This window comes from Saccopteryx leptura, chromosome 1 (assembly GCF_036850995.1).
Source record: "Saccopteryx leptura isolate mSacLep1 chromosome 1, mSacLep1_pri_phased_curated, whole genome shotgun sequence".
In the NCBI taxonomy this organism is placed as follows: Eukaryota; Metazoa; Chordata; class Mammalia; order Chiroptera; family Emballonuridae; genus Saccopteryx; species Saccopteryx leptura.
This window is the reverse complement of record NC_089503.1, coordinates 15,521,967-15,594,055: the sequence shown is the minus strand read 5'-3', so window position 1 is coordinate 15,594,055 and position 72,089 is coordinate 15,521,967. Positions and strand designations below refer to the sequence as shown.

The following is a 72,089-nucleotide window of genomic DNA, read 5'->3' as shown; positions in this document are numbered from 1 at the left end:
CTGTGAATTACATGTTCTAGTTTTTCCTCTACCCTGGCAAACATGCTTCCTGCTTCTCTGTAATATTCCTGCTCCTCCTGCTGAGGTGCTATAGTCAACCATCTAGTCCAGTGATTCTGGGTCTGTGTTTCCAATTTCTAAGAGTTTGTGGAAATAATAATGAGATTTCCTGAGAATTGCTCGTAAAGCCTTAAAATCATATTTACTGCTGCTTATACTTCTCTTAATGACTTACAAATCTTGTATTAATACTTTCTTAGCTACTCAGCACTCTTGGGACTTTGGGGTCTCTAGGTGATCATGTAACGGAGTGAAATGCTAAGTTTCTCTGGCTCCATCTTCGTTCCCACTGTTTTCAGGCTAATAGCTTCTGTGTAGTCTTGCAGGTAGACATGCTAATCATTAGAGGAAATCTGTCTGCCCCTTATGTTTTACAAAAACAGCCACTTACCAGAAGCTGCCTCTCCTGAGGAAATAAGGAAAATATGTACATAAATGATGATTATTTAGCAAAGTTTTGCAGAAACCTTGCGATGGGACTCACATCAACCAGAATCAACAGGCTACACACAATCTTCCTCCGATCCCTGCTGGTGCCCAGGTATCTGTGGCCATCAATCACCTTTTCCCCTTCATATTTCCTCTGCACCTTGGCATAAAAAAAGCCTGAACTCTGTACTTTTTAAGATGAGAAACCAGTAGGTCTTCCATCATCTTGATTGGTACCTTCTCAATCAATAACATTTCCTTATTCCAAACTCTGACATCTTGAGTTTTAGCCTTTTAAAGCTTTGGGCACATGGACTTTGGACTTGTAACAATTGGACCAATTAAAAGAATTGTGCATTTTTCTTCAGTTCAGTGGGTTACATAAATGAAATATTTTCCTTACCTTTCTTAACCTCTGGACTTTTATTTGATCACATTGTTTGTTCCTACTCAATGCCTAAATTCACACACACAAAAAAAAGACAGGAAAAAAAAAAGATAGCCTTCTTTTTAGAGATAGCACTCACTCCAGGTTAGATGGTAGGTGCAGTTGGAATGAACTTTAGACATCATCCAATACAGAGACAGGAAAACTGAAATCTTTCACACCTTGTCTGTCGTAAGAAAGTTACTCTGCATTTAGCAGAGGTTGAGTCCTTCCTTCTTTTATTTTCCCTTAGAGATAGGTCTCCCAGTTTATTATATTATGGTAAAATACATTTTAAAATATAGAATATATCCCTGCAGAGGAGCTCTACTATTATTTGAAGTTAGGTATATACAATGGCAGAGCCTCCAGACCAGACTGTGGAAAAGACATCCTAACTCATTTTAAATAGGATGTATCTTTTGTTCTTCAGTCTCCGGGGACTGTATCCCTCATGTCACCTCATTTTAATCTACTTGTTTTTCCTCTCTGAAACTAAGAAAATCAGATGTCCCTTCCACACTTTTCTACTTTACCCTCAGGACACCTGGGCCCAGCAAAGAGTGAATTTTCGGTCCCATTTTTCAAACAACTATTAACTATTACCCTTTCTCTGTCTCCCCGATAGTTGGCGTATGGTCCTACGGGAAGCATAGAAAGAATACACAAAACGGCAGGTTATTTCTACCTCTGGTCTTGCCTCCTGTGAGGACTTTGTGTGCATAGAAGTCATGTTACCCAAATCACACTGAGGAGCTGGCTGAAGAGGTGCAGGCAGGTAGCAAGAATAGGGGCCGCCTTGGCTTTCCATGCTGGCTCTGTCTCACCGGTAGTGTGACTTTGGATATTGTACTAAACCTCTTAATGCCTTAGCTTTTCCATTTCTGATTGAGAGTGCTAATGCCTGGGATGACTCTGATAAAATGAATAAATATGAGTTGCCCCATAAAATGCATAGGGATATATGATTAACAAAGAGTTTCCCCTACTTTGACACTATTCCCTATTGTCCAGAGTAAGAAATATATAGTTATCAGCTATGTAGCCTAGATGGAAACTAACCAGGTTCCTCATTTGTCCCATTATCCTTTTCATATAAAAGACCCAAAGTCTGAAACAAGTTGATCTGTATCTGATGGTGATTTACATTATTTTTGCCACTTTGAGAAGATATTCTAATTAACGTGTCTCTCAATTCTGTTTAATCAATGTGATTTTCACTAAATGTTGGGGAATACAAAGATTTAAAAGATGTGCTGCTTGCCTGACCAGGTGGTGGCGCAGTGGATAGAGCGTCAGACTGGGATGTGGAAGACCCAGGTTCAAGACTCCGAGGACACCAGCTTGAGCGGGGGCTCATCTGGTTTGAGCAAAATGCTCACCAGCTTGGACCCAAGGCCACTGGCTCAAGCAAGGGGTTACTCTGTCTTCTGTAGCCCCATGGTCAAGGCACATGTGATGAGAGGGCAATCAATAAACAACTAAGGTGCCACAATGAAAAACTGATGATTGATGCTTCTCATCTCTCTCCTTTCCTGTCTCTCTGTCTCTGTCTATCCCTCTCTCTGACTCTCTCTCTGTCTCTGTAAAAAAATTAAATTAAATTAAATTAAAAAAAGAAAGATGTGCTGCTTTATCTCTAGTAATTCAGGCAAGATTTGAATTATTCTGGTTAAGTCTTAACTCCCCCCTATTTTCTATTGGCACCTTAGAGGAAAAATACAGTAAGCTTTGACCAACACAGAGTCTGAAACATAATTGGCAAACAATGAAAAGTTATTTAATAATTAAATAAATAACTTTTCCTCAATTGAGTGTGAATTAGTTTTATATAAAAACAAACTGATAAATTAAGTGAGATTAAGTTTTGTGTAATTGAAGAATAGATGTAGGTTGGAAGAAAGATCACATGGCACACACACAACTAAGAGGTGAGGGACACAAGATGTCAGACCCTAGCTGATAACATTGTAGAATGAAACCACTGGGTACCAAAGCAGTAATTAATCATGGACAGGCTTTGTGGTAGGTGCTAGTCAGCCCCAGGCTATGAAGGAGGAAATCTCAAAGGCTTCAGAATAAGAGAAGTAATTTCTAATCCTAGCTTAAATGTCATTCAAAGAGGTACCAGAGGATGCTGTATCTCTCTGCCACCTGGATTAGTACCATCAGAAATTAGGCTGCAATGTGATCTCTGTGAAACATTCTGAAAATTCATACTGAACACAGAGATATGTGCTTGGTATGTAAGGTATAAACCATTGGCAGGTTACAATGACCTTTCAATAGAGAACCATGGGCTCTAAAATCCATTAAGCAAGCAACATTTATTGATCAACTAATAGAAGAAATGTTGCCTAATTAAGATGTGACCTCTCCTTTAGAGTAGCTTATGTTTTAATGTGAATTATGAATTATAGTAACAATCTGTTCAGCAAGTCCTTTCCTGTATCATAATTAGAAAATACTAGGGCCAAGTAATAATAGCAACTAGTATTAACTGGCCATGTATCATTTGCCAAAGACATGCATTTTCTGATTTTTATTAAGCACCTTCATCACAGATAAGTAAATTGGGGCCTTGAGAAATAACTTATCCAAATAGTTAATAGAGATCAGAACTGAGATTCAAACACAGTTTTTCTTTTTATACTACAGATTATGCATTGCTAACCATTTTGTATTACTACAGCACCTAAGTAGCAGAGTATGTAAAAAAATATACTTCTATGTTAAATATGGATAACACATAAACTACAATAATAACTAATGGCTTAGATATTGTCTGGGCAAGATTGACTAACTCAACCTGACCTGTGGTGGTGCAGTGGATAAAGCATTGATCTGAAACACTGAGGTCGCCAGTTTGAAACCCTGGCTTTCTAGGTCAAGGCACATACAGGAGTTGATGCTTTCTGCTCCTCCCCCCTTTTTCTATCTCTTTATTTTTCACTTTATCTCCTCTCTAAAATGAATAAATGAAGAAAATATTTTTTAAAAAGATTGACTAATTCAGAAGTTATGTGTATCATAGTTGTTATGGTTAATTTTATGAACAATTTGACTACGCTAAGGGATACTTAGCTAATAAAAACACGTTATTTCTGTCTCCTTTTGTATCTTTCTGAAATTTTACTTTTTTTCACAGAGGTAGTGCATATTTTTTTGTCTGGTTATGCTTAGATCTTTCATATTTGTTAGTCATAAATGAGTTTCTTCCTTTCCACATAAATTCCCTAACAGAGATTTTTGTATAGTTGAAGTTGTTAGGTTAATTTTACATTTTGCTAATTTTTTTATTTGAATGTCTCTGGATGAGATTAGCAATGGAATTGGTAGACTGAATAAAGAATTTCCACCCTCACCAATGTGGGTGGGAGTGATCTAAATCTCACAGTTATGGAGATTTTAAATATATATGCAAGCATTTTCTTTTTCATTATGTAGTGATGCCTCACCAGTTAGTTACTAAAACATGTATTATTTTGTTATAAATTATTTAATTTTTTTCTCTTCTTTAAATTTTTTGTGTAGTAAATTAAATAATCATTTCAGAAGCAGAAGGGACAAGATAACCTACTAGCTATAAAAAGATGTCCTTTGAGTCTGGAAGGGTACAGATTTACTCATTTAGAAGACACTTACATACTAGTCACTAGCTATAAATAGATTTTCATTCAAATAGGTTTTATAGCTGCCAAAATCAAGAAAGGAGAGAAAAGAATTAGCAAAATGTAAAATTAACCTAATAACCTCAACTACACAAACATCTGTTAGAAAATTTATGTGGAAGAGAAGATCTCATTTATGATTAACAAATATGAAAGATCTAAGCATAACCAGACAAAAATATATGCACAACCTCTGTGATAAAAAATAAAGTAAAATTACAAAAAGATGCAAAAGTCGACTTGAAGAAGTACGAAGGAGTACATGTTCTTTGATAGCCAGACTTTAATGTCATAAAGGTGGCAGTTCTACTTCTTTAATTCACAAATTTAATATTGTCTCTATAATTCTTGTGAGAGTGCTGGTCATCCTTTATGAAGAGTAAGCACCATTGGTTATCCCATATACTGCTGGCTACTATATGTACATTTAAATATGACCACTCCATATAGCATGGAACATATCAACCTCTTTGAAAGAAGTTGCAGTCATCAGCAAACAGACCTTTCTAACTTTCCATCAAATCACATCAGATAGGCAGCTTAGGGCTGGTAAAGGAGTTCAGGCAGCCCTTGTGGTTGACTCAATAATCATAGCTCGAGTGGTTCATAAGAATTCCCTTGTGTTTCCTTCTTTTATTATTAGGGCTTATGGAAGAGAAGGTGAATCCTTAGGGGATGACAATTCATCAAGTCTTTGGGTCTCCCATGAATACAGAAAGAATTTCATCATATTTCTTCTGGGGATTATTTGTGGTTGAGACTTAAAATACCTCCTATACACGGGAGCAAAGGTGGGATGAGTAAGCAGTTCAGAGACAACTGCCAGAGTGACTCACTGTCTTTGGATACTTCTCAGAGTATTTGTTCAGTATAACCCATCAAGAGAAGAAGAGACATTCAACCTCTTACCAACAGATAGAAATCAGGTCAGGTCACAGGTCAGTATTTGGGACAGAATGAGAAAGTGATGTAACCTATGGGAATGGGGCTTTATACCTCCCAGTGATCCTTTGAGCATGGGTTTGTTTAGTATAAGATCTATGCCATTTTAAACTTTCAAAAGGAAATGCAGACTGTGGGTTTGGCTTTTAGGTATCTCGTAATAAGTCTGAATCATAAAAATTCTAAATCTGAAAAGCTCCGTGGAGTTTGCATTCGCTTCCCCATCCGTTTCATAGTTAAGGAAGCAGCATCTAGTACAACAATTCGTGAAGTTCAAAACTATAATTACTGGGAAAAAAAGAACAGTATATAATCAAGATTACAAACTCTTGCTTCAGTATTCTTTTCATTTAAACATATAATAGCAGGTGATACATCAAAATCTATAATATTGTTTGTCTTTATTTACAATATTTTGATGTTATTTTTTAATTGAGTTTATTGTTAACTAAGAAATATGCTTATTTACTTATCAATCCACCATTTCTTCTAGTGTCAGATTGGTCAAACTTTAGTTACATGTTAGTCTCATGTAGATATACATATAATATGCACTACTACCTTCATATATTTAAGATGGGGATCACTAATTTCATCATCCCTAGGATTTAAGATAGCCTATTATAAATATCCACCCCCATGAAAGACACATTATACCATCTGCTTTCTTGTTTATTCTTAGTAATAAAACAATTAAAGTAGATATCTCTGTCTTCTGCCTTCAGACTTAGATAGAGGATGCTACTTATTTCTTAATTACATCACTTGTTTTAGTGTGGTTTGGTTTTTCCCACTTCCTTTTTAGAATTCTTCAATGGACCAGATATAGTTAAAGAGAAAATAGTTTGACAAATCTATGCACCTGCATGACTACAGAGTTAAATAATGCTTTCTTTATTCCCAAGTGAGGGATTTTTGAATTGTAACTTTGAACTGGGCTGTGCAACAACCTGTTGGCTAGGCAATAGAACTGTCCAAAGACACAGCTGGTCTTCACCCAAATTATACCCCATGCCAAAGCCCTGGATGCTTCTAAAGATCAGGAAAACCAAAGGACTAAGTCTTTGTTCATGCCCATAGGCAAGACAGAGGGGGAAAAGGCAGGCACAAAAATAAATTTCACCTTCATTAAATCACATAGAGACAGAAGAGAATAAAGTGAAGTCGAGTCTCGAGTCAGACAGAACCACCTCTGTGACTTAATGGTTGTTTACTTTGTTAAAGTTACTTAACATCCAGCCTGTTCTTGGTGGTACCTACTTCACAGGGTTTTGTGAGGATGAAATTAGATAATACGTGTAAAGCACTCAAAGTTCTGGCCTATAATTAATACTCAGTAACTCTTGCTTTTTCAAAGTTATTATTACTACTACCCTTTCTAATATTGTTCACATTTTGCTCCAAGTATTACACTTTCTATAAATATGTGTATGAGTGGATATGATGTGTTATACTTTGAGATTCCTGGTTGGCTAATTTTTTTAATTATTGTGCCTATATGCAATGAGAGTTAATATTTATTCATATCTGTGTTCATATTTGCTTTGTTTTAGAAAGAAAAAAGGGACACTCATAACTGGTCTTCTTTACTGAGTAGTAAGATAGATAAATGTATAGACCAGGTCATGCATAGGTCCCATATGACAAATGAGCTCAGAGCACCAAGGTCTATGGAGAAGCAGAATTTGCCATCCTGAGGACACTAACATCTTCTATTTTGACTGGATACCCAAGGAGGACAAGCAACCATCACCTATGAGTTACCCTATGAGTCACAGAATCTAATCACAGAGAAGGCTTTTAAGGATAACTCCAAACACTAAACCAAATCCAGGCACAACTAAAATTGGAAAGATGGATAAAGAAAACCACTCAATGGTGACTGAGTTTATCTTTATGGGCATCACGCAGGATCCTCAGCTACAGATTATCTTCTTTGTGGTCTTCCTCTTGGTCTACCTGGTCAATGTAGTGGGGAATGTTGGTATGATTATCCTGATCATAACAGACATTCAGCTTCACACACCCATGTACTTTTTCCTCTGCAATCTCTCCTTTGTTGACCTGGGCTACTCCTCAGCCATTGCTCCCAGGATGCTGGCTGACTTCCTAACAAAGCGCAAAGTTATCTCCTTCTCCAGCTGTGCCACCCAGTTTGCTTTCTTTGTGGGTTTTGTGGATGCTGAATGCTATCTCCTGGCTGCCATGGCCTATGACCGTTATGTGGCCATCTGTCGACCCCTTCACTATAACACTCTCATGTCTAAGCGAGTCTGCGTGGTTCTGATGCTGGGCTCTTATCTAGCTGGTCTGGTGAGTTTAGTAGCTCACACTTCTCTCACCTTCAGTTTGAGTTATTGTGGTTCCAATATCATCAACCACTTCTTCTGTGAAATCCCACCACTCTTGGCCCTCTCTTGCTCAGACACATACATCAGCGAGATCTTGCTTTTTAGTCTGTGTGGCTTCATTGAATTCAGCACCATTCTCATCATCTTCATCTCCTATGCTTTCATCCTTATTGCCATCATCAGAATGCACTCAGCTGAGGGCCGCCTGAAGGCTTTCTCAACCTGTGGCTCTCACCTCACTGGTGTCACACTTTTCTATGGCACAGTCATGTTTATGTATCTGAGGCCAACATCCAGCTACTCCCTGGATCAAGACAAGTGGGCCTCTGTGTTCTACACTATCATTATCCCCATGTTAAATCCCTTGATCTACAGTTTACGGAACAAGGATGTGAAAGCTGCTTTTAAAAAACTAATCGGAAGAAAAACTCAAAAAAAATAAAAATGTGTTATTTTCAAGATAAATGATAGTACAATAGTAAGAAAATGGTGTTAGAAGATAAAAAATGCAAATAACTTCAATAAACACTATCCAAGTTACCATGTATTTGTTGAGTGAATCTTAATTTTAGTAGCTTTTTCTACAACCTTTAACTCTATTATCTGAAGGAAATTGAAATTAATATTTTTGAAAGACATGCTGAGCAAAATTTATTTTTTTTAATTTAAAAAAATGGAGATAGAATTTGATAGGGGAAATAAATAGCCGATCACTCGTAAGCATATTTTTTTCAGGGCCACGAGAAATGACAGGTCTGAATGTTGAATATTTCTCTACTCTGAAAGGAAGTCAGAGAAAATTTAGTTAAATACATGGGGAATGGGGCTGCTGTGAGAAATAACTTTACTCAACCCAGCACCCATGCGCACATATTTAGCAAAAACTTGGAAGTGCTAGGTACAAGCCAAGTTCTGAAGACTGCAACTGTAAGGTACATTTTTTTCAAGGATTTTGCTGTACTTCCAGTTACTGCATTAATTCTCTGAAACTGCTGCCACCAATCATCAAGACCTTTTTCCTTTCTATCTTCAGTCTTCCCTCTGGCAAGTGGTTGGTTTTACCAGATAATCCCTGGGTCCCTTTGATCTCTGCCTAATCTTTAAAGGTGTAATGTGTAAATTTTGTCAACTTCACATACTGTTATCCTTTCAGGCCTCAGGGAATCCATCGGACTCTAGGACCCTGTGAAAGATGATAATGTCTACAGGATTTGTTTCCCTAAAATTTTTCTTACTCCTTCTTCTCCTTCTCTTCTGATCTTAATTAGACCTTTGTTTTTTCCTTGGGAGCCAATGGTCTCCATTCCTCTGTCATCATACCCAGGCCCTTATTAGAGAATAGTCTCATTAACCCTGATGTATCAATAAATCTTTTTTTTGCATTGTCTCAAAGCTACAAATTTCTAATGAAGAAATAGGAATGTCTGCTATCAATAATAAGTTAAGGCAAAAGACATATCTGGAGAAACCTAAATTTTTCTCAAATATGCTGAAACTCCATCACATCATCAGTTTTGGATATTTACAATCATTAATCTTTCTACTGCAATCTTCCTCCAGTGCAATGTATTCAAAGATCAGTGTAACACAATGCTTGCCCAAAAATGTAGAGCAAACCCATTCATTATAAAAGATACTGAAGAGTTATAGAGATAAAAGACCCAGTAGTTACCAAGCTTTTTGATGGGTGTCATTCTATAAGAGTGGCAAAGGTCCCATTTAGTTGGCTGTCTGTTTTGTTGTCAGTTTCTCTTGCTGAGCAAAAACTTTGCAGCCTGATGTGGTCCCATTCATTTATCTTTGCCTTCACTTCCCTTGCCTTTGGAGTCAAATTCATAAAGTTCTCTTTATAATCAAGGTCCATGAGTTTAGTACCTATGTTTTCTTCTATGTACTTTATTGTTTCAGGTCTTATATTTAGGTCTTTGATCCATTTTGAATCAATTTTAGTACAAGGGGACAAACTGTAGTCGAGTTTCATTCTTTTGCATGTGGCTTTCCAGTTTTCCCAGCACCATTTGTTGAAGAGGCTTTTTTTTCTCTATTGTGTATGACTAGATAAAGATGTGGTACATATATACTATGGAATACTACTCAGCCATAGAAATGATGAACATCAGATCATTTTACAATAACATGGATGTACCTTGATAACATTTTAATGAGTGAAATAAGTAAATCAGAAAAAAACTAAGAACTGTATGATTCCATACATAAGTGGGACATAAAAATGAGACTAAGAGACATGGACAAGAGTGTGGTGGTTACGGGGAGGAGGAAGGAGGGGAAGGAGGGAGTGGGGGGAGGGGAGGGGCACAAAGAAAACCAGATAGAAGATGATGGAAGATAATTTGACTTTGGGTGATGGGTATGCAACATAATTAAATGTCAAAATAACCTGGAGATGTTTTCTCTGAACATATGTACCCTGATTTATTAATGTCACCGCATTAAAATTAATTTAAAAAAAAAGAGTGGCAAATGCCAGTTTCAAAATCATCCAATCATATCATGAATTTTCAAAAACACATCCCTGGTGCTACTTTATGGGAAAAGTACAGAAGTTAATAGACATATGTAAGGTTGGCAATCAAGAGATTCAGCCTTCAGATTCCTTTTTTATAATCCAAAGTATAAATCTAGATGCTCTGTGAAAAATAAGAATAAAGGTGCTCTAATTCCATTAACTAAACTATGTTAAAGAGAAAATCACAGGCTAAAAATGTCATAACTTGTGGTAAAGCCCTGTGGGTGAAAAAAAAAAGAAAGAAAGATAGGGCCAAAAACTAAACTTGACAAGCTCCGGTGAGCCCTGAAGGATGGCCTTGTAAAGTAACCACACAGAATGGTCTAAAATGAAAACTTTCTAACTAAAAGCAATTCATGGTGGCTATCATGTGCGAAGGTGGTACTTTTCTGTAAACCAAGGTCAATGCTTACCTTCATGGAGACTGTTTATTGTCTTCCGCATCTACAATAACAAAACTGATGATATGTCTTTGAAGTATAAGGGTCATCTTCTTTCCCTGCCATCCCTCAGAGTGGGCATTCCACCCCAGCAGGAACCAACAAACCCCTTCATTGTCGTTATTATCATGTTAATTAACTATGAACTATCTTGTTCCTGCTTATATAAAAGAAGTTTTAGTATATACAATTTTACATTTTATCCAATCCCAGAGATTTCCTCACTTGACTTTCTCTGTCCTCCCTAATCTAACACCAATTAATGTCATGTAACCTCTTTATGTCTTTCCCTTTGATTCTAAATGTTAAACCTAATCCGGAGGGACCCGAAACATTCAAGACACGAACAAAGTCCGTTGATTACACACGAAAGCTTTATGGTCTAGCTTGGCCAAGCGGCGGCAACTCCAAACAGAAATCTGAGGGAGAGTGCGCCGGCCCTTTGTTCTACTTGGTTTTTATAGTTTTGTAAGTGGGAAGTACAGAAGCAAAAATTGTAATTAGGAGCCCTTTACCACTATTGGTTATAGTTATACAAGAAAGCCCGGCGGTCATACGAAATGACCGCTGTTCTAGATATTATAAATTGTAATTAAAATGATTTGTGCAAAGGTGTCTGCTAATTCAAACTGAATTACCCAGGGCAGGCGGCGAGGACGCCCCTTTGCTTAGTGCCCCACAAGGTTTGTATCTGAGGCAAGCCTTGTTTCTCTATGCTCATCAGTCTCATTTTGCCGAGAAAGACGCATTTGCTCTGTGACTGAAGCAAGCCTTGTCTTTCTCTGCTCAGTGGTTTCTTTTTGTCAAGAAAGCTGTTTTTGTGCAGCTTTAGCTCCTTTTCTCTCCTCTTCAGTGCTGTATTTTCTAGGAGGCATTCTTAAAAGAAATTACATTAAGATGTAGTTTTTATGTAAAACAGATGATTGCCAATGCAAACAAATGTTCACCTTCCCCCTGACCCGCTCAATTTGCGTTCAGCCGTGGCAACTTCACCCCATTGGCTAGTACAGTTACGCAAGCAACCAATAAGCTATCGGCGACAAACAGACACTTAAGCCGCATATAATAAAGATGTCCTTTAACATGATAGGACCATGTTCAATTTGCAAGCCATACATCCTTTTGGAGAAACAAAATTTACAAGTCAACACAATGGCAGAAAGATATCTTTTTACATATTAAAAAGGCATTCCCATATTATCTAGTGTTCATCTGCCATCTCTGTCCAGAGTCACATGTATTAACCACATGCATTTACATAGGAGAGGTAGTTTCCATGGGGACAAATGCCTGCAAATGGCTCATAGTTATAAGAAAGGTTTATTTTGGCTTTTCTCTCCCTGCACCTGGCTAACCATTCACCCCTTTCCCCACAGGTGTGGTGGAATGTCTGGGGATCCATGTTTTCCTCCCCTTTGCATTTACAATACAATGCCAATCACACAGTACAGAGACTATTCTCACAATTTCTCTGCACACCTTAACCCAAATTAATAAAATGTTCTTCAAGCCCTCCAAAATATTAATATTAATTCTGTAGCTTTCGGTACTTTACAACACCTGCGGGTGAAGTGGCTCAGTGGCTCCTCACTAATATATAAAATAAATGGTAAAACTGCCACTTTCCAAAGCATTTTCTCAATGTGTTAAGATTTTGCTTCCCAGAAATTATAGACAGTTTGGCTCAAATAAACTCATAAAAAATTTCTTACAGGTTTGGAAGTTCGTTACAAAACCAAGACTTAATGTTTGACCTGGTTGCTGTTTTAACCTCTCCCAAAAATATAATCTTGAAAAACAAATCTGGAATTTTTAAGTCAACACCGATGAGGTAATCTCACTCTGGTCAAGCCATCCCCCATAAAAAGAAAAGGCATCTGTACAATAAAACCCTTTGCAATTTTCTTGACCCCTAAAGAAAGATCGCTTGATCTAAAAATAACCCTTTCTAATCTTGTGTTAATAGTTCCCTTACCCCCCACCCTTCTTCCTATAAAAATTTTCCATTTTGTACAACCTCTGTGTTCACTCTATTACTTGCTGTAAAGCCAGAAGCCAGGGCCACTATCACAGCAGCCCGGCCCATGCAGGTTCACATTGGACTGGGACAGTCAGTAAAGAAACAATGGAGTCAAAAACTGATGGGCTATCATCTTTAATTCTAGCTTGCACCCGGCGGGCAAGTAAAAACACACACTGGGCTCCAAAACCCACTCACATTCAGTGCTCACAAAGCTACTGACTTATCCGAGTTTCCTAGAATCAAAGGTTTCTAGCTCACCAGTCTTATTCACCTCTGTTCCCCATCTCCTTCTCTCTACACAAATTTTGCACAAACTGGCTTCTCACTCAGCACTCCACCATCTTGGCTGCTTCTCCTGGCCACATGACCTCTTTCTGCGCTCCTCTCTGCTCTCTCCTCTAGTGATAATCTCAGGAACCAAGAGCACAAGCTCCTGTTCTGCCCCCATTTTATAGTGTAGAAATCCAATATACAAAATAGGGATGTCTCTAATACAAAGTCACTTATCTGGGGCATGATGGGATTGTACCACCCCACATCAAAAAGGGTGGGAAAGGCTTAATCCCAAAACCAAGCCCCAGGCTACAAGGACTCTGCCTGCCCACAGCCAGCCCCCAACACACATTAATATCACCTGGGCAACAGCTTCCATGTGGGCAGCATCATCTTTAACAAAGTGAGCATAATATATTTTATCTGCCCAACACTTGCTACAGGGGATGTTGCCAGATTCGTAAATCACTTAATAAAGCCAATTAGATCTTTAAACTTACTTGGTAAAATATTTGTTCTTTAAGCAGCTGTAAATCAGTACATGTTCTAATTCAAAGAGAACTTACTCTAAAATCAGGAAAATCTTTGTTGGGCAGATAAAATGTATTATGCTCACTTTGTTAAAGATGGAGGCCGTCGCCCAGGTGATATTAATGTGTGTTGAGAATCCTTGTAGCCTGGGGCTTGGTTTTGGGATTAAGCCTTTCCCACCCTTTTTGATGTGGGGTGGTACAATCCAATCATGCCTCAGAGAAGTGACTTTGTATTAGAGACTTCCCTATTTCATATATTGGATTAGAGGTTTGGATTTCTACACTATAAAATGGGGACAAAATGGGAGCTTGTGCTCTTGGTTCCTGAGATTATCATTAGAAGAGGAGAGCAGAGAAAGGCCATGTGGAGGAGGCCAGGAGAAGCAGCCAAGATGGTGGAGTGCTGAGTGAGATGCCAGTTTGTGTAGAGTTTGTATTTGGGATAAGGAAGGAGATGGGGAACAGAGGTGAATAAGTCTGGTGAGCTAGAAACCTTTGATTCTAGGAAACTCGGATAAGTCAGTAGCTTTGTGAGCACTGAATGTGACTGGGTTTTGGAGCCCAGTGTGTATTTTTTACTTGCCCGCCGGGTGCAAGCTAGGATTAAAGACTATGGCCCACCAGTTTGTGGCTCCGTTGTTTCTTTACCGACTGTCCGAATCCAATGCGAACCTGCATGGGCAAGGCGGCTGTGATAGTGGCCCTGGCCTTGGCTTCTGGCTTTACAATCTTTTTTGGTCAAATAAGTTTCTAAAATATAAGTTTTATATTTGCTCGCTTATAGTTTGCATAGGGGGCTGGGCAGCGCCAGGTATATGTGGTCTGTGAAATTGCAAATTACCTTCCTGCTTGGGAAGGGCTATTGTTTTGCTAATGTTTGCTGGAGGAAAGGTTTTTCACCAGAAAGTTTTGAAAAGAGCATAGAAGAAGGAGAAGAAAAAGGAAAGAAGCCATGTTGGCAGAGGGAGATAGAGAGAATGCAGAGTGCTCAGGAAAAAGCCAGTTTGTGCAGAGAGAGAAGAAGCCATGTTGGCAGGAAGAGAGAAGGTGTATAGATGGGGAACAAGAGGTGAGGGACTTTGTGAGCTCTGCTGAGACTGGTGGGGCCTTTGATTCTAGAAGGAACCAGAGAAGATTCTCCTGGTTGTGGAACCAGAGAATGCATCAGTGGCTTTGGGAACCCTGAAATGAGAGGGAAGTATTTTCTCTGCCTGTTTGCTTGTTGGCTGGTGCGAGACTTTAATAAATGAAATGGCCCACTGTTGGGCAGATAAAATATATTATGCTCACTTTGTTAAAGATGGCACTGCCCACATGGAAGCCTGTCACCCAGGTGATATTAATGTGTGTTGGGGGTGGGCTGTGGGCAAGCAGGATCCTTGTAGCCTGGGGCTTGGTTTTAGGACTAAGCGTTTCCTACCCTTTTTGATGTGGGGTGGTGCAATCCCATCATGCCCCAGATAAGTGACTTTGTATTAGAGACTTCCCTATTTTGTATATTGGATTAAAGGTTTTGATTTCTACACTATAAAATAGGGGCAGAATGAGGGCTTGTGCTCTTGGTTCCTAAGATTAGCATTAGAGAGCAGAGAGCAGAGAAAGGCCACGTGGAGGAGGCATGGAGAAGCAGACAAGATGGCATAGTGCTGAATTGTAAAGCCAGTAGCCAAGGCCAGGACCACTATCACAGCAGCCGCTTGGCCCATGCAGGTGCGCAGTGGATTCGGACAGTCGGTAAAGAAACAACGGAGCCAAAAACTGGTGGGCCATAGTCTTTAATCCTAGCTTGCACCCGGCAGGCAAGTAAAAACACACACTGGGCTCCAAAATCCACTCACATTCAGTGCTCACAAAGCTACTGACTTATCCAAGTTTCCTAGAATCAAAGGTTTCTAGCTCACCAGCCTTATTCACCTCTGTTCTCCATCTCCTTCCTTCTCCCTGCACAAACTCTGCACAAACTGACTTCTCACTCAACACTCCACCATCGTGGCTGCTTCTCCTGGCCTCTTCCACGTGGCCTTTCTCTGCTCTTTGCTCTCTCCTCTCTCCTGTCTAATGCTAATCTCAGGAACCAAGAGCACAAGCTCCTATTCTGCCCCTATTTTATAGTGTAGAAATCCAAACCTTTAATCCAATATACAAAATAGGGAAGTCTCTAATACAAAGTCACTTATCTGAGTCAAGATGGGATTGTACCACCCCACATCAAAAAGGGTGGGAAAGGCTTAATCCCAAAATCAAGCCCCAGGCTACAAGGACTCTGCCTGCCCACAGCCAGCCCCCAACACACATTAATATCACCTGGGCAATGGCCTCCACGTGGGCAGCGCCATCTTTAACAAAGTGAGCATAATACTTTTTATCTGCCCAACATGAATGTAAAGCCAGTTTGGGCAGAGTTTGTGCAGGGAGAAGGAAGGAGATGGGGAAAAGAGGTGAATAAGTCTGGTGAGCTAGAAACCTTTGATTCTAGGAAACTCGGATAAGTCAGTAGCTTTGTGAGCACTGAATGAGTGGGTTTTGGAGCCCAGTGTGTGTTTCACTTGCCCATCGGTTGCAAGCTAGGATTAAAGACTATGGCCCACCAGTTTTTGGCTCCGTTGTTTCTTTACCGACTGTCCAAATCCAATGCGCACCTGCATGTGAATGGCCACAATGGTGGCTCCTGGCCTTACACCTACCATTTTCTAGTTCCATTATTTATTTACTTTCTGTCCAAATCCAAGGAGAACCTGCATCTGGATGGCTGCGAGGGCTGCAACAACTGGCCATACAATCTTTGAATCTCATTTTTACATCTCAGTCAGTGACCTTGTTGAATTGTTTTTTTTCTCATTTTTTTTTTACAGAGAAAGAGAGAGAGTCAGATAGGAACAGAGAGAGATGAGAAGCACCAATCATTAGCTTTTCATTGCAACACCTTAGTTGTTCATTGATTGCTTTCTCATATCTCATATGTACCTTGACTGTGAGGCTACAGCAGACTGAGTAACCCCTTGCTCAAGCCAGCAACATTGGGTCCAAGCTGGTGAGCTTTGCTCAAGCCAGATGAGCCAGCGCTCAAGCTGGCAACCTCGGGGTCTCGAACCTGGGTCTTCTGTATCCCAGTCCAATGCTCTATCCACTGTGCCACCGCCTGGTCAGGCTACCTTTAATTCTTAATTGATCATGTACCTAGTCAATGACCAAAGAACTTAAAATCTTGTTAAGTTCTTAAAATAATTATTAGAGATAGACATTAATTCATTTTAAAGATGTTAAAAAATAAAGCTCAGATAAATCAACAAACTTATCAAAGTGATAAGACCAAAAATTGATCCAAGAGCCAACATTCATGCTTTGGATTATGCAGAAAGAAGCCCTTACCTAAGCTGTGCTATTTTCTAACTATGTGATTTTGAGTAAGTTACTCGTCTCTGTAGAATTGTACTTATCATTTGGCATTTTTCAAAGGATATGCAAAAATCTCTGTAAGTAACCTGTCATATAAAAATACTTGATAAACTGTTGGGCAAATGAGTTTATAAAATTTGTGTTTTTTTAATTTGCTCACTTTTATTGTTAAAAAATAGCGCTGGACAGCCAGGTATGTGCTTGCCTTCAGTGCAGGGCATTTGATTGCAAATTGTCAATTGCATTTCTGCTTGGGAGGGGCTATTGTTTTGCTAATATTTGCTTGAAGAGGGGTCTTTGTAGGCCCAGCCAGTTTTGCAGGGAAAGCAGAGAGAATGCAGAGTGCTGAAGAAGAAGCCACTTTCTGCGGAGGAGAAGAAGGTGTGCAGATGGGCAACCAGAGCTGAGGGGCTTTGCGAGTTCTGCTGAAATTGGTGGGGCCTTTGATTTTAGGAGAAACCAGAGAAGATTCTCCTGGTTGTGAATCTGGAGAATTCATCAGGGCTTTGGGAGCCCTGAATGAAAGGAAACTGTTTTCCCTTTCTGTTTTTGCTCGTTGGCTGGTGTGAGACTTTAATAAACAAATAGCTCACCATTTTTTGGCTCCACTGTTTCTTTACCATCTGTCCGAATTCAACGTGATCCTGCATGACAGTGGCAGCCACTGGCCCTACATAAACATTAGTTGCTTCTATTTTTCTTCATTTATATTTTAAACATGTTCAGTTATGCTATCAATATGATGCAACAAAGTGAGGAAGTTAATCGTTTTTCCACATAGTTGGTGGTAGAAGCATATATATCAACTTAAAATGGCAAGAGAAAAATGGATAAATTACCTTGGTCTTAGCCTAACCCCACCAACAATTATTTCTGATAAGTACCTTAATATCTATGTACTTTAGTCTCTTTATCAATAAAATGGTGGCTATATATTCACCTCTTATCTATCTTATTAGTTTACTCAAATAATCAACAAATGCCTTCAATTTGAAAGGGACTGAATTCATTTTTATGCATTAAAATTTATGTCCAGCAATAAAATCATAGCAAAGGTAACTAATTGTGTTAATCATGTTGTGGAAGAGCTTGTATAATTAACAAGCTCATGAGGGGGGTGGGGAATAAAATAATAAAGATGTTTAAAAAATAAATAAAATTTAAAAAAAAATTTAAAAATCATGTTCTGTATTATAAACTGCAAAAATTATATAAGGGTTTTGTTTTTTTTTAGTCAACAAAGAGTTGCTAATGTGAAAAACAAAAGTTGATGCAGAAGTGGTTTAAAAGGGAGATCTTAGAGTAAGCTAAAGTTTAGATTAAATTTTGAGTCCTCCATGATCAAGTTATATAACCTCAGGTGAAGTTTTTTTTTTAAACCAGTACGTTTTGTGACGTGGTGGACAATATGACTGTGTGTGTATGTATGTGTTTCCTGACTTTATGTAATTTATACTAATAGGAAGATAAGCTAAATGCAAATATCTTGTATCACAGAAGACGGTAGTAATAAATGGGGAAAGAAAATTGCTAATGAGGTGCTTTAGAGGCTTGCACTAGAAAGACAGCATTTCCTCTTGGGAGATCAGGGTATCTTTGTGGAGGAGGAAACATCAAAGTTGTTTTTGAAACACAGCTTAGAAATGAAAGAGGGAGGCAAATGAGGTCGGGGATGCCAGAAGAAGGGAACATAGTAAGCACAGGCAAAGAGGCTGAAATAATGGGACATGCACATGGGCCATTTTGGCTGGGTGACCAGTGGAAAGGTTTGGTGATGGTAGTTCAAGATCTGGCACCAGTTTAAGGACATAGGAGTTTACTGACTGGAGAATAGTGAGTTTATGGTTTCTGAATTATGGAGAAGATTCCTCTTTGCATCCTAAAATTTTGTCACATATCCATCAGCAGGTCAACCTTTGGGAAAACCAATATAGCACCATCGCCCTTAGGCTGGTATATCTGAGTACACCTCAGTTACTTCAGGAAGGTTTCAGATAGTTGCTTTATTTAATGGGGCTTAGATAAAACTCTTACATTAGGTCTAGGTCTAGTATTCTCCCAGGGGAGGAATTTAAACTGAAGGTTCTGCCTTCGGTCTCTGCCTTGGAGAAGATACTTGGAATAATTAACATCTCAGGTTCCTTATCAATTCCATAGTTATCCCTCTTTCATCAGTCAGGAATTATAAGAGCCAGAGTCCTTTTTTTGACATTCCAGGTCCTTTTCCTCAAATCACCTCTAGTATTTATTTATATTATGCCACCCTATTCTCTTTGTTCAAGAGATTCTCCTGTAAAAAGTATTCATTTAATGACCCTCTCATTTTTCTACATCTATATTTTCTATACCATCTCACTTTTCTACATCAACAGAGAAATGTACAGTATTGTAGAAAATTACATGTGTGATCATAACTTAGGCAGAGGTGTAAAGAACCTCTATAAAGGGTTGTATTCATGACTACATTCAGTCTGGTGCTTTGATTAGATTGCTCAGTTAGGATTTATACAAGACTATATTATGAAGCACTTGTTGAAAACTTCACATTTGCCTATGACTCTGGTGAGCTGAATCTTTGCAAGGTCAAATAGGCTATAGAAGTAACTATAACATGAATAAGTAAATGAAAGGGTCAAAAGAGGAGATGATATCAAAGAAGTAGTTTAGCTTTCAAATTATGCTAATAGAGTGATATCAATGAAGAATAATTTTGTTTCACCATGACTTTCTTCCCTTACAGGATTTTACAATCCTCATACTACTAACTGAACACTAAATTATTATTTTTTTTTACTTTAAAAAGAAATACACCTATTAAGAAAGCTGGTAATATGACTTATGATAGTAGTGGTTCATATACCTACAGGGATGACATTAAAACCTTTCAAAATTGCATTATTGTTCTTAAAATAACCAGCCAAAACAAACAAAAAAAAAGAGTGAAAATATAAAGCCATTATACAAGAAATTTTGACAGATTTATAATATATCAATTTCATAATAAATTTATAATACATCTACCCTAGAGGTAACAGTGATAGCTAGATAGAGATAGAGAGATGATAGAAAGAAATAGATAATTAATAGATACATACATTGACATTTCATCAAATCTTTTGCTCCTGATCATTATTGTCTTCCCTCCATACAATTAATCTAAGACCACCAGGAAAAAAACTGTAGTCAAATAAAGTCAGATTTATTTGCCCATTTTAAAAAGGAATACCATACACCAGAATTTACAGAAAGGGTAGAGTTCAGTTGAAAGTTAAATAAAGCAATTTTTTGTAAAGGTCTAAAGGACAAAGTTGATTTATGGTCTTGTTTCCTTGAAAACTACAAAATTAGGACAAATGTGAGATGTTTCCAAAAACTTTATCGGAAGTTCTGTACCTGAGTTTATAGATCAAAGTGCTTTTGATCTTCCAGACAGAAGTAAGATCTTTCACCTGATTGATGCAATTTTAAGTAGTTAATTTCAGATAGTCTATGATTTGGAGAACTAAGATTTTATAAAAATAAGGAAATAGTCACATGATGAAGGGAGTTGCTCTGACACATTAAAGCTGTGATTAGTTCTTGGAGAAATTCTGTTGAGTTTGTAGCTGAAATTATGTGCATTTTGTGAATGACAAAGAAGATGTTGACTGTCCAAACTACTTTTTACTCTGTCATTTTATAATCAGAAATCAATTATTTTAGGTGAACAGTTAACCTTAATGCCTTACTCAAGGTTTTCCTGTCTTTTGTCTCTCAATAGCTCTCCTTAAAGCACCTTTCACATCCTGGTTTCTTAGGCTATAGATCAAGGGATTGAGCATGGGTGTGATCACTGTATAGAACACTGCAATGATCTTTCCCCCAGCCCTGGAGGACTTCGACTGGGGCCTCATGTACATGAATATGGCAGTTCCATAGAATAAGGCCACCACTGTCAGATGGGAAGCACAGGTAGACAGTGCCTTGTGCCTCCCAGAGGCTGACTGCATCCTGAGAACCGACAGAAGGATTTGGGCATAGGAAACAACAATGAGGAGAAAGGGAATGAAGACAATGATGATACTGAAGATAAAAACAACCATCTCAGTAAATGAGGTGTCAGTGCAAGCCAACCTCAGGACAGAGGGTACCTCACAAAAAAAGTGATTCAAGACATTAGGGCCACAGTAAGGCAAACTCAGAGTGAGCACATTGATAATCATGGAACTCAGGAAACTACTGGACCAAGAAATAGCTGCCAGTTGGACACAGATGTTTCGATCCATAATGACGGTATAATGAAGAGGATGACAAATGGCTACGTATCTGTCATAAGCCATGACACCAAGGAGAATGCATTCAGTCATTCCAAAGGACAGGGAGAAGTACATCTGAGCAGCACAGCTGGAGAATGGGATGGTCTTCTTTTTTCCCACCATGTTAGACAGCATTTGTGGGACATTGGTGGATGTGTAGCAGATATCCAGAAAGGATAAATTAGTGAGAAAAAAGTACATGGGAGTTTGGAGACGAGGTTCTATATGGATGATAGTGATGATAATAATATTCCCAGCCACCGTTAATAAATAGAAGAACAAGAAGATAATAAAAAGAATGAGAAGCACCTCTGGTTGCATTGAGAGCCCCAGGAACACAAATTCAGCCACAGTGGAGTTTGTTTTGATCATATCCATTTTTTAAGTCTCCTGCTTCTTACGAAGCCATCCACTCACCTGAAGAAAACATTATATGCCCTGCATGTCATACTGTTAGAAATTTAAGACACAAATAAAAGCAAGAAGAAGGTTTGGTCTGAGGTTATATCTTGAGTATCTGAGTTTACTACAACTGGAAAGCTTTGCTTCTGCTTTTAGATGAAATAGTCTTCTGATGAATTTTAAACTCATACAGAGTATAGTTAAGCTGGTATTCTTGCCTTTTTTTAAAGGGAACACTGCTTTGTCACTTTATAATCTTTCCAAACCCTATTTATTCTTCAAAGCCTTCCTCAAGCCTTACCTTTCCAGAAAGACCTCATCATGTCTTTGTTCTACACCAAACAATAAAGCAGCATGGTGCAGCACTCGGGTAAAAAGCAGTGAATGCCGTTGCTTTGTGTACTGTTCACTAACCTATATGTCAGTGTAGCAACAGCAGCCTGGCTTCTTCTGGATCACCCTGATGCCACCTTCTAGTGCTTAGACAGCCTGATATGCCAAAGAACCAAGACTGCACACACCAAAGACAAAACCAGTCACAGAGCAAGCTCATTGCCAATTCTCTCCTCATCACCACTTCTGTACTTTGAGGTCTTGCATAGTTTCATTATGCAAGATAAGCATAGATAAGAATAATGCTAGAACCAATTTTGTGAGGATTTTGAGGATTATATTAAATAATGTTTATAAAAAAAGATGATGCTTACCTGTAGAAAGCAATCTACAAATAAAAATTATCTATTATTGAGAGATGACGTCAGAGTAATGGCGGGGTAGGAAGCGATACCGATAAATCTCCCCCAAAACTCAACAAGATCTTCAACCAGAAACAGAAAAACCTATACTTGGAGCTTCCAGATGCTTCGCAATACACCCAAAGGTATGATTGAGTGAAAAATTGGCTAAATATATAACCAAACCCCGAAGGAAATAGGGAGTAAGAAATGCTCCGCCTTCCTCACTAACCTAAACAGGGCGGCTTTCTCTGGTAACTGTGAATATAGAAACTGAGGCGGGCAAAGGGGGTGAATACATCCAGGCCGCGACACAAACGGCCGAACCAGGCTGTGGCACGGAGATCCAAGCCAAGGAAAATCTGATCCTGTGGCAACCCGGGCAATTCAAGCTAACACTCGCGCCAAACCCAAACAAAGAAAGACAAGCGGTGCGGACATTTTACCCGGTCTCCTGGTTGATGCGCAGTTAGTGGGCGAGAGATTTCTTCCTAAGCCCCGGAAGTGAGTGCCCGTGTTGCCCCAAGGAGAGGCAGGGTCAGAGGCCTTTCTGTGGGCCGAGGGCAGAGTCTCTGGGCAGCCCCAGCGCCCTGGGAAAGCCACGCACGGGAGGGAGTGAGAACTAATTCCAACGGTGGAGATTTTCCGTGCCGGAGGGTGTTTCACTCAGAGGGAATCACGGCCGGCCTCATATCCTGGTTTGCGCGCGCAGATAAGGAGTGAGCGATTCCTCCGAGTGCCTCGGCAGTGCGCACCCGTGTTATCGCACAGAGGGGCAGAGTCAGGGGCCTTTGTGTGGGCCAAAGCGGAATCTCGGGCCGCCCCAGCGCCTTGCAAAAGCCGCACACGGGGACGGAGCGAGACTCAATTCCAACGCTGCAACTTTTCCGTGCGGTTGGGGGTTTCACTCAGAGCGTGAGACTGCTGGCCGGATATCCTGGTCTGCGCGCGCAGCCAGTGAGTGAGAGTTTCCTCCAAGCGCCCCGGAAGTGGGCGCCCACCTGTGTTACCAGACAGAGTGGCAGAGCCAGAGGTCTTTGAATGGCCGGAAAGCCCGCCTGATTATGCTAGCAGCTCTGACTGACTGAGCCTTACCCAGAGCCCTGTGCTGAGTGGAAATAGAGTGGGGAGTTGCCAGCTCTTTGAGCCTCTTACTATCCAGGCAGAGGCAGCGGCAACCCCATAGCTGGATTTCAGGCTACTAATTGAGGAAGGAAAGACTAGGAGAAAGGCTCCAGGAACACGGACTCTCTCACTGTCGGAGCCTATAAATGCTAATAGCCTCGACTGCCAACGAGACTAAAGCACAATACATGACATTGCCATAGAGACTTATCAACTGCAAACCTCCACCTGAGCGTGGCAAAGGGGCAAAACCCGGGGTACAGAGTCACCGACCAGGAAGAGGGAGAGAAAAGAAAAAGCAAGAAGATAACCTCTCAAAATCAAGAATAATCTGCAGACTTTATAACCTATCCCATTTTATTATATTTGTTCGTTTGTTTCTCTTATCTTCATTCTTGATACTTTTTTTTTCCTCCTCCAATTTGGCCGATTAACTCTCTACCGGTCTTACTCTCTCCTCTCCTTGAACTACACTACCCATAAGTGTTACATCTCCCATTATCTTTTCTCTTCTCTTCCTTTCTCTCTATGAGGGTTGCACTCCAAAACCCTTAACTCTCTCTCTCTCTCTCTCCTTTCTTTTTTCTTCTTTTAGTGGTTCCCTCTTTTTTTTCTCTCTCTCTCTTTCTTTTCTCCCTCTATATTAGTTTCTTCCTTTCTCCTTTACATCTCCTCTCATTCAAACCTCAATAACAAACAAATTATCTTATCTGGGACTCAAACTTATGTTTGTGGCATTTTGGGGGGTTTTTACTTCACCTTTTTAACTCACTAGCAGTGCTCCCATACCTGGCTCTCCATATTATCTAGTTCTTGTTCCACTAAATACAATAGTAATTTTTTAATTTGTCCCCCCATTTTTCCGTTTTCCTCTTAATCCTCTCATCATAACTCTTAGACAACCAACACCTAAAAGCAAATCATTTTATTCTTGACCCAAATTTTTTCCTTATTTGCTTTTTGTGGGTCCATACGCTCTTTTTTTTTTTTTTTTTTGCCCCTTTATTACTTTTCCCCAATTCAGGCCCTCCATCACAGGCATTGTTTGTTATAATTCACAGTCCACCACAAGATTTTCTCAAGAAAGAGGAGAGAGGAGAGGAGAGGAAAAAAGGAGGGGGGGAATAATTTCCTTTTTTTTTTTTTTTTTTAATTTTTATTTTATTTTATTTTTCTTTATTTCATTATTAATTTTTTTTTAAAAAACAACTCTTTGATTTTTTTTTTTATTATTTTTTTAAACTTTTTATTCTTTATTAAATCTCATTAATACTATCAACAAAACCACCCTCAGATGCCATTAAGGAAGAGAAAATCGAATATCATGGATACAAAAGAAAGAGAGGTAACACAGCTAGATGAGGAAAAATCTATGGAGAAAAAATTTAATATATTGGAAACCTTGGAGCTAAATGACAGAGAATTCAAGATAGAAATCCTAAAAATCCTCCGAGATATACAAGAAAACACAGAAAGGCAATTTAGGGAGCTCAGAAAACAACTCAATGAACACAAAGAATATATGTCCAAGGAAATTGAAACTATAAAAACAAATCAAACAGAGATGAAAAACTCAATTCACGAGCTGAAAAACGAAGTAACAAGCTTAGCTAATAGAACAGGTCAGATAGAAGAGAGGATTAGTGAAATAGAAGACAAGCAACTTGAGGCACAACAGAGAGAAGAAGAAAGAGACTCAAAAATTAAAAAAAATGAGATAGCCCTACAAGAATTATCTGACTCCATCAAAAAGAATAACATAAGAATAATAGGTATATCAGAGGGAGAAGAGAGAGAAAATGGAATGGAGAACATACTCAAACAAATAATAGATGAGAACTTCCCAAGCCTGTGGAAAGAACTAAAGCCTCAAGTTCAAGAAGCAAACAGAACTCCAAGTTTTCTTAACCCCAACAAACCTACTCCAAGGCATATCATAATGAAATTGACACAAACCAACAGCAAAGAAAAAATTCTCAAGGCAGCCAGGGAAAAGAAGAATACAACATATAAAGGAAGGCCCATTAGATTATCATCAGATTTCTCAGCAGAAACTCTACAAGCTAGAAGAGAATGGACCCCAATATTTAAAGTCCTGAAAGAGAGGAACTTTCAGCCACGAATACTATACCCATCAAAGCTATCCTTCAAATATGAAGGAGAAATAAAAACATTCACAGATACAGAAAAGATGAGGGAATTTATCATCAGAAAACCCCCACTCCAGGAATTACTAAAGGGGGTTCTCCAATCAGATACAAAGAACAAAAAAAAACAGAGCCACAAGTAAAAGCTCCAAGAAGAACACAATAAAACCAAATTTAAACTGTGACAACAACAAAAAGAAAGAGGGGAAGAAGATGGAGATTAACAGTAGCAAAGGACGATGGAGTGCAAAAGTACTCACAAAATAGTTCGCTACAATGAACAGGGTAGGGACCCTTTTCATTATTCAAAGGTAACCACCATTGAAAAAACCACCACAGAAGCACATGAGATAAAAAAGATAGCAACAGTGGAAAGATGTATGGAATACAACCAAATAAAAACAAAAGATAGAAAAACAAAAGAGAAGGATCAAACAAGACACAAAACTAACAGAAAGCAATCTATAAAATGGCAATAGGGAACTCACAAGTATCAATAATTACACTAAATGTAAACGGATTAAACTCACCAATAAAAAGGCACAGAGTAGCAGAATGGATTAAAAAAGAAAATCCAACTGTATGCTGCCTACAGGAAACTCATCTAAGTAACAAGGATAAAAACAAATTCAAAGTGAAAGGCTGGAAAACAATACTCCAAGCAAATAACATCCAAAAAAAAGCAGGTGTAGCAATACTCATATCGGATAATGCTGACTACAAGACAGGAAAAGTACTCAGAGACAAAAATGGACATTTCATAATGGCTAAGGGGACACTGAATCAAGAAGACATAACAATTCTTAATATATATGCACCAAACCAAGGAGCACCAAAATATATAAGACAGCTACTTATTGATCTTAAAACAAAAACTGACAAAAATACAATCATACTTGGAGACCTCAATACACCGCTGACGGCTCTAGATCGGTCATCCAAACAGAGAATCAACAAAGACATAGTGGCCTTAAACAAAACACTAGAGCACCTGGATATGATAGACATCTACAGGACATTTCATCCCAAAGTGACTGAGTATACATTTTTCTCCAGTGTACATGGATCATTCTCAAGAATTGACCATATGTTGGGCCACAAAAACAACATCAGCAAATTCAGAAAAATTGAAGTTGTACCAAGCATATTTTCTGATCATAAAGCCTTGAAACTAGAATTCAACTGCAAAAAAGAGGAAAAAAATCTCACAAAAATGTGGAAACTAAACAACATACTTTTAAAAAATGAATGGGTCAAAGAAGAAATAAGTGCAGAGATCAAAAGATATATACAGACTAATGAAAATGACAATACGACATATCAGAATCTATGGGATGCAGCAAAAGCAGTGATAAGAGGGAAGTTCATATCACTTCAGGCATATATGAACAAACAAGAGAGAGCCCAAGTGAACCACTTAACTTCCCACCTTAAGGAACTAGAAAAAGAAGAACAAAGACAACCCAAAACCAGCCGAAGAAAGGAGATAATAAAAATCAGAGCAGAAATAAATGAATTAGAGAACAGAAAAACTATAGAAAAGATTAATAGAACAAGGAGCTGGTTCTTTGAAAAGATCAACAAAATTGACAAACCCTTGGCAAGACTTACCAAGGAAAAAAGAGAAAGAACTCATATAAACAAAATCCAAAATGAAAGAGGAGAAATCACCACGGACACCGTAGATATACAAAGAATTATTGTAGAATACTATGAAAAACTTTATGCTACTAAATTCAACAACCTAGAAGAAATGGATAAATTCCTAGAAAAATACAACCTTCCTAGACTGAGTCAAGAAGAAGCAGAAAGCCTAAACAGACCTATCAGTAGAGAAGAAATAGAAAAAACCATTAAAAACCTCCCCAAAAATAAAAGTCCAGGCCCTGACGGCTATACCAGCGAATTTTATCAAACATTCGAAGAAGACTTGGTTCCTATTCTACTCAAAGTCTTCCAAAAAATTGAAGAAGAAGCAATACTTCCAAACACATTTTACGAAGCCAACATAACCCTCATACCAAAACCAGGCAAGGATGGCACAAAAAAAGAAAACTACAGACCAATATCTCTAATGAATACAGATGCTAAAATACTAAACAAAATACTAGCAAATCGAATACAACAACATATTAAAAAAATAATACATCATGATCAAGTGGGATTCATCCCAGAATCTCAAGGATGGTTCAACATACGTAAAACGGTTAATGTAATACACCATATCAACAAAACAAAGAACAAAAACCACATGATCTTATCAATAGACGCAGAAAAGGCTTTCGATAAAATACAACACAATTTTATGTTTAAGACTCTCAACAAAATGGGTATAGAAGGAAAATATCTCAACATGATAAAGGCCATATATGATAAACCATCAGCTAACATCATATTAAATGGCACTAAACTGAAGGCTTTCCCCCTTAAATCAGGAACAAGACAGGGTTGTCCACTCTCTCCACTCTTATTTAATGTGGTACTAGAGGTTCTAGCCAGAGCAATCAGACAAGACAAAGAAATAAAAGGCATCCATATCGGAAAAGAAGAAGTAAAGGTATCACTTTTTGCAGATGATATGATCCTATACATCGAAAACCCCAAAGAATCCACAAAAAGACTACTAGAAACAATAAGCCAATACAGTAAGGTCGCAGGATACAAAATTAACATACAGAAGTCAATAGCCTTTCTATATGCCAACAATGAAACAACTGAGAAGGAACTCAAAAGAATAATCCCCTTCACGGTTGCAACAAAAAAAATAAAATACTTAGGAATAAACATAACAAAGAATGTAAAGGACTTATATAATGAAAACTATAAACCATTGTTAAGGGAAATCGAAAAAGATATAATGAGATGGAAGAATATACCTTGTTCTTGGCTAGGAAGAATAAATATAATCAAGATGGCTATATTACCCAAAGCAATATACAAATTTAATGCAATTCCCATCAAACTTCCAATGACATTTTTTAAAGAAATAGAGCAAAAAATCATCAGATTTATATGGAACTATAAAAAACCCCGAATAGCCAAAGCAATCCTAAAGAAAAAGAATGAAGCTGGGGGCATTTCAATACCTGACTTCAAACTCTATTATAGGGCCACGACAATCAAAACAGCATGGTATTGGCAGAAAAATAGACACTCAGACCAATGGAACAGAATAGAAAGTCCAGAAATAAAACCACATATATATAGTCAAATAATTTTTGATAAAGGGGCCAACAACACACAATGGAGAAAAGAAAGCCTCTTCAATAAATGGTGCTGGGAAAACTGGAAAGCCACATGCAAAAGAATGAAACTGGACTGCAGTCTCTCCCCCTGTACAAAAATTAACTCAAAATGGATCAAAGATCTAAACATAAGACCTGAAACAATTAAGTACATAGAAGAAGACATAGGTACTCAACTCAGGGACCTGGGTTTTAAAGAGCATTTTATGAATTTGACTCCAATGGCAAGAGAAGTGAAGGCAAAAATTAATGAATGGGACTACATCAGACTAAGAAGTTTTTGCTCAGCAAGAGAAACTGATAACAAAATAAACAGAAAGCCAACTAAATGGGAAATGATTTTTTCAAACGACAGCTCAGATAAGGGCCTAATATCCAAAATATACAAAGAACTCATAAAACTCAACAACAAACAAACAAACAATCCAATAAAAAAATGGGAAGAGGATATGAATAGACACTTCTCCCAGGAAGAAATACAAATGGCCAACAGATATATGAGAAGATGCTCATCTTCTTTAGCTATTAGAGAAATGCAAATCAAAACGGCAATGAGATACCACCTCACACCTGTTCGATTAGCTGTTATTAGCAAGTCAGGTAACAGCAAATGTTGGAGAGGCTGTGGAGAAAAAGGAACCCTCATACACTGTTGGTGGGAATGTAAAGTAGTACAACCATTATGGAAGAAAGTATGGTGGTTCCTCAAAAAACTGAAAATAGAACTACCTTATGACCCAGCAATCCCTCTACTGGGTATATATCCCAAAAACTCAGAAACATTGATACGTAAAGACACATGCAGCCCCATGTTTATTGCAGCATTGTTCACAGTGGCCAGGACATGGAAACAACCAAAAAGCCCATCAATAGATGACTGGATAAAGAAGATGTGGCACATATACACTATGGAATACTACTCAGCCATAAGAAATGATGACATCGGAACATTTACAGCAAAATGGTGGGATCTTGATAACATGATACGAAGCGAAATAAGTAAATCAGAAAAAACCAGGAACTGTATTATTCCATACGTAGGTGGGACATAATAGTGAAACTAAGAGACATTTATAAGAGTGTGGTGGTTACGGGGGGGAGGGGGGAATGGGAGAGGGATAGGGGGTGGGGAGGGGCACAAAGAAAACAAGATAGAAGGTGACAGAGGACAATCTGACTTTGGGTGGTGGGTATGCAACATAATTGAACGACAAGATAACCTGGACTTGTTATCTTTGAATATATGTATCCTGATTTATTGATGTCACCCCATTAAAAAAATAAAATTATATATTAAAAAAAAAAAAAAAAAAAAAAAAAAAAAAAAAAAAAAAAAAAAAAAAAAAAAAAAAAATTATCTATTATTAATAACCCTAATAACAATTATACAACACATTTATCTGAAATTCATTAATAACCATTTCAGAAATTAGTGAGTAATAATATTATACTCACTAATTAATATTATACATTAATTAAATTAATATTATACATTAATTAAATAATACTACATAATATTAACATATTATATAATTAGTAAATTCTAATTAATATGTTAAATTCAGACAAATTAAAGTTAGTAGGTTTATTCACTGAGAGGTCCTTAGCCTCATCCTGTGCATTTTTACTCTTAGTTTACACAGAGTTAGTATGTTTGATTAACTGACTTCCAGTCTGAACTAGATTAAAACCAGTGATTTAGGAAGATCTGGGGTATCAAAAAGTCCTAGAGGGAGGCACACACAATAGCAAGAGAAGCTGCCAAACCATTTATCCACTCATTCAGTTATTTCTTTCTTTCTTTTTATTTTTTCTTCCTTTCTTTCTCTCAGAAATGTCTCTCTGATAATCTAGTACGTACCAGATGCTTAGCATCTGCTAGTAAGCACAACAGATATTGTCAATACTTTCGTAGAGCTTTTATAGTCCAGTTGAAAGTTGTGATGAACAAATTGATACCCGAAAGCATGAGGACTCTTCTCAAGAGGACATTTAAGAACCAAGTAGGTGCATGTCATGAAAAAGATTACGTTATGCAAAACATCTTTTTTCAAATAATATTGATTCATTTATAATACACTTTTGAGGGCTTTCTTACAGTTTCATTTAAATCACAGATTTTCTAATCAAATACTTCAGTGAACTGGCAAGCTAAATTATGTAAAGTATGAAGTCCAGGGATGAAGAAGCCTGGAAAAAGAAAAGAGAAAATAAGTCACAGTCCTGCTTTCATCAAATTATGAGGGGGTAAAAAGGGAAGAGAATAGGTTACTGCGTTACCTTCCAGGCCTTCTAAACAGCATTTAGGAAGTTCTGCTATGAAAAAGAAATGTTTTGGTGATTTTTTTAGGAGTGATTATAATGACATCTGCAGTGAGTTTTAGATGACATAATCAGATCGCACAACTAGTGGTGAAATGCATGGGATCTACCATTAAAGGGTACCAATTACATGCCTGGCTCAATCACTCACCAGATGAGAGGCGTGCACAATTCACACTATCAACCTCTACCTAAATTTCCTCATCTGTAGAATGGAGACAAGAGTAGCATCTTCATAGAGATGGTGGATGAGATAAATGCCATAATGCATGTAAAACATCTAAAACAGAGTTAGGCATATGTAGTAAGGGTTTAATATATGTTAACTATGATCATTCTGATCATCCACATGACCCTCATTAGAGGATCTTTGTTAAGTGCAGAACAAGAATTATTGGCACTCCTCCAGCTCCCCAGTGACAGGCTAAGTCTTTAAGATTGAAACAACTTGTACAAAATCACATAAGTATTTACTGAATATATAAGCTCTCAGAACACACATGTATACATTTATATCTATATCTATATAATAAACTACACCAAAAATAATAGTCTTGGTTTCATAGGCACGCATGTAGATGTAGAATTGTGTTACATAAAGAAACATAAATATTTTGGTTCAGCATCGAAACACTGCCTATATTTTGAAGACTCAATAAAAAGAGATGATCCCTTATTCAGTCTTAATACACAATTTTCTCAGAGAGCATTCTTGATCCCTTAATGCCTGTAACTACTGAAAACCAGGTAGGACCCATTTGTTGAGAGTTTTTCAAGACATAAAACATTCTGTTCCTGACAGAGCACACAGAGTTGCATTTCCATCATAAGGATAAAAGGAATAAAGACACTTGTATATAAATATAATGCCCATAGTATGAAGTAAACTCATCTAATTAAATATGGGGTTGCAAAAGCCTTGGATGTTTTGTAATTACTTGTGGATTCTCTACTGGCACCTCAATCAAACAAGCAATCACTGGTTAACTGTACACTCTCCATTTTACCTCACAAGCAAAGGCTACGATTAGTAAATGCCTTCTTACGACTTGTCTGCTCAGAAAACTCCTACTCAACCTTTTAAATACTAGGCATGCATGACATCTTCTTTAAAACTCTCCCCGATTTAATTACCTCGGAAACAGTGAGTTAGAGTCTTCTTTGCTGAGTCATTTCTATTCTTTGAACATACTCTATTGTTTTATCAAATATATTAGTCTATCTCTTCAACTGACTTTGGGTTTCTAGTAACCCTGTCATGCTTGCTCAAGTTCCTCCTATTCAAAGAAAATAATTAACACTATTCAGTGGTGATAACATTCAAATAAACCCTTCTTATTTCTTTTGTCTTAATTCTTGAACTCAGATTTAAAATAAATTTGTTCTAACTTGAAACCATATCAACATAATAAAATAAAAATTAAAAATAAATAAATAAATAAAATTAGCCTCATGGTAGTTATGACTTTAATCAAAGTGTTAGTCAAGCAAATTCATTTACTCTATAATAGTTTTTTTGAACAACACTAATGCTAGAAGAAATAATAATAATAATAATAATAAACACATCTAATTTTGTTTAAAAAAAGGAAAGAAAGAAAACAGTTGATATGAAGTGACACCAACAAGGGCTAATGTGCTAACTTATACTTTACTCACAGTCTAGTTATTTTGGCATCATATGGATACAGCATATGAGGCATTTTATGTCTTAAATGAATGACTTGTTCATCTTTCTGTTCTACAAATCACAGGAAGAAATCTAAAATATATTTCACATCAAACTAGAAAAGGCTGATGTTCTTAATAAACTCAGAATGTTCTTTGTAATTTAAACTACTTGTATAATGAATATATTATTTTTAATGAGTAATTAAATTGTTTATTAAGTTGGTAGGCAGAGTTGGTGGATTACAATAATGTTATTGGTCTTTGGTAAATCTCATTTCCCAGGAATAATTTTGCAAGGTACTATAGCAGAGTGGTAAAAGCATGAACTCTGAACAAGGACAATCTGAATATAAGTTCTGACCCACCATTTTTCTGCTTGGCCACTTGAGTAATTTTTTTTAACTTTACTAAATCTCATATTTCTCTTGTATTAGGTGGTAACTATATAAGTATTTATGCATAGGTTATCTTGATGATTACATTAGAAAGTACACCTAGAAGTTTTAGCACAGTATCTGACATGCAGTCTAACTAACAATATTATATAAACTTCAGGTTTACTTGATTTACTTGTGTTCTAAGAGTAAAGAACTATTAGACATAACCATATTGCAATTACAAGACATATCACTACAAAGACTTTTAGAACCTACACGAACTCATACAATTCCATGAGCACTCACTATTGTCAAAATTTGCAGTGCTTTTTTATTGGTTATCATTTCACTAATTCCCAAATTTTATTGTTGAAAAATCAATTTAAGAGCTGAGAAGTTCAAGGACTAGGAAAAGTGAAAATAGATCAAAATTCTGTTTCACACTTAGTTAAGGAAGAACATTAGGAAAGGCTACCAGGAAGCCCATAAACATTTTTCTAATGAACGCCTCACTGGGTTGTGAAAATTATTCTAGAAAAAGAATGATCATTTTTAAAATAAAAATGCCTCTCACAGTGTTCACAAATTATACTAGGTGATGATTTACCCCTTAGAATGAATTATAATACTTTTACAAACTCTCTTGAACAAAAAATTGGGATCTGGTTGTGAAAAAACTTGGAGGAGAAAGAAAAAAAAAACACAAAAGCAGGGGCTTCTGGAAGGCCATGCTCTAAGAACAAGAACGGGACAATCCTGAACATCAGCCAGAATGCTGTGTTGAAAAATATCATAACAGAACTTAACAAAGTTTGAACCTACAGCCCCCCAAAAACACTTTATCTATAGAAAAGTAAAAAATCACACACACACACACACACACACACAGAAAAAAAAAGAAAGATCTTAAATGTTACCTAATATTATCCTTCATTGCATGACAAACATTTTTAGGTACTTTGCTGATAATAAGTTGTATCTTTACAATAACTCCAAACCGTATTTATTTTTATTTTAAAGATAATAAAATTGATGATCAGGGAGCTTATACAACTTTCTCAAAGCCAGATTATTTGGCAGAGCCATAATTTGTACTACAGTTTGCCTTATTCCAAAATGTCCTTACATTTAATAGCTGATTTCATTTTACTATTACTATTATATTATTTATGTTTCAATAAGCAATTGTAAACACAGGCATAGCAGAAAAAACATACCCTAAGAACATAAGTGATGTATAGAAATAATCTGCTTCATATTTGTCCTTACCACACACTCATGCAAACAATGACCAATTTTGCACACGATATTTATGCGCAGAAAATACAATCCCATGGAAATAAATCTTCAGTTATGATAACCACAAATAAAATACTGCTATAATCCAATTCAGCCTTTATATAGATAAAAAATAAAGATAATGGATGTATACACAGTAAAATCCTTAAGTCATCTGAGTCTCCTAATTTTAGAACCTTAGGCTGAATTTTAGATTCTTGAGGGATAATGTCCCAGACTAGTAATTAAAATTTAATTATTTGTTCTGAGGGATTCCTGGTTGACACAGGGATTGGCTGTTGCTCCTCTCTTCTCTCTACCCTGTACATGAACCCCTAGCATGGTCATAAATTAGGGACTTCCAAGTGTTTTGGTTGTCCTCTTCCTTCTATATTGCCTATAACTGGTAATCCTAAAAATGAGTGCATTCATCACAAGAACAGCAAAACCCAAAATGCAAATTTCAAATCCAGACAGAGAGTCATTTCCTAGAATTAATTGGATTCTAGAGCTGGTTATGATCTTAATATACTCTCAATTACCCACATAGCAGATTTGAACCCTAGATTCTCTTCTCTCTGGTCATAGTAGATTCTGGAACCATCTTCTATGGCATAGCAACTAAATGCAAACTGTTTGTAAAGAAACAGTAAGGCCTTGGAACTTGTGAGCTCAAACATACCATTTCACTTCGTGAGCTTCAGTCACTCACCTTTAAAATGGGCACAAAAATATCTAGATCACTACACTTCCTTGTTTTGGAGGTAAAGGGGAAGAAAGTAGGAAGAGAAGAAGGAATAAATGTAAGAAGTTAACATTAATTAAATCTCTTCAATGTACAAAGAGACACACTGAGGCAAATAATGCCTCCATACAATGACCATTTAATCACTTAATCTGGCGATTCGGTTATTGTATAGTTGATTGTCGTAGGTTATTTGGTTTTAATAGCAATGCCCAGGCCCTAGTCTAAATCAGTTAAATCAGAATCATTGCAGATAAAACTCAGGTATAGATAGTTTTCAAAGCTCCTCAGGTGAGGCTTGGTAGGATAGCCTGGTTGGGTGGAGTATCCTCCTGATACTTAAAGGTTGTGGTTTCGATCCTCGGTCAGAGCACATACAGGAATGCATCAATATATCTTCTCTCTCTCTCCCTTCTTCTCTCTCTAAAATTAATAAGTAAATTTGTAAAATAAAATCAAGAGCTTTAAAAAATAAAAGCTTCCCAGGTGAAACTTGAAGCCTGATTTTCTAGTATTTTTACTGGAAAATATATACATTTGTAGATTTAGACATAGTTAAGCCCAAAATATTTGTTCTCTTAGGGAGTTCTATGTTGTTACATTTTCCCCCCTACTGTGTTTCAAATTTTGAGAACTGTGTGTGAAAACAATCTAAAACAGATCACATCTATCTGGGACTCTGGCATGTCCAGTTGTCCTTTGTGTTGATAAAGCTGGCATCTCCCAGAATTAGATGCACCCAGCTGTTGTCCCTTCAATGTACATTGGCTCTGGATTGCAACGGAAGGTACTTGTATGCAAAGAAAAAGAAATAGAAGGCAGACAGAGAACATTTTAATACATATTTTTTCCTTTGAGCCTCATTACACTGGGAGATCAAGCTATGAAAGCAACCCAAGTGCCTGTCAGTAGATAAGTGGATAAAAAATAGTGGTACATATATAAACAATGGGATATTACTTGACCATAAAAAAATGAAATCTTCAGTGGTAGAGCATTGGCCTGGCATGCAGGAATCCCAGGTTCGATTCCCAGCCAGGGCACAAAGGAGAAGCGCCCATCTCCTTCTCCACCCCTCCCCCTCTCCTTACTCTCTGTCTCTCTCTTCCCCTCCCACAGCCAAGGCTCCATTGGAGCAAAGTTGGCCCGGGCACTGAGGATGGCTCTGTGGCTTCTGCCTCAGGTGCTAGAATGGCTCTGGTTGCAACAGAGCGACGCCCTAATGGACAGAGCATCACCCCCAGTGGGCATGCTGGGTGGATCCCAGTTGGGTGCATACGGGAGTCTGTCTGACTGCCTCCCCGTTTCCGACTTCAGAAAAATACAAAAAAAAAAATGAAATCTTACCCTTTATGACAACATGGATGGACCTAGAGGGTATTATGCTAAGTGAAGTAAGTCAATAGAAGAAAGACAAATACCATATGATTTCACTTACCTATAAAGTCTAAAGAATGAAATAAATAAGCAAAATTAAAGTAGACTCAGAGATACAGAGAAAGAACTAATGGTTGCCAAAGAGGAGGGAAGTTGGGGCACTGGACAAAAGGTAAAAGTAGTAAGAAGCACTAATTGGTAGTTGAAATATAATCAAGGAGAAGTAAGCAGAGCATAAGAAATACAGTCTACAATGTTGTGATGACTATGTATGGTGCCAGTTGGGGTACTGGCACCATAGTGTTCAAGGGGAACACTATGTATAGAATAGGGTGTTGACCACTAAGCTGTGCATTCAAAACCAATACATAATAATAATACAAAAGAGTTTTATGTTGGTGAAGTTGTGACATTCTAAGTACAGTGTGTCTGTAAAGTCATGATGCACTTTTGACCGGTCACAGGAAAGCAACAAAAGACGATAGAAATGTGAAATCTGCACCAAATAAAAGGAAAACTCTCCCAGTTTCATACCTATTTAGTGCAGTTGGATGTGGGCTCACACACAGATTTTTTAGCACTCCTTAGGTAGCTATCCGGTATAGCCTCTACAGACTCATCACTTATGGCCTACCAGAATGGGGTTTCTCCACCAAATTGCCGGTTTCCTTCAACTGCTTATCCCACCAAGTAATGTTATTCCTATGTGGTGGCACTTTGTTATAAACTCGCCAATATTCACATTGCACTTTGGTCATGGATTCGAATTTAGCAAGCCACAGAACACACTGAACTTTCCTCTGTACCGTCCACATCTCGACTGGCATGGCCATGGGGCTGCTCCACTGTATACACGGTGTTACGTCATCATCTGCGCATATGCACATGCTGCCACATCATCCTACAGACACTGGGAGGGTTTTTCTTTTATTTGGTGCAGATTTCACATTTCTATCGTCTTTTGTTGCTTTCCTGTGACCAGTCAAAAGTGCACCATGACTTTACGGACACACTGTATAAAAAAATTATGATAATAGTCAAAATAATATATTGTTATGGCACTATATTGAACAAGTGAAAGCCAAGGCATCCAAAATACTCAAAAAAAAAAAAAAAGAAAAAGAAAAAAAGGAAGAAAAAGTGTTTATATAGAATACAGGAAGGGAGTCATAAAAGAAAAGTAAAGATAAAATGTAAAATAAAAATGTGATTATAATAGATTATTTCATTTTGATTGAATTTTAAAGATAATGATATGATTAAATAACTATATAGTACATAAAAATTCAAATAAATATTGTTATGCTCATGTGTTATTGGTATAAGCATCAAATAAGTCTAAAGAACTATTTTTACAAGTAGTTCTGCTGAAATTAGGAGAATTACAAAGATCAGAAAAGAAAAATTAGCATTAATGAATATTACTGCAAATCAAAATCAGTAACAATTGTCACACAAAATAACCATGTTGAAACAGAGTAATTCCAATATTCTGAAGTGGGTAACAGTTTCTAATTTTAAAAAAGCTAATTATGCAGACTCAATCTTTGACATAATAAAGATTGAGTATACTTAATTCAAATAGTTATTATAAGATTATATCATTCTTGAACTATTCCAATGTATTAAATTGATATAAAAGAGTGATATAAAATGAGTGTATAATGTGGATTTTATTTATTTTATTTTAAAAAAGTATTTTGGAGGGATATTTATTTGACAAAAAAAAATCAAACTTTTGTTTTAAATGTAGATATAAAGAGTTAAATTGTCATTAAAAGTTTGACTACCAAAAAGAAAAATTAACCATTTGAAACATTGTTTATATTTCACTTACTTTAGGAAAACTATTTTATTTTCCAAATAAGAAACCACGGCTGGGCTGAGAAGGTATTTTTATTTATTTTACTCTTGTAATTTTGCCTCAACTCCCAGAAAGGCCCAAATAATATTACTAAAGAAAAACAAACAAACAAACAAACAAACAAGAAAGATTACAAAAAGGAACATAAATAATTTTAAGAAGTTACAACCCTAAATATAGCCATATTCGGAAATTATTTAAGCTTATGGTTTTAATGTTAACATGTTTTGTTATCATTACACTGGAAATATCTTGTCAGTAGGTATTTAAACAGTTGAAAAGAATCAATTAGATTGAATGTTTAATTACAGTATAAATTCCTAAGGATCTTGAGAAAACACAGTGAATTCATAAATCCTATGTGGGTGCACTTGTGTTGGTAAAATTGGCTTGATTAATCGTTACATTTCATTTCCTTGTTTCTGTACAACCTGAGAAAATGAAAATTATAAGTGATTACATTTTCACTAAGGAATAATAGTCTCACTTTTTTTTTCTGTATCATTTAATACTATTCAATTTGTCAAACACTTCTGTTTAACTGTCTTGTTAGTTATTTCCCAAGCTATGAAATCCTGAGAGGTTGGAAGACCCTACCACCCTTGGGAACTACAAACTGATATAAGAGATGCTGAAGCAGGTATACCTAAATTCTGTTGAAATGACAGTGTTGCTGAGAATTTTAGGTAAGTTGTCTAATTCAGATGTTCTTGGTAGATGGAAATTTGGCTTGTTCCTAACTACTAGTCCAAAGGCCATTTGCATACTCAGATATGATGAAGGCTAGAAAAAGGACTTCTTTTTAAATATCTTCACCATCTTCCCATTGAAGTTTCTGCAGCTGCAAGGCGTTCGCAAGGAAAAATAACATTTCTTACTATAAGATACCAATAAATAAATAAATAACAATTAATATTACTGCAAAAGAATACCCAATGCACAAACTTACTACAAAGCTTTAAAATTAAGACAAATACTGGCATAAGGATAGATATGAAGATCAATGGAATAGAATGGAAAGCCAAAAAATAAACCCATACATGTATGATTTGGGTAGATAGGATAGTGCCTTCTCCAAAATGTTCATATTCAAATCCCTAGAACCTGTGAATATGTTAGGTTTCATAAAAAGTGGGAATTAATGTTGCTAATCAGCTGACTTTTAAATAGATAATCCTGGATTATCTGCTCGGCCCAAGGTAATAAAAAAAAAGTGAAGGGATTAAGCAAAGACAAAAAAGCTTTTAGGCACAGACAGTAGTGTGGGGAGTGCAGGAGGGAAAGTAGGGTAAGGGGAGGTGGTGGAGGGTCTGGGGGAGAGATGATGATAGAAGTAGATTTGACTTGGGACGGTAAACACACAATACAACATGCAGATGATGTATTGCGGAAATGTGCACCTGAAACCTGTATAAATTTATTAATTCAATAAATTTATTTTATTCAATAAAAAGTAAAATAAAGCACTGCAGGAGATTTTTTTAAAACGTTTGAAAGAGAAACAGAAGAGTTTAGTCAGAGGGTGATGTAACTATGGAAGAATGGTCATAGAAATACAGTGGTGTTGGCATAGAAGATGGAGGAGAGGGATCGTGAACCAAAGAATGCAGGCAACCTCTAGAAGATGAATGATGAGGCAAATAAATGGATTCCCCCTTAGAGCCTCCAGAAAGAAACACAGTTCTGGCCCTGGCTGGTTGGCTCAGTGGTAGAGTGTTGGCCTGGCGTGTGGGAGTACCGAGTTTGATTCTCGACCAGGGCACACAGGAGAAGTGCTCATCTGCTTCTCCACCCCCCCCCCTTCCTCTCTGTCTCTCTCTTCCCCTCCTGCAGCCAAGGCTCCACTGGAGCAAAGTTGGCCCGGGCGCTGAGGATGGCACTGTGGCCTCTGCCTCAGGTACTAGAATGGCTCTGGTTGCAGCAGAGTGACGCCCCAGATGGGCAGAGCATCGCCCCCTGGTGGGCATGCCGGGTGGATCTTGGTCAGGCGCATGCGGGAGTCTGTCTGACTGTCTCCCCATTTCCAACTTCAGAAAAATACAAAAAAAATGAAAAGAAACACAGTTCTGCCAATATCTTGATTTCAGCCCAGTTGGTCCCATGTTGTACTTCTAATGTGCGGAACTGTAAGATAATATATTTGCATTGGTTTTAAGCCACAAAGTATTAGGTAATTTGTTACAGGAGCAATAAAAAACTAAAACAATGGTCAGCTGACTTTCTTAAAGGTATTTTTATTTATTTATTTTAGAGAAAAGACAGAGAGAGAGAGAGAGAATGAGAGAGAAAGAAAGAATGGAGGGAGGAGCAGGAAGCATCAACACCCACATGTGCCTTGACCCAGCAAGCCCAGGGTTTTGAACCAGCGACCTCAGTGTTCCAGGTAAATGCTCTGTCCACTGTGCCACCACAGTTCCACCTCATCAATTGATTGTTGACAATACAATTCAGTAAGAAAAGAATAGTTTTTTCAATAAGTGGTGTTGACATATCTAGATATTTACATGCAAAAGAATAAAGTCAGACCCTTACCTTTTACCACATACAAAAATTAACTCAAAATGGATCATAGACATAAATAAATGTAAGAACTAAAACAACAGTTTTAAATAAAAAGTTCAAATCATTGTGACATTGGATTAAGCAATTTTTAAAAAAATAAGACACCAGCCTGACCTGTGGTGGCGCAGTGGATAAAGCGTCGACCTGGAAATGCTGAGGTCGCCGGTTCGAAACCCTGGGCTTGCCTGGTCAAGGCACATATGGGAGTTGATGCTTCCAGCTCCTCCTCCCTTCTCTCTCTCTCTCTCCCTCTCTCTCTCCTTTCTAAAACGAATAAATAAATAAATAAAAATTAAAAAAAAATAAGACACCAAAAGCAAGACAGAAAGTAAAAAATAATTTAGACTTTATCAAATTGAAAACATTTCTATATTAAAGGAAGCTATTATTTTTTATGAAAGTAAAATGATAACCCAGATAATGGGAGAAATATTTGCAAGTCATGTATCTGATAAGAGATTTCTTTGCAGAATACATAAGAAATCTTAAACTTCAAATATAAGACAAAAAACAAAAATAATTTAAAATGAGCCAAAGATTTGAATAAATATTTCTCCAAAGAAGATAAACAAGTAACTAACAAGCACATGAAAAGATTCTCAACATCATTAGTCAATAGGAAAATGTGAATCAAAACCAAAATATCATACAACTAGCATTGCTAAAGTAAAAAAGACAGACAATAACTTGTATTGGTGAAAATAAATAAAAATGGGAACTTTCTTGCCTTGCAGCTTGGATTGAAAAATGATTCAGCTAATTTAGAAAACAGTTTGGTAGTTCCTCAAAATGTTAAATATAAATTTACCATGTGATAAAATAATTCTACTCTTAGGTATCTATCTACTCAACAAAAATGAAAACATCTGTCCATATAAAACTTGTACAAGAATATCCATGGCTGCATTGTTCACAATTACCAAAAATGAGAAAAAATGAAGTGTTCATTAATTCGTGAATGGGTAAGAAAAATATGATATATTCACATTAACAAATATTATTCAGCAATAAGAAAATAAAATAACAATACATGCTATGACATGGATGAGAAAGGAAAAGAAAGAATTACTTTAACAAAGTTTTTTTGTGCAGAAATTTTTGTCTCAGTTCCCTTCCTTAATAAGAACGTGTCCTTTCCCTTCATATATTGAATACAACAGTTCTCACATTTCTTCCTTCCCTCAGGAAGAAAAGAGGAGTCAGAATATTCCTTCTGTATCTGCTGCTTTTAAAATGTCTTTAGCTCAAAACTGTGCAAAGTGATATGTTTTGAAGTAGAATATTCTGCCTCTCTTCACATGTCATCAACTTTTTTTTTTTGTTGTATTTTTCTGAAGCTGGAAACAGGGAGAGACAGTCAGACAGACTCCCGCATGCGCCCGACCGGGATCCACCCGGCGCGCCCACCAGGGGCTACGCTCGGCCCACCAGGGGGCGATGCTCTGCCCCTCTGGGGTGTCGCTCTTTTGCGACCAGAGCCACTCTAGCACCTGGGGCAGAGGCCAAGGAGCCATCCCCAGCGCCCGGGCCATCTTTGCTCCAATGGAGCCTTGGCTGCGGGAGGGGAAGAGAGAAACAGAGAGGAAAAAGGGGGTGGGGGGTGGAGAAGCAAATAGGCGCCTCTCCTATGTGCCCCGGCTGGGAATCAAACCCGGGTCCCCCGCACGCCAGGCCGACGCTCTACCGCTGAGCCAACCGGCCAGGGCACATGCCATCAACTTTTAAACCACAGGGTCTTTTTTATTTCTCATGGGCTTTGAACAACTTGTCAATTTACACTGTGAAATAGGAGAGGGGAGTTTTCTCTTTGTGTCTAAATTTAATTAGCTCCTCTCCAGTTCGTTTTCACTCATCACCCAGTCTTATTTTATTAATACCATGTAACATTAACTGGAAATATTTTCATACTTATTTGCTTACTTGTCATGAATCTCTCCCTCCTAAATGAAGACTCCATAGGATAAGGGCTAGACCAAACATTTCACTGCTCTATCCCAATGCCTAGACAGCACTGGAGGCTCAAGAAATATTGGTACAAAAATGAGTAAATCTCCAATGCACTAAAACTTTCTTACTATTAAATGCAGACTATTGAAATGATTATGTTGAGGTCAAGAAAACTCACATCACCTGCCTAAGTCAGGTAATATTTCGGCTCAGGTCTCCCTTACTCTAACACCCCTAGCCTTGACCACATCTGGTAAGCTGGTCACGGAGAATGCTCTCCTTTGGTATTGCTGAGGGAATTAAACTTTTGACTTCCACTTGAAGGTGAGGTCTTTAGACCATGGAAAGAAGCAATCACACTGTGACTGAGTTCATCCTCCTGGGCTTCACAACAGATCCTGTGATGCAGCTGGTCCTGTTTGTAGTGTTCCTTGGCGTGTACTCTGTGACCGTGGTAGGAAATACCACCCTCATCAAGTTGATCAGTAATGACTCCCGGCTGCCCACACCTATGTATCTCTTCACTGGGAATTTGTCTGTTCTGGATCTCTGGTATTCCTCTGTCTACACCCCAAAGATCTTAATGACCTGCATCTCTGAAGACAAAAGCATCTCTTCTGCTGGCTGTGTAGCCCAGCTCTTCTTCTCTGCTGCGCTGGCATATAGTGAGTGTTACCTGTTGGCTGCCATGGCTTATGACCGCTATGTGGCCATGTCCAAACCCCTTCTTTATGCTCAGGCCATGTCAGGGAAATTGTGCCTCTGTTTGGTTATATATTCCTACACTGGAGGTTTTGTCAACTCAATAATACTCAGCAGCAACACATTCACATTGGGTTTTTGTGCTGACAATGTTATTGATGAGTTTTTCTGTGATGTTCCACCCTTGGTGAACTTGGCATGTGATGTGAAGGAGAGCTACCAGGCTGTGCTGTACTTCCTCTTGGTCTCCAACATCATTGCCCCCACTGTACTTATACTCGCCTCTTATCTCTTCATCATCGCTGCCATCTTGAGGATACGCTCTACCCAGGGCCACCTCAAAGCCTTCTCCACATGCTCCTCCCACTTGGTCTCTGTTACCTTATACTATGGCTCCATTCTCTACATCTACTCTCCCCCAAGTTCCAGCTATTCCCTTGAGAGGGACAAAATGGTGTCTACATTTCATACTGTGCTGTGCCCCATGTTGAACCCCATGATCTATAGTTTGAGGAATAAAGATATAAGAGAAACTATAAAAAAAACTCTTCCAGTTCACATTATCCAAAGTCTAAATTGACATAATTTCTTAAATTAATGCTCAAAGAAAATGAACTACATTAAGGGAAGGTTGGGGGGCTGGATTAAAAAACACTTTTTTATATTCAAATAAATGCAATGAAAAAGATTTTGTATTTGTTTTGCTTTAATGATCAGACTATAATCTATACTGTAAAATATAGAATCAATTAGTATATTTTTTTAAAGTAGCATCATGGTTTAATGTAAAATAAAGTATATATTACTTCTAGGGTCCCAAAGGATTCAATTTGACTTTAGTATCTCCCATCAGATTGACCCACTTTTTTCTCTACATCATGGGCTTTATAAGATTATAAAGATGTTATACAGATTTTGTAAATTTGTGGAATACACCCTTAATTCTCATTGTCCAGTTCTTTCAGAACTGTGTAAATAAAGAATAAAGAATATTAAAAAATAATTTGATAAAAAGAGAGGGCAGTGGCATGTTATTTAATGAATGCAGATTGAAAGAAAAATCAGAAATGTCAGTGCTAGTAGGAATAGTGAAATGGCTACAACTATCTGCTCTAAAGTTGTATTTTAAATACATTTCATACATGTGCTCATTATTACAACAATAAGTATAATCTTTCAATAACAAAGTTCTAACTTTGGAGGCTCAACCTGCTCATTTATCATGTTTAACTAAAGATCTTTAATTTGTCGTGTTGTTGCAAATAGTATAATTATATTAGAAAAAGTATATCAATAAAACCTTCCATGTAGTGACTATGAAGCTGTAAGGTTTTTGTTCTTAAAAACTTCTGGTAAAATAAAAAGTCCTTTAGTCTAGAATATAGTAGGCTGTCATTTGTGGGTTGGTTTCAGTTCAGTTCCACTTGCTATTTTCCTTCATGGGAAATGAGTTGGTATGAAGTAAGGAGAGTATGGCAGGGTTCTCACTCTCTGTGGAGAGAACACTTTTTCAGGGTAATGCCAGTCTTACAGACATGTTTCTCCATGGATTTAGAAAAGTGTTTTGGTTTCTGTTTGTAATCTAAACCACTCTTAAACATTTGCCTGATATTAAATTGATGTACAAGGCACAAAGATTAAAAAGCTGTTTTGTATATACTCAACTAAAGTTTTATGAAGGAATATAAAGGGAATGCCTAACTGAAGGTAAGTATTTATAAAATCATAAGTAAATTTCCAGCACTTTAACCATTCCAAATCTCTTCCCCACACAATAAAGCTTGTTTGTCAAGTCTCAAAGTTAAACTATGTGCAGACACTACCCAATTCCTCTTTATAATACCTCACAAAGATAATCAAGAGTCAATTTTATGAAAATATAGCACTCCAAAGAAGAAAAATACAGTATTTTAGAACACTAAACAACCCAATATTATAGTTTTAAAACAGTTTAATCACATCAAGATAATATAAACAATCAAAGAGTAGTTTGGTCAATGATTCATTGTTTTGAGTAGAACTTATATTTACTTGCAATACTGCAATGAATACCAACATGTCTGCCTATAGGCCAGTGATTTGGAAAATGTAATGAGATCATTCTTCAAAAAGACAACATTCATCTCTGTGGCCTTATGGCCTGTATTGTTTTCTAGAAGGCCTCTTTGACATCTTTGTTTCTAAAGCTATAGATGACAGGGTTCAGCAATGAGCTGACCACAGTGTAGAACAGGGCAGCGTTTGTCTTTCTCCAGGGAGTATGTGGAGCTTGGCCTTGAGTACATAAAGAGCAAGAATCCATAGAAGAATATGATTGAGATGAGGTGAGAAGCACAGGTGGAGAAGGCCTTGCACTTCCAGAGGCGCCAAGCAGATCCTCAGAATCGCCTGCTGAATGTTAAAATAGGACATCAGGATGGGAAGAATGCTAGAGAGGACCATGAAGCCCACCATGCCCAGGAGGACTTTATCGTAGACCTTGGTGTCTGTACAAGACATTTTTACCAATGGTGGTGTGTCACAGAGGTGGTCAATGAAATTTTTACCACAAAAACGCAGGCAGAAGATGTTGGCACTGTGGGCTATGGCATTCAAGAACCCTCCATGTAAGATACAGCAACAAGTCCAGTACACAGAGAGTTGGACATAGTATCTGAATAAAGTAACGGGTTACAGATAGCCACGTGGTAGTCATACACCGTGGCTGCTAAGAGACTGCACTCAGTGTAGGCTACGATGCAGGAAAAGAACAGCTGGACTCCACGTCCCGCCAAGGAAATGCATTTGTCTTCTGAGACACAGTTGGCCAGGATTTTGGGAGTGTACACAGAGGTATACCAAAAATACAAAAAAGACAGATTGCTGATGAAAAAGTACATAGGAGTAGGCAGGTGGGAGTCAATACGAATTAAGATAACTAGGGTCATTTTTCCTGGTAAGATTCTCAAATAGAGTGTCAGAAATACTACAAACAGTAGTGGCTGTCACCAGGGGGTTGCTGAGATGCCCACCAAGATAAATTCAGTCAGGACAGTGCTGTTTCCCACATCCATGTCCACAAAGAAGAACTTTTAATGAAGACTTGGGGAAAAATTATTTATTTATTTTTCTATTGAAAGAAATAAAAGTATCAATCAAGTCAACAATGACTAGAAGACATATGGACTTTTTTTTAATTTATTGGGTGTACATAGATTCTGGAGTTCTGCCAAATACTTCCCCCCTCCCCCTTGTTCCCCACCACATCCCCCTTGACCTCCTTCCTGTAACGCCTTCCCCCTGGTTTTGCTTTTCTGCTCTCATTCCATCCTATCATCCCTTTTCCTTCTGTCTGCTTTCCCTCTGGACCCTTGGATCCCGCCTCTATCTCTATTCTGATCCTCAGTTCATATTGTTCATTAAATTCCTCAAATAAGTGAAGTTATATGGTATTTTTCTTTCTCTACGTGGCTTATTTCACTTAACATAATAGTTTTCAGGTCCATCCATGTTGTCGCAAAAAGTAAGATTTCCTTTTCCATGGCACCATAGTATTCCTTTGTATATATGTACCACTGCTTTTTAATCCACTCATTCACTGACGGACACTTGGGCTGTTTCCAGATCTTCGCTATTGTAAAAAATGCTGCCATATACATGGAGGTGCATTTCTCATTTTGAATCATTGATGTGGTGTTCTTGGGATATATTCCTAAAAGTGGGATGGCTGGGTCAAAAGGCAGTCTGATTTTTAATTTTTTGAGGAATCTTCATACTTTATTCCATAGTAGTTGCACCAGTCTGCATTCCCACCAGAAATGCAAGAGGGTTCTCTTTTCTTCACATCCTCACCAGCACTTATTATGTGTTGTTTTGTTAATGAGCACCATTCTGACTGGTGTGAGGTGATATCACAATGTGGTTTTAATTTGCATTTCTCTAATGATTAGTGATGTTGAGCATTTTTTCATATGCCTATTGGCCATCTGTATGTCCTCTTTGGAAAAGTGTCTATTCATTTCTTTTGCCTATTTTTTGATTGGACTGTTTATCTTCCTGGTGTTGAGTTTTACAAGTTTTTTAAATTTTGGTTATTAACCCCTTATCAGAAGTATTGTCGAATATGTTTTTCCATTGTGTTGCTTGCCTTTTTATTTTGTTCATACTGTCTTTAGCTGTGCAAAAGCTTTTGGGTTTGATATAGTCTCATTTGTTTTATCTTGTCCTTTATTTCCCTTGCCCGTGGAGATAATTCAACAAATATATTGCTGCGAGTGATGTCAGAGAGCTTATTGCCTGCTTTCCTCTAGGATGCTTATGGTTTCATTACTTACATTTTAAGTCTTTTATCCATGTTGAGTTTATTTTTGTGAATGGTGTAAATTGGTGGTCTCGTTTCATTTTTTTTGAAGGTAGCTGTTCAGTTTTCCCAACACCATTTGTTAAAGAGTTTGTCTTTACTCCATTGTATGCTATTACCACCTTTGTCAAATATCAATTGTCCATAAAGGTGTAGGTTTATTTCTGGGTTCTCTGTTCTGTTTCATTAATTTATATGCCTGTTCTTATGACAGTACCAAGCTGTTTTGAGTACAATAAACTTGTAGTAAAACTTGATATCAGGAAGTGTGATACCACCCACTTTATTCTTCTTTTTCAAGATTGCTGAGGTTATTCGTGTTCTTTTTTGGTTCCATATAAATTTTTGAAATATTTGTTTTATATCTTTGAAGTATATCATTGGTATTTTAGTAGGAACTGCATTGAATTTATAAATTGCTTTGTGTAATATGGACATTTTAATGATGTTTAATCTTCCTAACCATAAACATAGTATATGCTTCCACTTGTTTGTATCTTCCTTGATTTCTTTTATCAATGTTTTATAGTTTTCTGAGTACAAGTCTTTAACCTCCTTGGTTAAATTTACTCCTAGGTACATTTTTGTTGTTGCAATAGTGAAGGGGATTGTTTTCTTAGTTTCTTTTTCAGACAGATTATTGTTGGTGTATAAAAATGCCTCTGATTTCTTTTTTTTTTTTTAATAAATAAATTTTTATTTTAATGGGGTGACATCAATAAATCAGGGTACATACATTCAAAGAAAACATTTCCAGGTTATCTTGTCATTTAGTTCTATTGCATACCCATCACCCGAAGAGAGATCGTCCTCCGCCACCCTCCATCCAGTTCTCTCTGTACCCCTCCCACTCCCCCTCTCCCTCCTTCTCTCCCCCACCCCCTGTAACCACCACACTCCTGTCCATGCCTCTTAGTCTCGCTTTTATGTCCCACCAATGTATGGAATCCTGCAGTTCCTGTTTTTTTCTGATTCGCTTATTTCACCCCGCACAATGCTACCAAGACTCCACCATTCCGCTGTAAGTGATCTGATGTCATCATTTCTCCTAGCTGAATAATATACCATGGTGTATATGTGCCCCATCTTCTTCATCCATTCCTCTATTTTTTTTTACATTGATTAAAAGCCTTTAAGCAAACTCTCGGCCAATACAGCAAGAATCCCTAAAAGAGTAGCCTCTGATTTCTGAGTATTAATTTTATATTCTGCTACCTTGCTAAATTCATTTATCAGGTCCAGTAGTTTTTTTACTGTGACTTTAGGGTTTTCTATATACAGTATCATAACATCAGCAAATAATGATAATTTTACTGCTTTTTTTTTTCCAATTTGGATGCCTTTTATTTCTTCTTCTTGCCTGATTGCTATGGCTAGGACTTCCAGAACTATGTTAAATAAGAGTGGTGAAAGGGAGCACTTCTGCCTTGTTCCTGATCTTAAGGGGATTGCTTTAAATTTTTTGCCCATTGAGTATGATGTTGGCTGTGAGTCTGTCATGGATGGCCTTTATCATGTTGAGGTATGTTTCCTGTATTCCCACTTTGCTGAAAGTTTTGATCATAAATGGGTGCTGGATTTTATCAGATGCTTTTTCTGCATCTATTGATATTATCGTGTGGTTTTTCTTCTTCCTTTTGTTTATGTGAAGAATCACACTGATTGATTTGAAAATGTTGTATCAGCCTTGGACTTTTTTCCAAACTCTAGCTAGAAAAATAGAACTTCAGTATGTGACTTTGGAAGACCACAAGAACTAGTCTTAGAATATATTTTGAACTCAAGGCTTCCTCCTATTAATTGTTCAATGCAGGACAAGTCCCTTAGTATCACCGAACAGACAAATAAAATAGATCCTCATGACAGGTTGTCTGATTGGTAAAGAAAATATGCATGAAAACCCCAATCCAATGTTACATACAAAGTGAGCATTCAAAAAAAATTCAGCATTCATTATATATCATTGGATTTATGTGTCATGTGTTGTGCCGATAGTTATACAAATATATATAATTGTAGCAGAAGTAGTATAGATATGTATTGGTATATATAGTCACTGTGTACTAGTGAACTATTTTAAGTCTTAATCTTAACCCACTTAAACCTTTCCACAACTTTATAAGGTAATATTATGATGATCCTCATGGAGCTTAAGAAACAGTTTCGAGGTAACAGCCCTGGTCAATAGCAGAGCAGTATTTGAATCCAGAGTTGTCTTTATTAAGAGTATATACTCTCAATGTTAAGCCAGTTATATCCTTAATAGGTAAGTTGTTTCTCTCTTGTTCTCTTGGCTAAGGCAATGCTATAACCCTAAGACAACTTAAATTTCTTTACTTACTAATAAGAGCTTTAAAAAATCCTCTTTAAAGAATGATTTTTCCTTACATTCTCTTCTTGGTGTTAGATTTATATACACATTTGAGGCATTTTGTAATATAGTGGAGGTTGATCATTAAGAAGAACCCAATTTTTGATGTCAAGGATTCATTGAAAAGCCATGAGTCCTTTGATGTTCACTTCTTGAAGCTCCATAGCTCTCAGACAGATGCCAAAAGGCAATATTAAATTAAAACAAACAGAATTAGGGCTGATGCTCCAGTAGATGGTTAACTTTCTCCTAACTAAAAATGACAGTGGGAGAAAGCAAAACCAACAGAGCATTGTGATTTCTTTGCTGTTTAAAACACTTACTTTTGAGCTAGACCAGATCAGTTTGTAAGTAGAATACAAATGCAAGTTTTTTACCTAAAGTTCTACCATTCCCACTTGTTAGGATACAAGATATCTTAATCTTTAAATATTAGATATCCTAATTTTTCAGGAGCAGCTGATGATGTTCAGAGAAGACTTGATTGGTGACACTGGTCCACCTTGGAATCATAAATCACTTCATCTTTCTAATTATTAGTGTAAATGAATCTCATCTCAACACACAAAGTGCAAATGCTTTAGTCCTACACTCAATGTTTTATAAACTGGCTTTAATTTACCTTTATTAATCTCTCCCTCACCACTCGTCTTCATCTATTTAAGACTCCAACCAAACTAAATTGCTCCTCAATTGCTCACATGATTGATTTTCTCAAAATAATCCTAAACATCCTGAGAGTTTCACATTTGAACTATATTGGTATTCATTTCTACACTATAAATTTTTTCTTAATCTGTTCAACTTGAGTAGAATTATCTTGGCAGGAATTTGTGGTAATTACATTTATAACATATTAAATGGTAGGTTATAGCCACCATCTCAATAGTTACTGTGAATTTCCTCTGATGTGTTATCACTTTTCTATACAATGAAAAATATTAAGCTCATCTTTAATACAATATAATTTGGGGAAAGCACGGAACTGTCTGGACAAACCAATTACCACTCCTTTGACACTACGCTCTAAAAATCCAAACATGTTTTGTCAATTTCTCAAAGTCTTCCCCTAAGAAGAAATATTAAAATGAGACCTGAAACAATGAGCCCATTTCCAGCCCACTGTAGGTAAGGACAGAGGAAGAGCAGTACCATTGGAAGAAGGAACACATAGAACGCTGACATGCAGGTATGGTGAGTTCACAGAGCTGGGAGAAGTTAAATACAGATGGGATGGAGAGAGGAGCTAGTGCACGGGTCGGGAACCTTTTTGGCTGAGAGAGCCATGAATGCCACATATTTTAAAATGTAATTCCATGAGAACCATACAATATGTTTAACACTAAATATAAGTAAATGTGTGCATTTTATGTAAGACCAACACTTTTGAAGTACAATAAGTCTCTGAATTCTTTTTAATAACGTTGTTATGCTGTTGCTAACCAATGATGAATAAAGTACTTCTTACCATTAATATGACTTCTGGTGCTGCATGGTTTTGCTGATGGCTTTGTAGTCTGGTTGATACGTGGTGAGGTTAAGCTTCATGCAGGCGTTGAGACTTCCATCCGTTAAATGTAATCGTAGGTTGGTCTTAACATTCTTTAGATGTGAGAAGGACTGCTCACATGCATACATAGAGCCAAACATTGTCAGTACAGCAATACTCACACACTGCAGTGTGTAGTATGTGACAGGAAGTGCGTTCCAAGTTTTGACAATCAGCTGATCCACGGGTTGAAGTTTTTTCATCTCTCCCCACTTGTGTTTGCCCGCCAACTCTGCTTGCTGTCATGTAAGTCTTTCCAAATCTTCATTCAGTGACTTGAACTTATTCACCCACATGTCTGAGGCTTTCAGGTCAGCAACTTGTAGCTCAAAATCTCTGATGAAGACACCGGGGATGTAACTCAGGTCGGCGCTGTCCACTGCACACTCGTGTGGATGAGTGATGAACTGAAAAAGACGAGTGCGCTCATGAAATTCTCCAAAACACGCTTTGAATGCAGGAGATTAGATGTGAAGCCTGCTAGCTGCTGGAGATCAAGATGTTGAGCAGGGTCACTTGCTGTGCATGCATCTTTAAACTTTCTCAGTATTTCAAAGTGTAGTAAACGACCTGTTTCAATGTCAGCGATGAAGAGTTCCAGCTTGTTTTCAAATGCAAACACTGCTTGTTGAAGGGATAAGACTGTATTTCCAACACCTTGCATTTTCACATTGAGCTGGTTCAGATGTTTAGTCATGTCCACAAGATAGTAGAACTTCAGGAGCCACTCAGTGTTAGCTAACTCAGGATGCTCAACTTTTTTCACTTCAAGAAAAGTCCAGATTTTCCTCAGACAAGCCGCAAAACAGCTGAGCACCTTCCCTCTTGACAACCAATGCACATTGCTGTGTAGAAGCAGACCAGGATAATTATTCCCAACTTCATCCAGCAGTGTTTTAAACTGGAAATAATTTAAAGCTCAGGCAACAATAAAGTTGACCACCCGAATGACCAGTGACATCACCTCACCAAAGCGCCTCCTGATGTAGGATGCAGTGAATACTTAGGATGGGTCTCTTTTCATGTTCATGAAGAAGTGCTATGAATTCTCTGTTTTTCCCCACCATGCACAGAAAACCATCAGTACACACGGAAATAAGATTATCCATCGGTAGATTTTTTACTTTAGCAAATTCAGTGAAAGACTTGAATAAATCCTCCCCTCTTGTTGTCTCTTTCATAAGCTAAACAGCAAGACTTTTATCACATAGTGTGTCACCAACAGCATACCTTGCAATTATGCTGAACTGGGATAAATGGCTTATGTCTGTTGACTCATCCAAAGTGAGAGAAAAGAATGGTGCTGCATTTATGTCCTTTACTTGTGTTGCCTCAATTTGATTTGCCATCATGATAGTACGATCGCGAACAGTTCTTGCCGACAGAGGCATGTCTTTTATTTGTTTCATTATCTTATCTTTATCTGAAAACTAATCAAAAAGTTTATTGGCAACATCAAGCATGAATGTTTTGGCATACTTCCCGTCTATGAATGGCTTCCCATTTCTCACAATTGCTAAAGCACCAGCAAAGCTAGCCAGATTCCAGTTACCTTGTTGGATCCAAACACAGAGTTGCTGCTGACTAGCTTGCAACAGTAGCTCTTGACATGCTTTCTTCCTGCTGTCCCCCGCTGGATATTTCGATGCAAATGTAGTATGGCATGTGTCGAAGTGCCGCTTTATATTTGACCATTTCATTGATGCAATTTTATCATTGCATATTAGACACACGGCAGAACCTGCTCTCTCCACAAAGGCGAATTCCTCTGTTTATTCCTTCTGAAAAGTACGATACTCCTCATCTTTTTTTCTTTTCCCATCTTCTTTGTCAAAAGGGTTTCTGCAATTAGCTAGCTGACTACTTGATTAAAAGGAGGACAGTTTACTTCCTGACCTCACGACTCATGTACATTATGCATTATCCAATAAAAATTTGGTGTTGTGCTGGAGGACAGCTGTGATTGACTCCAGCCACCTGCAACCATGAACATGAGTGGTAGTAAATAAATGGATTGTGATACGTGAGAATGTTTTATATTTTTAATGTTATTTTTCTTTTTATTAAAGATTTATTCGTGAGCCAGATGCAGCCATCAAAAGAGCCACATCTGGCTCACAAGCCATAGGTTCTTGACCCCTGAACTAGTGGATCACCTGCAAGAGTTATTAACTCACAAAGCTTATCGGGAGCCATTTTAAAGATTTTGGCCTTTATGCCAACAAAAGTGGAAGCTGTTGCCATGGTGAGAAAGTAACATGATCAGATTTACATTTTTAAAGTTTTTCCTGGCTACTGATCAGAGAACAAACTGAAAGGGAACAAGAGTTCCCTCTTAAATAGAAACTCTAAAATCCTCAGTCTTCTATTACATGTTAAGGCCACTCTTCTGATAAGGGCAGAAATGAGCAGCATTAAAACCTGTAGATAGAATCACTGGGGACTGGATAATCTGCTTATTATGGTAGACAACACTCAAAGACTGTCAATCTCAGTCTCTCTCTAGCTAGGAATTTATATTTACATAGTAATTTAACTTGAAAATGCTAGAGAAGTCTTAAAGACAAGATCCTTTCAAATTATGCATTGGTTATGAAATATGAAATCAGTCTCTTTATTTTTACATAAGAAATGACAAAATCTTCATAAGAATGGAAAAATAAAATTTTATGAAAGCTTAGACACTAGAAGACCCAATCTTATACTCATCCTTCTGACTTCTATGTGAAACATAACTGTACCAAAAAATCATTGCATGATATTTTAATTCCAACTCTAATATGTAAAAGGAAAAGATGTGCATCAATTCTTGGCCTTTTGGCTAAGGTCAAGTGTAAAAGAAAAAGGTGTAAACTAAACTACAGACCAGTGATGGTTGTGATATATTAAAACACACACACACACATAATTCTTTATTGACTTCGTGATAAAGAGCAGATTCTGTTATTTTACCATTTGAACTGGGATGACCTTGGGGTTTGTTGTACCAGTGGTTTGCAGCATAAGCAGCACCATGCAGACACCAGGCCTTGGTAACAAGAGGGTTTGCATGCTTCTCTTCTCACTTCTAAAATCTTTTTAGCACCATGTAAATAAGCCTGGGTTAGTGTACTGAATAATGAGACAACTACATTCCCTGTGTGATCACAGGTAAAAGCAAGTTTGTCCCTTGACATGTCAGTGGTTCTAGTCTTCAGCATTCAGACCCAACTGAGATAACAGCTAACCACAACCATGTGAGCAGACTAGCTGAGAGCAGACACATCTGGTGTAGGCAGACTTTCATGATGGTACAATTGAAATGAATTTAAATTTTGATTCTACACTTTATAACTGAGCAGTCTTGAGAAAGTCTTTGACAACCTCCATGTTGGGCAGATAAAATGTATTATGCTCACTTTGTAAAAGATGTCGCTGCCCACGTGAGGCCCATCACCCAGGTGATATTAATGTGTGTTGAGAATCCTTGTAGCCTGGGGCTTGGTTTTGGGATTAAGCCTTTCCCACCCTTTTTGATGTAGGGCGGTACAATCCAATCATGCCTCAGAGAAGTGACTTTGTATTAGAGACTTCCCTGTTTTGTATACTGGATTAAAGGTTTGGATTTCTACACTATAAAATGGGGGCAGAACGAGAGCTTGCTCTCTTGGTTCCTGGGATGATTAGCATGAGAGAGCAGAGAGCAGAGAGCAGAGAGCAGAGAAAGGCCACGTGGAATAGGCCAGGAGAAGCAGCCAAGATGGCGGAGTATTGAGTGAGAAGCCAGTTTGTGCAGTTTGTGCAGGGAGAAGGAAGGAGATGGGGAACAGAGGTGAATAAGTCTGGTGAGCTAGAAACTTTTGATTCTAAGAAACTCGGATAAGTCAGTAGCTTTGTGAGCACTGAATGTGAGTGGGTTTTGGAGCCCAGTGTGTGTTTTTTACTTGCCCGCTGGGTGCAAGCTAGAATTAAAGATGACAGCCCATCAGTTTTTGGCTCCATTGTTTCTTTGCCAACTGTCTGAATCCAATGCGAACCTGCATGGGAAAGGCTGCTGTTGTGGTGGCCTCAGCCCTGGCTCCTGGCTTTACATTTGGCATAGTCTGTAGCAGGATTCGGAGATCGGTATGGAGCTGCCACCTTTGATGTGCATAGTAGAGGACTGGCTGCTGTCATGGTTCCCCATGGCTGTCATTTTGGGGACCGTAGGCTGGCTGACTTTTACAGCCATGCGTGAGGAAACTGAGAGCTCTGTGGAAGAGGCTGCCTGGGACCTGCAAACCGAGCAGTGGAAGGAGCTGGAGCAAACGTGGGAGAAACAGATGCTGACCCTGGAGTTGGAGGAAGCACTAGAGGAGCCTGACCAGGTGTTGGGCAGATAAAATATATTATGCTCACTTTGTTAAAAATAGCGCTTCCCACATGGAAGCCATTGCCCAGGTGATATTAATGTTTGTCTCTGAGGGCTAAAGGCAGGCAGAATCCTTGTAGCCTGGGGCTTGGTTTTGGGATTAAGCCTTTCCCACCCGTTTTGATGTGGGGTGGTACAATCCAATCATGCCTCACAGAAGTGACTTTGTATTAGAGACTTCCCTATTTTGTATATTGGATTAAAGGTTTTGAATCTACACTATAAAATAGGGGCAGAACAGTAGCTTGCTCCCTTGGTTCCTGGGATGATTAGCATGAGAGAGCAGAGGGAGCAGAGCAGAGAGCAGAAAGAGGCCATGTGGCCAGGAGAAGCAGCCAAGATGGCAGAGTGCTGAGTGAGATGCCAGTTTGTGTAGAGTTTGTATCTGGGATAAGGAAGGAGATGGGGAACTGAGGAGAATAAGGCTGGTGAGCTAGAAACCTTTGATTCTAGGAAACTCGGATAAGTCAGTGGCTTTGTGAGCACTGAATGTGAGTGGGTTTTGGAGCCCAGTGTGTGTTTTTACTTGCCCGCCGGGTGCAAGCTAGGTTTAAAGACTATGGCCCACCAGTTTTTGGCTCCATTGTTTCTTTACCGACTGTCCGAATCCAATGTGAACCTGCATGGGCCAGGTGGCTGTGATGGTGGCCCTGGCCGTGGCCACTGGCTTTACACCAGGTTTGCGAGATTCGCCTGGAAATGGAGCAGCTGCTGGAGGAGGAATCACAGGTTCGTGAGTTGCAGACTGCCCTGGACTTTGTGGAGAGCCAGCAGCGGCAGGAGGCCAGAGATGAGGCTGGAGCTGGAGCTTCAAGGTCTGTGGAGCAGAAGTCGGCAGCGGCCCAGGGCTCAAGCCCGGCAGTGGGAGCTGGTGTTTCCAGTTCCTCTTTGGAAGATGAGGAGAATCGGGCTGGAATTGCAATCCGCAGTCCCCAGAAGATGAGAGCCCAGTTGGAAAGAGCACCTACTATGGCCCTGGTAGGTCTGCGCTTGTGGGATATAGGGCTGGACATGTTCTCTGGAGCAGAGATGGAAATGCTGACTGCCATTGCCACGTGCTCCTCTTTGGGACAGTGTAAGACCTGCCAGGATGGCAGGGATGAGGGGGATGGCTGACGCCCTATGTGCGTGGACTGATTTCCTGGACTACGACTGGAGTGGGCATTGGCTCCTTTGTTGGATGGACTTACGGATTACGGATTGTGGACAATGTGAAATACCCTGATAGGGGTGGGGGGCGGCTTTGCTGGAGGCCCTTCCCCTTCCCTGGGAAGCTTTTCCCATGGCTAGAAAGAGGGCCGAGGACATTTTGAGCTTTGGGCAAAGTGCTCAGAGACTGGTGAATTGTACCTTTGTGATTGTTGAAACTGTATGATTTGTACTATTGTAATTTGTGTAATGTGCTAATTTCCTTGCACAGGGATGCCGGTGATGTAGATTGTGGGTAGTAAAGTGAGCATAGGGGTGGATTGTTGGGCAGATAAAATGTATTATGCTCACTTTGTAAAAGATGTTGCTGCCCACGTGAGGCCCGTCACCCAGGTGATATTAATGTGTGTTGAGAATCCTTGTAGCCTGGGGCTTGGTTTTGGGATTAAGCCTTTCCCACCCTTTTTGATGTAGGGCGGTACAATCCAATCATGCCTCAGAGAAGTGACTTTGTATTAGAGACTTCCCTGTTTTGTATACTGGATTAAAGGTTTGGATTTCTACACTATAAAATGGGGGCAGAACGAGAGCTTGCTCTCTTGGTTCCTGGGATGATTAGCATGAGAGAGCAGAGAGCAGAGAGCAGAGAGCAGAGAGCAGAGAAAGGCCACGTGGAATAGGCCAGGAGAAGCAGCCAAGATGGCGGAGTATTGAGTGAGAAGCCAGTTTGTGCAGTTTGTGCGGGGAGAAGGAAGGAGATGGGGAACAGAGGTGAATAAGTCTGGTGAGCTAGAAACTTTTGATTCTAAGAAACTCGGATAAGTCAGTAGCTTTGTGAGCACTGAATGTGAGTGGGTTTTGGAGCCCAGTGTGTGTTTTTTACTTGCCCGCTGGGTGCAAGCTAGAATTAAAGATGACAGCCCATCAGTTTTTGGCTCCATTGTTTCTTTGCCGACTATCTGAATCCAATGCGTACCTGCATGGGCCAGGAGGCTGCTGTGATAGTGGCCCTGGCCATGGCTCCTGGCTTTACACTCCACCTCACATTTTTTTCCCCTATGAAGAGTAAGAAAAAAATGCCACTGCTATAGATAAAATGCATAGCCCAGTGTGTGGACAGAAATATACTTAACTAATGGTAGTTTTTTCTTTTCCAAATGAGAATAATAATGCCTGACTTATTTATAAAACTTGAGCTTGAGAAAAAAAATAATATGGCTAAGTTTCTACAAGGAGACAATTTACTCCATGATGGTGGTGTCCTTCCAGTATTGCAGATCCTTTCTTAAATCCGGAAAGTTAATATTTTTGTCACTGTAAAGCCAGTTGCCACGGCCACCATCACAGCCACCTGGCCCATACAGGTTTGCAGTTGATTCGAACAGATGGTAATAAAACAACAAAGCCAAGAACTGGTGGGCCATTTAGCTTTAATCCTAGCTTGCATCCAGCGGGCAAGAAATACACACAGTGGGAGAACACTTCCCTTTCCATTCAGGGCTCCCAAAGCCACTGACTTATCCGAGTTTCCTAGAATCAAAGGTATCCACCTCTCCAGCCTTATCAACCTCTGTTCCCCATCTCCATCTACTGCTCAAACTCTAAACAAACTGGTTTCTCCTTCAGCACTCTACCATCTTGGTTGCTTCTCCTCGCCTCCATGTGGCCTTTCTCTGCTCTCCTTCACCCCATGGGCTTTTCTGCCCCATTTTATAGTGTAGAAATCATAACCTTTAATTCAATATACAAAACAAGAAAGTCTGTGATACAAAGTCACTTAGCTGAGTCATAATGAGATTCCTCATGAGAGTTTACCACCCCACATCATGCAACAGCCAAAGATGTGGGGAAAAGCTTAATTTTGAAAAGATCTTAGTATTAAAAGGGCGGGAAAGGCTTAGTCTTAAAACTAAGCCTTAGGCTATAATGACCCTGCCTGCTTACAGCCTGTCCCCACATCCAATGCAAACTATAAGCAAGCAAACATATTGTAAAGCCAGTAGCCACGGCCACCATGTCAGCTGCCTGGCCCGTGCAGGTTCGCACTGGATTCGGACAGATGGTAATGAAACAATGGATCCAAGAACTGGTGGGACATTACCTTTTGTAAAGTCAGAGGCCACAGCCAGGGCCACTATCACAGCAGCCTGGCCCATGCAGGTTCGCATTGGATTCGGACAGTTGGCAAAGAAACAACGGAGCCAAAAACTGGTGGGCCATAGTCTTTAATTCTAGCTTGCACCCGGTGGGCAAGTAAAAATACACACTGGGCTCCAAAACCCAATCACATTCAGTGCTCACAAAGCTACTGATTTATCCAAGTTTCCTAGAATCAAAGGTTTCTAGCTCACCAGCCTTATTCTCCTCAGTTCCCCATCTCCTTCCTTATCCCAGATACAAACTGTACAAACTGGCTTCTCACTCAGCACTCTGCCATCTTGGCTGCTTCTCCTGGCCTCCTCCACGTGGCCTTTCTCTGCTCTCCTCTGCTCTCTCTTCTAATGATAATCTCAGGAACCAAGAGCGCAAGGTCCCGCTCCGTCCCTATTTTATAGTGTAGAAATCCAAACCCTTAATCCAATATACAAAATAGGGAAGTCTCTAATACAAAGTCACTTCTCTGAGGCATGATTGGATTGTACCACCCCACATCAAAAGGGGTGGGAAAGGCTTAATCCCAAAACCAAGCCCCAGGCTACAAGGATTCTCAACACACATTAATATCACCTGGGCAACGGCCTCTTTAACAAAGTGAGCATAATACATTTTATCTGCCCAACACCTTTAATCCTAGCTTGCACCCAGCAGGCGAGAAATACACACAGTGGGAAAACACTTCCCTTTCCATTCAGGACTCCCAAAGCCACTGACTTATCTGAGTTTCCTAGAATCAAAGGTTTCTACCTCACCAGCCTTATTCACCTCTGTTTCCCATCTCCTTCCCTCTCCACAAACTCTACACTAACTGGCTTCTCCTTCAGCACTCTGCCATCTTGGTTGCTTCTTCTACTATCCTCCACGTGGCCTTTCTCTACTCTCCTCTCTAATGCTAATCTCAGGAACCGAGAGAGAGCAAGCTTCCTGTCTGCCCCATTTTATAGTGTAGAAACCAAAACCTTTAATCCAATATACAAACAAGGAAGTCTCTGATACAAAGTCACTTATCTGAGGCATAATGGGATTCCTCATGAGTGTGCACCACCCCACATCATGCGATCAGTCAAGGGTGTGGGGAAAAGCTTAGTCTTAAAACTAAGCCTTAGGTTATAAAAACCTGGTCTGCTTACAGCCTGTCCCCCACACCCAATACAAACTATAAGTGAGCAAACATATATATCATGTTTGACTAACACATATGTATCATATTTACAAACTTATTTGACCAACAGTCACCTAGTCTAATGCCATTTGACAAATGAGTGGCAGGCTTATATTAAGGAATCCTGTGATAGGGACAGAGCCTATTGTTATCTATCACCTGTGTGATTTTAAGTTACCTGCCATCTCTGGAACCCAGATGTGCCCATGTGGAAAATTTGTAGATTCTCTTCAAGCACCCACTCTGATTCCAAATGTGTTAATGTTCTTTAGAATTCATCATAAAATAAGACTAGATAACCTCCTCCTCTGCAACAATACAGGGTAGAACCACTTAACAATCATTATATATCCATATGTCTTTGGATACATGGGGCATTGTCATTATGTTGTTTGATGAGAGAAGGAATTCAGCAAAGACAACAGCATTTGTCTTTTTGCTTTAAGATTTGCATCCTCTTCCTTGTTTTTCTAAAAATCAATCCTGTGAGCTAGCTTGTTTACATTCTCTAACTACTGTGTTCTTTACTTTTCTTATCTAGGAATTTAACAGCTCTTACATTTTTGGAATTGCATCATGTATTTTTTTGAGGACCTGACAGAAGCAATGATGCTTTTACTCAATTTCCAAAACTGCCTATATGGATAAACAAACAAAATTTGAGAGGGTTCACAAATCCCCAGAAATCTACCCATGGGTTGGTTTTGTGGTTATAATTCTTAATTTAAAAATTCTATACTAAATGATGTTTCCATTTTTTTTTCAGTGCTAATAGTTAATACTTATAAGAGTAATAAATGGTTCAAACTTTGCATGTGTAAAGCTGTATTCCTAATCCTTACTCCTCCAAGTTTATCTATCTGCTTATTTCTCATATCCTTTAATAAATTCTACTCATCCTCTATCTCTAACCACAGATTAAGAATTAGCTTACTCTCTCTCTTACTTCATCTCAGTCTTCTAGAAAATCCTGGTGTCACCTTCAAAGCGTACCCTGAAACTTAGCATTTCTTTGCATCCCAGTCCAACGCTCTATCCACTGTGCCACCATCTGGTCAGCATTTTTTATTACCTCCACTGCTACCACCTTAGTCCAGACCACCATCATGTGTGCCAAGTGTTGGTCAAATAAGTTTGTAAATATGATATATATGTTTGTTTGCTTATAGTTTGCATTAGGTGTGGGATACAGGCTGTAAGCCAGCAAAATCATTATAGCCTAAGGCTTAGTTTTAAGACTAAGCCTTTTCCTCCCTTTTAATACTAAGATCTTTTCAAAACTAAGCTTTTCCCCACACCCTTGACTGTTGCATGATGTGGGGTGGTGCACTCTTACAAGGAATCCCATTTATGCCTCAGATAAGTGATTTGTATCAGAGACTTTCTTATTTGTATATTGGCTTAAAGGTTTTGATTTCTTCACTATCAAATGGAGCAGACCAGGGGCTCACTCGCTCTAGGTTCCTGAAATTAGTATTGCAGAGGACAGGCAGCCAAGATGGCAGAGCACTGAAGGAAAAGCCAGTTTGTGCAGAGAGAAGGAGATGGGGAAAAAAAGTGAATAAGGCTGGTGAGGTAGAAACCTTTGATTCTAGGAAACTCGGATAAGTCAGTGGCTTTGGGAGCCCTGAATGGAAAGGGAAATGTTTTCCCACAGTGTGTATTTCTCGCCTGCTGGGTTCAAGTTAGGATTAAAGGTAATGGCCCACCAGTTCTTAGCTCCATTGTTTCATTGCCATCTATCCGAATCAAATGCGAACCTGCACAGGCCAGGCAGCTGTGATGGTGGCCGTGGATACTGGCCATACACCAAGGATATCACAATGTCTGTCTAATGTCTACACACGGTTCTTCTATAGTTTATATTTAATATATCGGTCAGTATGATTTTTTTTCTTTTAAGTGGCAATTTGTGACACTTCAGTACTTAAAACAACCCTAACATGTAACCAATTTATTTTGTTAGAGTCAAATTCCATACAATGGCCTAAAGGTACACCATTACCTACCAGTCTCTTTCTGCTAAGATTTACTCTATGCTAAATTCTATGCCCTCTTCCCACCAACAGTCTCATCCTTCTTATTCTGTTATGCTTCTGCTCTATTTTTCACAAGACCTATTGTCATCTTTTAATTCCTGTTTATTAAGGTGATTGTCAGTTTTCTCCCCACCAAAATATACAATAATCCAGCATAACTGCCAGACTAAATTTTAAATTCTAGATAAGAGCTACAGAAATTCCTGGTGGAATCCTATTTAGAGATTGTGTGTCTATGTCGTGTTTATGCATGGCACAACAATGATTTATTGAGAGTCATGCTAAACTCTGTATTCCATTCCCTGATTACAGCTGAAATCACAGAGAGGACAAACCACTTAGCTGCCTCTGAAACCAGCTGCTTACCCTCGAACAAGGAGGCTGCTCCTGAAAGGACTCTTTCACCTCTCCTCTGATCTTCTCACATGCTTTTTTGTACTTGATCAGTGTATTTCCTCAACAGTTTTATGGAACTCTTATTCAGTACATAAGAAATAAGTACCTCAGTCTCCAAAGACTCAATCAAAGTTATTTGGCATATGAGGATGACATACTAATTTAACTATAATGAGATGAGAAGTATTTGAATAAAAGTTGACTCTTCTAATGGCTTTAAGTCACAATATAATCTTTATGTGCCTGATAATAGAAACTATCTAATTTTATTTTTTAAGCAAGAGAGAGAGAGACAGGTGGACAGACAGGAAAGGAAAGAGGTAAGAATCATCAACTTGTTGTAGCACTTTAGTTGTTCATTGATTGCTTTCTTATATGTGCCTTGACAGGGGGGCTTCAGTTAGCCAGTGACCCCTTGATCAGTCAGTGAGCTTAGGCTCAAACCAATGACCTTGGGTTTCAATTCATTGACCATGGGGTCATGTCTATGATCCCACATTCAAGCTGGCGACCCCACACTCAAACTGGTGAGCCCATGTTCAAACTAGCAACCTTGGCATTTAGAACATAGGTTCTCAGCATTCCAGGTCAACAATCTATCCGCTGCTCCACCACTTGGACAGACAAAACTCCCTAAATTATACTAATGAGACTTTTCTAGAAATTATCATGTGTTCATTAATTTTTTTCTTGCCATATGCTTTTCTATCTGTCCAGGTTACTCTTCCTGGTCTTATTCATCAGGAAACTCCTATAAATCCCTGATTATAAGGGTTGAATTATAACCACACGCCATTCATATGTTGAACCCCCCCCCCAGTATCTTGCAATGTGACTGTACTTGGAGATAGAACCTTCATAGATGTGATTAAGTTAAAATAAGTTAGTTAGGGTGAACTCTAATCCAATTTGATTGACATGTTTTTAAAGAGGAGACATGGAAATTAAGACACACAAGAGATACTAGGGATGTTTGTACACAGAGAAAAGACCATATAAGGACAAAACAAAAGGGTAGCCATCTGCAAACAAAGGTAAGAGGCCTCAGAAAAAAATCAACCCTGGTAGCACCTTGATATTGGCTTTTTAGCCTTCAGAACTGTAAAAGAAATAAATTTTGTTTCTCTCATTCAGTTTGTGGTATTTTGTTATGACATTTCTAGCAAACGAATACACTTGGTTGTCAATACTAGGAATTCTAATGCTGGCACAACTTCATGTTTTATACGTAAAATGACTGCTAAAATTAGGAAATGCAATCCATCACAATTAAATCTATTTTAATTTTTATTAATTTATGCATAAAACCAAACAAGCAAAGAAATACGCACATGCAGAGAACCTTCATTGTTATCAATCATTGTTTTAACTAATACAGATTGTCCCTCTGAACCTTATTTGTAAAGTTTTTTAAAATGTTTCTATCTTTCTACTCATCTCTCTATTTCTCTCTACATTTCCATTTCTGGCTATCTCATACAAGTGGTATACTTTAGCCCTTGATTTTTTTTATTGTTGAGGTAAATTCTTTTATTAGAAGCTTAGTGACTTTAAAATATCTGTTCTTTCCTAGATCTATCAGCAAAGAAATTTTGTATCATGGCAAGCAAAGAAATGAAAATCAGAAAAGAAAAAAATTAACTTGTTAATAAAAGCATTTCACAGTAGAAAATTTACTTACGAACTTCTAACTCTGCCAAAAAAAAATGGAGTAGGAAGAATCTCTGAAGTCAGAAGTTCTGGGTTTGCATTCCTGTTTTGTTTCATTTGAAGCAAGTAATTTACCCCATTTAATCCTGGTAATGATTCCATAACCAATTTTATTATTCCCATGCATAGATTAAAATATTTACATACAAGCAACTTATAAACTCTGAAGTGAAAGTTAAAAATTTTTTTTTCTTTTAACCTTCACAGAATCACAATAATTTCGTGGACTCTCTTCCATACCAACAAGCTTAGCAGTTTTTCCAAATGCACCAGCTTCACTTATTTTAAAAACACATTCAAAAGACAAAATACAGATGGGTGTTTCTACATTATACGATGATTATGTTTGTTGTATTGTCTAATTTTTGAGAGTATAGCCGATAATGACATGGAGATAATCTATAAAATAAAAGAAAAAAGCCATTGTTTACCAAATATTTTCACTTAAGATCATTTTGCTCTATCTACCATTTTCCTCAGAGCATCTTTCACATCTTTATTTCTAAAACTATAGATCAAAGGATTCAACATTGGAATCACCACAGTATAGAATACTGACACCACTTTATCCCTTGCCAGGGCATAGCTAGTACTTGGCCGGGAGTAAATAAAGAGAATTGAACCATAGTACAAGGTGACAGCTGTCATGTGAGAAGCACAGGTGGAGAAAGCCTTGAGACGGTGCTGGGTAGAATGGATCCTCAAGATGGCGGCAATGATGAAGAGATAGGAGGCAAGAATAAGCGCAATGGGAGTAATGACATTGGAAGAAAGTATGAAGTAGAGCATAGCCTGGTAGCTCTCCTTCACATCACAGGCCAGCTTTACAAGGGGAGGCAGATCACAGAAGAAATCATCAATGATATTGTTTCCACAGAAGCTCAGGGTGAATGTCTCACTGGTTATGATGGTTGAGTTAAGAAAACCACCAAGATAAGAAGCCACAACAAGACTGGTACATAACGTTGAGGATATCACCTGGGAATAAAGCAGGGGGTTGGAGATGGCCACATAGCGGTCATAAGCCATGGCTGCCAACAGATAACATTCACTATAGGCCAGTCCAGCAGAGAAGAAGAACTGAGCCAGGCAACCAGCAAAGGAGATGCTTTTGTCTTCAGAGATGCAGGTCATAAGGATTTTGGGAACATAGACAGAAGAATACCAGAGATCCAGGAATGAAAGGTTTCCAATGAAGAAATACATGGGTGTGTGGAGTCGAGAATCAACACAGATCAGAGAAATCAGGGTGATGTTCCCTACGAGACTGATGACATAAATGATGAGGAAGATAAAAAAGAGCATGCTCTGTAACCAGGAGTCAGCTGTGAACCCTAAGAGTATGAACTCTTTCACTTCAGTGAAATTTTTCTTATCCATTGATTTTCAGTTTCTGTGGTCCCATTCTGTGAAAAGATGAATAAATATGGCATGATTTAAGATATATATAAGGTCATCATTGCCCATTTGAGATCATGGAAAAACCCAACTGATGCATAAATGTTCATTGTGAGCTATGTTTACACTGAACTGGGTATCATTCTTGTTGAATAACTGAAAAACAATCATTCTTAATTGGCTTGAGAGATAAGTTATTATGAAAATAGCATAATATATGCCACCTTATATTTTTAATTTAATTTTTCTGCTTGATGGAGAGGGTGCTTGTCTTCTGTTTGCACTTAAGGTGAGTGGGAACATGTGGAAGACATAAAAAGAGAGAGTTAGAAAGGGTGTGCTAATTTATCTTCAGGTCTTTGAAACATTTTGTCATTTTTTTCTGGATAATTCCATGAAGAAAAATACTTTTATTATTTGAATGTATTTAGTAGTATCCTTGGAAGTTTATTTCAGTGTGAATTCTTTGAATGTGATTATTTTTATCCACACAACCAAGAACACAGGTTTTTATAAAGTAGAAAATGTGTAATTTGGATAAAAGAATAGATTTCCATATATAATAGAATTTGAGGCATAGTTACCTGTCTGACCCTCAACTATACTTTGAAAAGAAGTTAAAATATTAATCAGTTGATAAGTGTGTTCACAATGTATTTGTATTCCCTATAGCAGAGATTTTTAACAGATGTGCTGTAAGAATTTTTAAATTATGCAACACCTGACTATTTAGTCAGAAACACTGACCTCTTTTCTCTCTCTATCTCTCTTTTTTTTTTTTTTTTGTAGTTTTCTGAGGTTGGAAACGGGGAGGCAGTCAGACAGACTCCCGCATGCACCCGACCGGTATCTACCCAGCATGCTCACCAAGGGGCGATGCTCTGCCCATCTGGGGCATTGCTCTGTTGCATCCAGAGCCATTCTAGCACCTGAGGCAGAGGCCATAGAGCTATCCTCAGTGCTCGGGCCAACTTTGCTCCAATGGAGCCTCGGCTGAGGGAGGGGAAGAGAGAGACAGAGAGGAAGGAGAGGGGGAGGGGTGGAGAAGCAGATGGATGGGCGCTTCTCCTGTGTGCCCTGGCTGGGAATTGAACCCGGGACTTCTGCAAGCCAGGCTGACGCTCTACCACTGAGCCAACCGGCCAGGGCTGACCTATTTTCTCTTACTTTTAAATCAAGAAAATGACAACAAGCAACACAACAATAGACAACTAGGAAAATGAATCAAATTTATACCTATTTTTTTGTCAGATCAGCAAAAAATGTAACATTTTTTTGGTGTGCTACAGAATTTAGTACTTAGTTTATGTGTGCCATGAGATGAGAGGTTGAAAATAGGTGTTTTATAGAATCAAGGAAAACAAAACAAAAATGAGCAAATAAAGAACTAAATTGGCCAGATTGAATGATTTGAGGAAATATGGTAGGCTAAATAATGGTCTATAAAGACATCCAGGTTCTAATTTCTGAAAGCTGTAAATGTTACTTTCTATGGGTAAAGAGTTATTAAGTTAAGAATCTTGAGCCTGACCAGGCAGTGGCATAGTGGATTGAGAGTCAGACTGAGACACGTTGGACCCAGGTTCGAAACCCCAAGGTCACCAGCTTGAACACGAGTTCATCGGGTTTGAACAAAGCTCACCAGCTTGAGCCCAAGGCCGCTGGCTTGAGCAAGGGGTCACTCGGTCTGCTGTAGTCCCCCGGTCAAGGCACATATGAGAATACAATCAATAAACAACTAAAGTGTCGCAAGAAAAAATTGATGCTTCTCATCTCTCTCTCTTCCTGTCTGTTCCTATCCCTCTCTCTGACTCTCTCTCTCTCTGTCTCTGTCAAAAAAAAAAATCTTGAGATGGTTAGATTATCAAGGTGAGCCCTAAATTCAACTACATATAGCCTTATACAAAATCTTGCTTTTGTCTTAAAACATTAAGTATAAACTTCTGACCTCCAGCACTATAAAAGTATACATTTTAAGCCACCAAATTTGTGGAAATCTATTAATACAAGAAGTTCTGGAACTTGACCTCTACTAGTCTCCTTGTCTTTAGAGGTAGAAGCAGGTAGCTAGGCTATTGCCAGCAACAGTAGAAATGCCATCTCTGCTCATCAATGTTATAGTCCAGTGCACACTACAACGTACCTCAGTCAAACATGGCTGAATTGTGACTTGTCAGGGCTCTCAACTGGCAGGAGATGTAATGTCTCTGCTATTCAATCCAAGGCTTTAAAAATCTCTTCTGTCGGGGGAAAAAAACCAATGTTGGTCATATACTCAGCTATGTACTTAAAATTGCACTAGAAAAATAAAAAATTACTCTCAAATAGATACAGATAAAAAACTATCTATTTGATGGTAAGGTTCTATACTTTTTCACTTTAAAAATAAATACTAATGCGTTAGCCATTGTCAAAGTATTCATTGTTCAGAATAAGACAAAGAGGGTTGGAATAAGTGACAGTTTGATTCCCTTGCTATTTCATGTCTGTCTACCGCTAAGGCCTATTTCTGGCATCAGTTTCAGAGTAAGAATCAAGAGAACTGGGTTCTGGTCTTGGTTGGCTCTTGTCAATTTTAAATAAACTTGTAACTTTCAAATTCTATTTTCTCATCTACCTTTCTAAGTTCAGTGGGACTTTTAAAACTCACAGATGTGATAAAGCACTTTAAAAACTAAAAGTTAAAACTGTGTAGTACATTTTCTATGATCTCTTCATGTCTGTAATCTGTCCTTCAGATCTACAATTTGCTTTACCTTGCAAGGGTTTCCAATCATACCTTCTGATTCCTTAACATGATCTCCCCAAAAGGAACTAATCCCTTAGTGATCTCTCAGTCTTCTCTAGGCTTAAAGCACCTGCCATCCCTATCATTCAGTTTGAAACATTAATCAGATACTTAAGTTACACATTAATTACAAATGTACAGTGCAATCTCAAAGATACAGCTTTATCTCTATGATATATATAATTGCACTTCTCTTAAGGAACTCCTGCCCGTAGCACTGCTTAACAGAGGAAAAGAAACATTTTTAAATATTAAAAATATTAACATTTTAATTTTTCTATATATTGACCTACCATAAGGGCAATAAATTTCTTGTGGGATAACATAAGAGATAAAGGTGGGTCATGCACAGCTCCAGAGAATTTATGGGAATAAAAATGGCTATCAAGGACATATCTAATTGCCTGACTCACTGAAAAAGAAAGTAATGCCTAAAGAAAAGACATTTCTGTTTCTTCATCAAATATAATTATAGAAAAGAAAACTTGATTCTACTCCACAAAGTTGAATTGTAGCATGGTTTCACTATATTAAGAATCATTTTCCTTTTTAATACATACTGTGATTCACTAACCTTTCCCCCCTGGTTAATTACTTACTTCATGAACATACATTGACACTTCATTTGAATTTCAACTCAAGTCCAGAATTTCTCATATTACCTTAGAATAAAAAGTGCCTTCTCCTCACCCAAAGAAATCCCCTCTCCTTTTCTAGCAGTTCTGGGAGGAAATATAATCCTGAGCATCCCTTTGGGACATCCAGTAAAAAGCAAAGAGCACCTTTGCTATTCTGGTGCCAAGTGACAAATTATAAAGCTCAGTTATCTTTCTGGAATGAAGTAGGAAGAGATCATTCATCATTAATCTAATTGATCCAATTAACTTGCAAAGCTGCTTTGCTTTGTGAGTTTCATTCACACATTTGAGATAAAAAGAATTTCGCAGAAGGGAATAACCAACAGAGAAATCTTCATATGGTAGAAGCTCAAGGATTATTTGCAGTCCATAATAATAATGACAATAACAACGATGATGAAAGATCATAAATTTTTTGTTCTGTACTGTATTGACTATCACAATAAAATGAGACCATTTACAAACAATAAAGTTGAGAGACAGAATGTGAGATATTGAAATTGAGAGACAGAATCAGTCATATGGTTAGAGCAAACTCTGTTGCTATATCAGACCATGATTATTCTTTTAAAATATGTTTTAGGTACCCATCATTGAGTTGGCTGAGGAAGATGCAACTAGAATGCAAGGTAAGGTATTAGAAGGTATTAGCTGAGCTCTGTAATAATTAAGAGGCAAGCCCAGGACAGAGACTGCCTAAGAATGAATCCCAAATCTACAGCTCACTAGTTATGTGACCAAGAGCAAGTCACTTAAACTCACGAAGCCTCAGTTTTCCTATCTATAAAATGGAAATAACTTGTCTTCTTCATAGAGTTGTTATGAAGATTACATGAGATAATGTATAATAATGAAAAATAAAAATTTTAGGTACTGCAGAAGATGGCAGTGGAGTAGGGAGATGCACAGACGCCCAGCTCTCAACACCAAACTGGAATACAAATCAATTTAGGAAAAATCAGCATGAAAAACCAACAGTGAACTGCAAGAACAGCTCTCAAAAACCAAGGAGCAAAGAGGAAGCCACAATAATCCTGGTAAGGAGTGCCTGAATCTCCTCTGCTTACAGGAATGGAAGGGGGGGGGTGAGGCTGAGAGCCCAGAGAGGATTTCACAGAGGAAAAAGAGCAGAAACTACTGCTCACAGCCACTTACCTGATGACCAGGGAGCAAGGTGGGTTGAAAAGACCAGCTTATCTCCCAAGTGGAAAGGACAAGGAGAGGGACAGACTGTGAGGGGCTAAGGTATGCAAGAAACGAAATAAAAAAGCTGACTCATTCGTGCTGGAGGCGGCCATAGCTGGGGGAGGGACTGAACCTTTCACAAAACAGAGCTGAAGTGCTTCCAGATCAGAGATCTCTGGACATCTATCCAGCTCCAATCAGCGCGACAAGACACAGCTGAAAACAAGAAGTGGGGAGGAGGGGCAGTAACTCAGGTCTCCATGGAGATCTGAGATACACCTCCCCCTACTGAAGCTGAGAAAAAACCTGCCCCCAGTGAGATTAGTTGGTGGAAGAGACCTTCAGCGTCTCAGGTTACACCCACAGCATTCCTGGTTACAGTTTCAAGGAAGCCCCCTGCTGGGATCAGTTAACAAGACTATCACCTGTTAAGAAAACAAACAAATCAAGACTTCAAAGCTGCCCAAATCTGAAAGTGGATTACAAATAATAGCTGATACCAACCGAAGTAGACCTAGAAATAACACAACTGAAAACTGGAGGCAGACAACACCAAGCCTAGACTCAACCAACTCTACAAATAAAACACCATTATGAGAAAACAAAGGAGTGCAACCCAAATGAAACCACAAGAGACACCTTTGAGAGATGAGCTGAGTGATATGGAAATAATCAAACTTCCAGATGCGGAGTTCAAAATAATGATTGTAAGGATGCTTAGGGATCTTAGAACAACAATGGAGGGGCAGTTTGAAAACCTAAACAAAGAAATAGCAAGTATAAAAAAGGATATTGAAATATTAAAAAAGAATCAGTCAGAGATGACAAATACAATATCAGAAATGAAGACCACAATGGAAGGAATTAAAAACAGGATGGATCAGCTGAGGATCAAATCAGCGAGTTGGAGGACAACTGGAATGAAGGCATGAAAGCAGAGAAGAAAAGAGAAA

The 72,089-nt window shown here is 38.3% G+C and overlaps 5 protein-coding genes and 1 pseudogene across 6 annotated transcripts in view; 2 read left to right on the top strand and 4 right to left on the bottom strand.

The window, feature by feature from the left end:
- Positions 1–956, bottom strand: part of LOC136388625 (olfactory receptor 5AP2) — a 4,169-nt gene extending 3,213 nt beyond the window's left edge. For both annotated transcript variants that reach the window (XM_066360445.1, XM_066360446.1), the window contains exon 1: positions 893–956. The gene's annotated coding sequence lies outside the window, so the exon portion shown is untranslated. The remainder of the gene's footprint in view (positions 1–892) is intronic.
- A 6,257-nt stretch (positions 957–7,213) lies between these two features.
- LOC136388624 (olfactory receptor 5AR1) lies at positions 7,214–8,380 on the top strand. Its single transcript, XM_066360444.1, has one exon. It carries the CDS (start codon positions 7,384–7,386, stop codon positions 8,320–8,322), a length of 939 nt encoding a protein of 312 aa, XP_066216541.1. The 5' UTR covers positions 7,214–7,383; the 3' UTR covers positions 8,323–8,380.
- Positions 8,381–20,800: 12,420 nt separating this feature from the next.
- On the bottom strand, positions 20,801–21,745 carry LOC136387928 (olfactory receptor 2G3-like). The gene has a single exon (XM_066360033.1). It carries the CDS (start codon positions 21,743–21,745, stop codon positions 20,801–20,803), a length of 945 nt encoding a protein of 314 aa, XP_066216130.1.
- Positions 21,746–43,503: 21,758 nt separating this feature from the next.
- Positions 43,504–44,445, top strand: LOC136387927 (olfactory receptor 9G19-like). The gene has a single exon (XM_066360032.1). The coding sequence runs from the start codon at positions 43,504–43,506 to the stop codon at positions 44,443–44,445; it is 942 nt and encodes a 313-aa protein (XP_066216129.1).
- A 1,539-nt stretch (positions 44,446–45,984) lies between these two features.
- LOC136387926 (olfactory receptor 9G4-like) lies at positions 45,985–46,918 on the bottom strand (annotated as a pseudogene).
- Positions 46,919–65,166: 18,248 nt separating this feature from the next.
- Positions 65,167–68,755, bottom strand: LOC136388623 (olfactory receptor 9G19-like). Its single transcript, XM_066360442.1, has 2 exons — positions 68,669–68,755; positions 65,167–66,533 (listed from the first exon to the last, which is right to left on the bottom strand). The coding sequence occupies exon 2, from the start codon at positions 66,505–66,507 to the stop codon at positions 65,578–65,580; it is 930 nt and encodes a 309-aa protein (XP_066216539.1). The 5' UTR covers positions 66,508–66,533; positions 68,669–68,755; the 3' UTR covers positions 65,167–65,577.
- Between the last annotated feature and the right edge of the window lie 3,334 nt (positions 68,756–72,089).

What these genes read in the sequence shown, in the direction of transcription:
- LOC136388623 (XM_066360442.1), bottom strand. Translation starts at nt 66,507, where the DNA reads ATGGATAAGAAAAATTTCACTGAAGTGAAAGAGTTCATACTCTTAGGG.
- LOC136387928 (XM_066360033.1), bottom strand. Translation starts at nt 21,745, where the DNA reads ATGGATATGATCAAAACAAACTCCACTGTGGCTGAATTTGTGTTCCTG.
- LOC136387927 (XM_066360032.1), top strand. Translation starts at nt 43,504, where the DNA reads ATGGAAAGAAGCAATCACACTGTGACTGAGTTCATCCTCCTGGGCTTC.
- LOC136388624 (XM_066360444.1), top strand. Translation starts at nt 7,384, where the DNA reads ATGGATAAAGAAAACCACTCAATGGTGACTGAGTTTATCTTTATGGGC.